The sequence below is a fragment of the Lissotriton helveticus genome, chromosome 12, assembly GCF_964261635.1.
Source record: "Lissotriton helveticus chromosome 12, aLisHel1.1, whole genome shotgun sequence".
NCBI lineage: Eukaryota > Metazoa > Chordata > Amphibia > Caudata > Salamandridae > Lissotriton > Lissotriton helveticus.
In genome coordinates this window covers 829,146,501-829,218,589 of record NC_136073.1, presented here as the reverse complement: position 1 = coordinate 829,218,589, position 72,089 = coordinate 829,146,501, and the positions used below count along the sequence as shown (strand labels likewise).

Here is a 72,089-nt window from a genome sequence, read left to right as displayed (position 1 = left end):
GTGCATCCACTGCACTCCCAAAGCTACAGGTACTGCGACCACTGGATCCAAGTGACAATCTTTAGATGGTGCATGCACTGTACACTCCGAAAGCTACATGTATTGTGACCACTGGGTCTAGACGACAATCTTTAGATGGTGCGTCCACTGTACTCCCAAAGCTACCGGTACTGTGACCACTGGATCTAGATGTCAATCTTTAGATGGTGCATGCACTGCACTCCGAAAGCTACAGGTATTGCGACCACTGGATCTAGATGACACTCTTTAGATGGTGCATCCACTGTACTCCCAAAGCTACAGGTAGTGTGACCACTGGATCTAGATGACAATCTTTAGATGGTGCATCCACTGCACTCCCAAAGCTACAGGTATTGCGACCACTGGATCTAGACGACAATCTTTAGATGGTGCATCCACTGCACTCCCAAAGCTACAGGTATTGCGACCACTGGATCTAGACGACAATCTTTAGATGGTGCATCCACTGCACTCCCAAAGCTACAGGTATTGCGACCACTGGATCTAGACGACAATCTTTAGATGGTGCATCCACTGTACTCCCAAAGCTACAGGTACTGCGACCACTGGATCTAGATGACAATCTTTAGATGGTGCATCGACAGTACTCCCAAAGCTACAGGTACTGTGACCACTGGATGTAGAGGACAATCTTTAGATGGTGCATCCACTGTACTCCCAAAGCTACAGGTACTGTGACCACTGGATCTAGAGGACAATCTTTAGATGGTGCATCCACTGTACTCCCAAAGCTACAGGTACTGTGACCACTGGATCTAGATGACAATCTTTAGATGGTGCATCCACTGCACTCCCAAAGCTACAGGTATTGCGACCACTGGATCTAGATGACAATCTTTAGATGGTGCATCCACTGTACTCCCAAAGCTACAGGTACTGCGACCACTGGATCTAGATGACGATCTTTAGATGGTGCATCCACTGTACTCCCAAAGCTACAGGTACTGCGACCACTGGATCTAGATGACGATCTTTAGATGGTGCATCCACTGTACTCCCAAAGCTACAGGTACTGTGACCACTGGATCTAGACGACAATCTTTAGATGGTGCATCCACTGTACTCCCAAAGCTACAGGTACTGTGACCACTGGATCTAGACGACAATCTTTAGATGGTGCATCCACTGTACTCCCAAAGCTACAGGTACTGTGACCACTGGATCTAGACGACAATCTTTAGATGGTGCATCCACTGTACTCCCAAAGCTACAGGTACTGTGACCACTGGATCTAGACGACAATCTTTAGATGGTGCATCCACTGTACTCCCAAAGCTACAGGTACTGTGACCACTGGATCTAGATGTCAATCTTTAGATGGTGCATCGACAGTACTCCCAAAGCTACAGGTATTGCGACCACTGGATCTAGATGACGATCTTTAGATGGTGCATCCACTGTACTCCCAAAGCTACAGGTACTGTGACCACTGGATCTAGACGACAATCTTTAGATGGTGCATCCACTGTACTCCCAAAGCTACAGGTACTGTGACCACTGGATCTAGATGACAATCTTTAGATGGTGCATCGACAGTACTCCCAAAGCTACAGGTACTGTGACCACTGGATCTAGAGGACAATCTTTAGATGGTGCATCCACTGTACTCCCAAAGCTACAGGTACTGTGACCACTGGATCTAGACAGCAATCTTTAGATGGTGCATCCACTGTACTCCCAAAGCTACAGGTATTGTGACCACTGGATCTAGACGACAATCTTTAGATGGTGCATCCACTGCACTCCGAAAGCTACAGGTATTGCGACCACTGGATCTAGACGACAATCTTTAGATGGTGCATCCACTGTACTCCCAAAGCTACAGGTACTGTGACCACTGGATCTAGATGACAATCTTTAGATGGTGCATGCACTGCACCCCGAAAGCTACAGGTATTGCGACCACTGGATCTAGACGACAATCTTTAGATGGTGCATCCACTGTACTCCCAAAGCTACAGGTATTGCGACCACTGGATCTAGACGACAATCTTTAGATGGTGCATCCACTGTACTCCCAAAGCTACAGGTATTGTGACCACTGGATCTAGACGACAATCTTTAGATGGTGCATCCACTGTACTCCCAAAGCTACAGGTACTGTGACCACTGGATCTAGATGACAGTCTTTATATGGTGCATGCACTTTATACCCCAAAGCTACAGGTATTGCACCCACTGGATCAGACAACAGTCTTTAAATGGTACATCCACTGCAGTACCCAAAGCTACAGGTATTTGCAACCACTGGATCTAGACGACAATCTTTAGATATTACTTCCCATGTACTCCCTAAAGCTAGATACTGCAACCACTGGATCTAGATGACAATCTTTCGATGGTGCGTCCACTGTACTCCGAAAGCTACAGGTATTGGGACCACTGGATCTAGACGACAATCTTTAGATGGTGCATCCACTGTACTCCCACAGCTACAGGTACTGTGACCACTGGATCTAGATGACAATCTTTAGATGGTGCATCCACTGAACTCCCAAAGCTACAGGTACTGTGACCACTGGATCTAGACGACAATCTTTAGATGGTGCATCCACTGTACTCCCAAAGCTACAGTTATTGTGACCACTGGATCTAGACGACAATCTTTAGATGGTGCATCCACTGCACTCCGAAAGCTACAGGTATTGCGACCACTGGATCTAGACGACAATCTTTAGATGGTGCATCCACTGTACTCCCAAAGCTACAGGTACTGTGACCACTGGATCTAGATGACAATCTTTAGATGGTGCATGCACTGCACCCCGAAAGCTACAGGTATTGCGACCACTGGATCTAGATGACAATCTTTAGATGGTGCATCCACTGTACTCCCAAAGCTACATGTATTGTGACCACTGGATCTAGACGACAATCTTTAGATGGTGCATCCACTGTACTCCCAAAGCTACAGGTACTGTGACCACTGGATCTAGATGACAGTCTTTATATGGTGCATGCACTTTATACCCCAAAGCTACAGGTATTGCACCCACTGGATCAGACAACAGTCTTTAAATGGTACATCCACTGCAGTATCCAAAGCTACAGGTATTTGCAACCACTGGATCTAGACGACAATCTTTAGATATTACTTCCCATGTACTCCCTAAAGCTAGATACTGCAACCACTGGATCTAGATGACAATCTTTCGATGGTGCGTCCACTGCACTCCGAAAGCTACAGGTATTGCGACCACTGGATCTAGACGACAATCTTTAGATGGTGCGTCCACTGTACTCCCAAAGCTACAGGTACTGCGACCACTGGATCCAAGTGACAATCTTTAGATGGTGCATGCACTGTACACTCCGAAAGCTACAGGTATTGTGACCACTAGATCTAGACGACAATCTTTAGATGGTGCGTCCACTGTACTCCCAAAGCTACCGGTACTGTGACCCCTGGATCTAGATGTCAATCTTTAGATGGTGCATGCACTGCACTCCGAAAGCTACAGGTATTGCGACCACTGGATCTAGACGACAATCTTTAGATGGTGCATCCACTGTACTCCCAAAGCTACAGGTAGTGTGACCACTGGATCTAGATGACAATCTTTAGATGGTGCGTCCACTGTACTCCTAAAGCTACCGGTACTATGACCACTGGATCTAGATGACAATCTTTAGATGGTGCATGCACTGCACTCCGAAAGCTACAGGTATTGCGACCACTTGATCTAGATGACAATCTTTAGATGGTGCATCCACTGTACTCCCAAAGCTACAGGTAGTGTGACCACTGGATCTAGATGACAATCTTTAGATGGTGCATCCACTGTACTCCCAAAGCTACAGGTAGTGTGCCCACTGGATCTAGATGACGATCTTTAGATGGTGCATCCACTGTACTCCCAAAGCTACAGGTACTGCGACCACTGAATCTAGACGACAATCTTTAGATGGTGCATCCACTGTACTCCCAAAGCTACAGGTACTGTAACCACTGGATCTAGACGACAATCTTTAGATGGTGCATCCACTGTACTCCCAAAGCTACAGGTACTGTGACCACTGGATTAAACGACAATCTTTAGATGGTGCATCCACTGCACTCCCAAAGCTAGAGGTATTGCGACCACTGGATCTAGATGACAATCTTTAGATGGTGCATCCACTGTACTCCCTAAGCTACAGGTACTGTGACCACTGGATCTAGACAACAATCTTTAGATGGTGCATCCACTGTACTCCCAAAGCTACAGGTACTGTGACCACTGGATTAGACGACAATCTTTAGATGGTGCATCCACTGCACTCCCAAAGCTACAGGTATTGCGACCACTGGATCTAGATGACAATCTTTAGATGGTGCATCCACTGTACTCCCTAAGCTACAGGTACTGTGACCACTGGATCTAGACAACAATCTTTAGATGGTGCATCCACTGTACTCCCTAAGCTACAGGTACTGTGACCACTGGATCTAGACGACAATCTTTAGATGGTGCATCCACTGTACTCCCAAAGCTACAGGTATTGTGACCACTGGATCTAGACGACAATCTTTAGATGGTGCATCCACTGTACTCCCAAAGCTACAGGTACTGCGACCACTGGATCTAGACGACAATCTTTAGATGGTGCATCCACTGTACTCCCAAAGCTACAGGTATTGTGACCACTGGATCTAGACGACAATCTTTAGATGGTGCATCCACTGCACTCCGAAAGCTACAGGTATTGCGACCACTGGATCTAGACGACAATCTTTAGATGGTGCATCCACTGTACTCCCAAAGCTACAGGTACTGTGACCACTGGATCTAGATGACAATCTTTAGATGGTGCATGCACTGCACCCCGAAAGCTACAGGTATTGCGACCACTGGATCTAGACGACAATATTTAGATGGTGCATCCACTGTACTCCCAAAGCTACAGGTATTGTGACCACTGGATCTAGACGACAATCTTTAGATGGTGCATCCACTGTACTCCCAAAGCTACAGGTACTTTGACCACTGGATCTAGATGACAGTCTTTATATGGTGCATGCACTTTATACCCCAAAGCTACAGGTATTGCACCCACTGGATCAGACAACAGTCTTTAAATGGTACATCCACTGCAGTACCCAAAGCTACAGGTATTTGCAACCACTGGATCTAGACGACAATCTTTAGATATTACTTCCCATGTACTCCCTAAAGCTAGATACTGCAACCACTGGATCTAGATGACAATCTTTCGATGGTGCGTCCACTGCACTCCGACAGCTACAGGTATTGCGACCACTGGATCTAGACGACAATCTTTAGATGGTGCGTCCACTGTACTCCCAAAGCTACAGGTACTGCGACCACTGGATCCAAGTGACAATCTTTAGATGGTGCATGCACTGTACACTCCGAAAGCTACAGGTATTGTGACCACTGGATCTAGACGACAATCTTTAGATGGTGCGTCCACTGTACTCCCAAAGCTACCGGTACTGTGACCCCTGGATCTAGATGTCAATCTTTAGATGGTGCATGCACTGCACTCCGAAAGCTACAGGTATTGCGACCACTGGATCTAGACGACAATCTTTAGATGGTGCATCCACTGTACTCCCAAAGCTACAGGTAGTGTGACCACTGGATCTAGATGACAATCTTTAGATGGTGCATCCACTGTACTCCCAAAGCTACAGGTAGTGTGACCACTGGATCTAGATGACAATCTTTAGATGGTGCATCCACTGTACTCCCAAAGCTACAGGTAGTGTGCCCACTGGATCTAGATGACGATCTTTAGATGGTGCATCCACTGTACTCCCAAAGCTACAGGTACTGCGACCACTGAATCTAGACGACAATCTTTAGATGGTGCATCCACTGTACTCCCAAAGCTACAGGTACTGTAACCACTGGATCTAGACGACAATCTTTAGATGGTGCATCCACTGTACTCCCAAAGCTACAGGTACTGTGACCACTGGATTAGACGACAATCTTTAGATGGTGCATCCACTGCACTCCCAAAGCTAGAGGTATTGCGACCACTGGATCTAGATGACAATCTTTAGATGGTGCATCCACTGTACTGCCTAAGCTACAGGTACTGTGACCACTGGATCTAGACAACAATCTTTAGATGGTGCATCCACTGTACTCCCAAAGCTACAGGTACTGTGACCACTGGATTAGACGACAATCTTTAGATGGTGCATCCACTGCACTCCCAAAGCTACAGGTATTGCGACCACTGGATCTAGATGACAATCTTTAGATGGTGCATCCACTGTACTCCCTAAGCTACAGGTACTATGACCACTGGATCTAGACAACAATCTTTAGATGGTGCATCCACTGTACTCCCTAAGCTACAGGTACTGTGACCACTGGATCTAGACGACAATCTTTAGATGGTGCATCCACTGTACTCCCAAAGCTACAGGTATTGTGACCACTGGATCTAGACGACAATCTTTAGATGGTGCATCCACTGTACTCCCAAAGCTACAGGTACTGCGACCACTGGATCTAGACGACAATCTTTAGATGGTGCATCCACTGTACTCCCAAAGCTACAGGTATTGTGACCACTGGATCTAGACGACAATCTTTAGATGGTGCATCCACTGCACTCCGAAAGCTACAGGTATTGCGACCACTGGATCTAGACGACAATCTTTAGATGGTGCATCCACTGTACTCCCAAAGCTACAGGTACTGTGACCACTGGATCTAGATGACAATCTTTAGATGGTGCATGCACTGCACCCCGAAAGCTACAGGTATTGCGACCACTGGATCTAGACGACAATCTTTAGATGGTGCATCCACTGTACTCCCAAAGCTACAGGTATTGTGACCACTGGATCTAGACGACAATCTTTAGATGGTGCATCCACTGTACTCCCAAAGCTACAGGTACTTTGACCACTGGATCTAGATGACAGTCTTTATATGGTGCATGCACTTTATACCCCAAAGCTACAGGTATTGCACCCACTGGATCAGACAACAGTCTTTAAATGGTACATCCACTGCAGTACCCAAAGCTACAGGTATTTGCAACCACTGGATCTAGACGACAATCTTTAGATATTACTTCCCATGTACTCCCTAAAGCTAGATACTGCAACCACTGGATCTAGATGACAATCTTTCGATGGTGCGTCCACTGCACTCCGACAGCTACAGGTATTGCGACCACTGGATCTAGACGACAATCTTTAGATGGTGCGTCCACTGTACTCCCAAAGCTACAGGTACTGCGACCACTGGATCCAAGTGACAATCTTTAGATGGTGCATGCACTGTACACTCCGAAAGCTACAGGTATTGTGACCACTGGATCTAGACGACAATCTTTAGATGGTGCGTCCACTGTACTCCCAAAGCTACCGGTACTGTGACCCCTGGATCTAGATGTCAATCTTTAGATGGTGCATGCACTGCACTCCGAAAGCTACAGGTATTGCGACCACTGGATCTAGACGACAATCTTTAGATGGTGCATCCACTGTACTCCCAAAGCTACAGGTAGTGTGACCACTGGATCTAGATGACAATCTTTAGATGGTGCGTCCACTGTACTCCTAAAGCTACCGGTACTGTGACCACTGGATCTACATGACAATCTTTAGATGGTGCATGCACTGCACTCCGAAAGCTACAGGTATTGTGACCACTGGATCTAGATGACAATCTTTAGATGGTGCATCCACTGTACTCCCAAAGCTACAGGTAGTGTGACCACTGGATCTAGATGACAATCTTTAGATGGTGCATCCACTGCACTCCCAAAGCTACAGGTATTGCGACCCCTGGATCTAGATGACAATCTTTAGATGGTGCATCCACTGTACTCCCAAAGCTACAGGTATTGCGACCACTGGATCTAGACGACAATCTTTAGATGGTGCATCCACTGTACTCCCAAAGCTACAGGTAGTGTGACCACTGGATCTAGATGACAATCTTTAGATGGTGCGTCCACTGTACTCCTAAAGCTACCGGTACTGTGACCACTGGATCTAGATGACAATCTTTAGATGGTGCATGCACTGCACTCCGAAAGCTACAGGTATTGTGACCACTGGATCTAGATGACAATCTTTAGATGGTGCATCCACTGTACTCCCAAAGCTACAGGTAGTGTGACCACTGGATCTAGATGACAATCTTTAGATGGTGCATCCACTGTACTCCCAAAGCTACAGGTAGTGTGCCCACTGGATCTAGATGACAATCTTTAGATGGTGCATCCACTGTACTCCCAAAGCTACAGGTACTGTGACCACTGGATTAGACGACAATCTTTAGATGGTGCATCCACTGCACTCCCAAAGCTACAGGTATTGCGACCACTGAATCTAGACGACAATCTTTAGATGGTGCATCCACTGTACTCCCAAAGCTACAGGTACTGTAACCACTGGATCTAGACGACAATCTTTAGATGGTGCATCCACTGTACTCCCAAAGCTACAGGTACTGTGACCACTGGATTAGACGACAATCTTTAGATGGTGCATCCACTGCACTCCCAAAGCTACAGGTATTGCGACCACTGGATCTAGATGACAATCTTTAGATGGTGCATCCACTGTACTCCCTAAGCTACAGGTACTGTGACCACTGGATCTAGACAACAATCTTTAGATGGTGCATCCACTGTACTCCCAAAGCTACAGGTACTGTGACCACTGGATTAGACGACAATCTTTAGATGGTGCATCCACTGCACTCCCAAAGCTACAGGTATTGCGACCACTGGATCTAGATGACAATCTTTAGATGGTGCATCCACTGTACTCCCTAAGCTACAGGTACTGTGACCACTGGATCTAGACAACAATCTTTAGATGGTGCATCCACTGTACTCCCTAAGCTACAGGTACTGTGACCACTGGATCTAGACGACAATCTTTAGATGGTGCATCCACTGTACTCCCAAAGCTACAGGTATTGTGACCACTGGATCTAGACGACAATCTTTAGATGGTGCATCCACTGTACTCCCAAAGCTACAGGTACTGCGACCACTGGATCTAGACGACAATCTTTAGATGGTGCATCCACTGTACTCCCAAAGCTACAGGTATTGTGACCACTGGATCTAGATGACAATCTTTAGATGGTGCATCCACTGCAGTCCGAAAGCTACATGTACTGTGACCACTGGATCTAGACGACAATCTTTAGATGGTGCATCCACTGTACTCCCAAAGCTACAGGTACTGTGACCACTGGATCTAGACGACAGTCTTTAGATGGTGCATCCACTGTACTCCCAAAGCTACAGGTATTGCGACAACTGGATCCAAGTGACAATCTTTAGATGGTGCATGCACTGTACACCCCAAAGCTACAGGTATTGAGACCACTGGATCTAGACAACAATCTTTAGATGGTGCATGCACTTTACACCCCAAAGCTACAGGTATTGCACCCACTGGATCAAACGACAGTCTTTAGATCGTACATCCACTGCAGTACCCAAAGCTACAGGTACTGCGACCACTGGATCTAGACGACAATCTTTAGATAGTGCATCCACTGTACTCCCAAAGCTACAGGTACTGCGACCACTGGATCTAGACGACAATCTTTAGATGGTGCATCCACTGTACTCCCAAAGCTACAGGTACTGCGACCACTGGATCCAAGTGACAATCTTTAGATGGTGCATGCACTGTACACTCCAAAGCTACAGGTATTGAGACCACTGGATCTAGACAACAATCTTTAGATGGTGCATGCACTTTACACCCCAAAGCTTCAGGTATTGCACCCACTGGATCAGACGACAGTCTTTAGATCGTACATCCACTGCAGTACCCAAAGCTACAGGTATTTGCAACCACTGGATCTAGACGACAATCTTTAGATGGTGCATCCACTGCACTCCCCAAAGCTACAGGTATTGCGACCACTGGATCTAGAGTGACAATCTTTAGATAGTCCAGCAAACACACTAGAAAGCTAACTCGCGAGACCAGTACATCGCTGTCAGGCAAGTGGAAAACCTTGTTCTGCTTCGATGGTGGCTGTACCACAGTGCCGGCACACTGAGCGATGCACAGCTTTCCTCTTGCTGAACATAGTGTCAGAGCATAGATGCGTAGAAGCAGAAAAGCATAGCTGGGCTTCTTTGCTTGACCTTTTCCGACCTTGTCATTCAGTGACATCGCTACATCAGCAAGTGTGCCATGAAAAGTTTCCTTTTTACCTGGCATTCCCTCATGCATCGCAATACCCCACCTTAGAAATAGGCCATTTTGGTAATCAGACTCCGCAATATCCTCCACTTCCAAGTGGCAGAAAAACAGGATGCCTGTAGCTGACTGGTTTGCAATCAGTTGGTCTTCTGGAGTCACACACGTTTTCAGTCTCTTCAGAATAATACAAGAAGCAATTTTTATTGAGGACCAAGAACCACATACAGAGAAGGAATGCAGGTGGCACAGAAGACTTGTTGCACCTAAAACAAAATTCAATTGGCAAAACTTGGATGGTATTAAGATTTATTAACGGTGTAACAGCATTTGAGCAGAGGCCCGCCCACATCAACAAGCATGCAACAACTTACACGTTCAGAATGTCCTGCTACGTTGAGCCTAAACATTCTGGGCCCGATGTAGGTAATCCCAGATTACCGATTCTTAAATACCGAATCATACCGATTCGGTATTTAAAAACTGGCAATCGGGGTGTAGGTAATTTTACCAATTTAATTACCGAATCGGTATGAATCGGTAATTACCGAATCGGTATTTACCGATTCGGTAATTGCCATTCATTCCTATGGGCCTGGAGGCCCATAGGAATGAATGTCAATTACCGAATCGGTAAATATCGATTCGGTAATTGGGGGAAACATAGAAGGGTGGCAGGGTGTCACTTTGACACCCTGTTGCACCCCTCAATTGTGCATGGGTGAACATGTTGCAGACATACATGCCCTTAGGGAATGTATGTCTGCAACATGGCACTGTTTTAAAAGCAAAAATAATGCTTTTTAAAGGGTTTTCATTATTTACCACCAACTTCTAGTTGGTGGTAAATAACAAATTCTTAAACCCCTGTAGCACTGATTACAGTGCTACCTACATGTCAAAATACAGATTCGGTAATATTACTGAATCGGTATTTTACCGAATCGGTAAGATTACCAAATCTGTATTTTAACATGCCCCTACATCCCAAACTCCAAATACCGGTCGGTAACGGCCGAAATCGGCCGGTGCCGACCGGTATTTGCCTTCCTACATCTGGCCCTCTATCCCTACATTCCAGATTTTAACATTGATCCATACAATATTCTTATAAAGATTGCAACTAAGACTCCGAATTAGGGTTTTTATTTTGAATTAAAGACAGACTCGCCATCTCTGGGGCTCTTGGCACAATCATGCCGTATCTCTGCCTTTGACTTTGTACGCAATCCGTCCAGCTAGGTTTCTGCCTTACAAATATGACATGCAAACAATACGTTCAGCGTTATTCATAACAGAACACATACTAATTGTCAATAACTGTGACGTCCAAAAATACTAGACTAGTTGAGCGCAAAACTTAAAGCATTTTAGCAGCACCCAAAATACGCCAGAATTTCAAACTTTTTCAGACAAGCTAACCCGGAGTAGCAGTACCTTTATAAGACACCCACATGGAGAGGAAGGGAAACCTCGGCCCTCCCAGAAGTTAACTGCAAGTCCCTGCAGTCCATGTGATGCGGGGGGTGTCGTGACCCGACAGATAGGACGACAGGACAGGAGGACACTAGGACAGTGTGGGTCATGAGGGAGGTGACCAGGTCACCGGACACCACATCCGGTTAGGGACAGGAAGGACGGCAGATTGACCAGGACGGGTACTGGGACGGACGTACATGTAACCAGCTCCAAGAGAAAGTAATAAAAGAAACATTGCATGACCAACCTGTGTCCTGAGTCTGATGTGCTGCCTGGCGCCCAACAACAGGGACACGACATGGTGGGGGCAACATTTCAGCGCCCTCCCAATCCTTCAGGGGGCCTACACTCAGTCCAAGGCCAATGAATATCTGTGAGACATGGGAGACTACGGGCCCCCTTCACATTCTGCAGGGGGGTGGGGCATCACAATCATCGTTCCGTCTACTTTCACATTTAGGGCTGGAGAGGTGTTCTCAAGAATGGCTTTGCTGTGGCTGTACCTCACAGAGGTGAATCCCTGGAATTCAAGCAATACATGAACAGGGGTATCTTATGCTGGCTTGTTATCTCTCCTCTGAACCTGGGTCTTTTAATGGTCTTGATTGACAGCACAGCTGTCGCCAGACAATTATGTGAGCATCACCAGAAAGGGACTTTGGCTCCGCCCACATGTTGGGAGCCACGAGTACATGTTTTGATTGGACAGAAGTTGTAGGCTTCCACAAAGAAGTGCTTGCCCTCCCCACAGCTGTGATCATTTTGCTTGTTTATCCAGCCGCCCGAGAGTGAAATTTCAGGGGAACACACATGACACTGTAATACTATAGTGTCAAAAATACCTAGATAAATTATGTTGTTTTTCTCTGACAGCAGCACAGATGGAGGAGAGCAGTCATTAACCTGCATAGCTTTTTAGGGTTGCCTTGACAGAGCAACTGTAACATGACCTATTAAACTATATCAATATTATTTTAGTTCATTGCTTCCACACAAATATATATCTATTCCCATGCTATTTACTTATAATGCTTCACATTATCAAACAACATTCCTTCAAAACTAGACCTATTGGCATTGCCAGTGCTTGTTACATTTAAGTTTAGAATGTCTGTTGATCTGTGCCCATCGATTAATTTCCAAGCGCTTGCAGGTTCAGAGAAGACCATTCCATTTTTGCTGCTTTACTGACATCTAGTGGTGGACAAGTAAATCTACAACAAATGGTTCTATAATTGTATATGTTGGCACAGTAAGATATTTTTCCGTACATCGGCTATTAAAAATTCTCCCGGGTTTATAACAGGCAGGTACAATTTGGTTTATTAGATATTGATACTCTCTATAGGATATTTTCTTAGAATCCCTTTGAAACTCTGCCTTGCGGGGATAAGTGGTTTAGATCAGTTGATTCGGAGTTTGAGACCTGTAGCTCCCAGCTAGTAGGTAAACTCCAGTTTTCATGCATGGATAGATGGTTACACGAGTCCTGATGCCATTTGTTGACAACAAGGTTTATTTAACTTTATAGTGGTTTTAAGCTGCACAGAAGTTGAGGGAAACCTTTACAGCCTCTAGAGCCAAACACATATATAATGCTGACAGTCTTATGATCTGTGCAATGTCACTTGTTTCACACCTTTTAGAAGTATCCTTTTGCGATTTCCTGGCACATACCGGCGAGTGCAAGGAAATAAGGGGTATATTGGGAGTGTACCAGTTTTATATGGTATATTGGAAGTGTACCGGTTTTATATTAAAAGCGTTTTCTGGAACTCGAATGAAATCTCAGAAGCTTTATTGGAACAGTCATCACTTTAGTCAACGTACAGCCGTGACAGTTGGATTAGTCCATTGACAGTTGGATCAGGGATATACCAAATGAACCAGGATAACAGGGGTGTGGAACCTATCATGGGAAATGACAAGATAGGAGAAAAGTACAACAACTCGCGAGTCTAGGGCAATGATTCTTGACTTGGAAGTTGGTGGTATCTAGTTCAAACCCCTTATGATATTGTCACTCTTTCCTGTATCCAAATTTGGTGACCTTTCGGCAGTTTCATGCTTGTGCTGTTGGGTTATTCCTCCTGGGAATATCTTCCTTTCATGTTTGATGAATTGATCATGTTACTCAGCTCTGTTACTTTAATCAGATACTTTTCAGGAGTTCAGAGATATTGGTTGCTGAACAAGTGGTCTGCAGGACGCTGAAGTAGCGCTTTGACGCCTCATCAGGGTTAGTAAGCGTTATATAAATGCAATTACAATACAATCTTCCTGCAACAAATGATAAACTCGCTCATGATCGGTAGCTATAACAACAGAAGAAGGAGACAACGTTAATGTGAAAGGTAGTTAGCTTACCCTCCATCATTCCTTTCCATCTGGCTTGTGCGAAATACGACAAAGATAAGAAACCCAGTGCTTGATTTGTGCCAGTATTTTCCTGTGCTCGGCTCCGGCAATCAATTCCTAACTCAGGCACTTTTTTTATGACAGTCCAGCACATGGTGGCGCTGTCTACTTATTTTCAGCAGAACACATCCATATGAGCTAAATAATATTAATAATAGCAGCATGCCCAGTGCACTAGTAGTGTCACTAATAGTGCCATTTTGCAACACTATTAGGGGCAGTGGGGGGTGCAAACTGCAGGGGCATTCTAAAATGTGAAATGGGCCATGGCGCTTAATTTTGTAGAAATTAATCTTTTAAGAAACCGCACTTGCGTAGGACACGCTGCCCAAATTGGACTTTCGGCTCTGGTCTTGCTGGTGTTGAATAGGGACATGAATCCCGGTCGCTCATGCTGTAAGGCCTGGCTATGCTCAAATGTGAAAGATTATGGGCACATAGAACTTTGGGTGAATAGCACAGTAGCCTTTTTTGTACTTTAGAAACAAAAGCCCAAAGCAAGGGTTTGCATCTAATACAAAGCACAAAAGTCACTGATGTGCAGAAAGTGTTCTCACTGCTCGTCTGTGAAAGATTAGTACTTGCAGATGAAACCTCCTTTAGGACCCTTCATACTGAACTACCCATTAGAGGATCAGGGCACTATAAGCAAAGCACTACCTTCCCTTTGACCTAAAGCTGAGCTCAAATTCCTAGATTTAAAATATAAGGAGTTGTTTAGTCACTTATTTTATTTTATATTTGCTGAGGAGAAACAAAGCATTAGGGATGCCAGGGTCTTCTATAGGATTATTGAAAATACTTTGACTGTACTATTTCCTATTGAAGTGGAGCCTAAACCTAAAGAAATAGCATCACATTATATGTTATTTTTAGTCTACAATGTGTTTTCAGCGGATGTATGACGTTACAACGCATGCTTTTACCACGCATGCTTTTACAACGCGGTTTTTACAACGCATACCATTACAACGCATAGCACTTTGGGGTGCTGGATAGTGAATAGTTTAATTTACTATTCCAACTCCAGTCCCCGTGGACACTAGGGAAGGTGTTGGATAGTAAATTAAATCTATTCCGTATCCTAGAGCACCCTCCAGTGCAATGCGTTGTAATGGTTTTCGTTGTAAAACCTGCGTTGTAATAGCACTGCGTGGTAAAAGTTGCGTTGTAAAGGATGTTTCCCGTTTTCAGCTTATTTTCATAGTCTTATAAACATTAAGATCTTCCTTGGATAAACAATCCAGTTGAAACAGAAATGTAACAGGAATGCTAACCTCACTCGTTTTTTAGGTCTCGCCTGTCGATGCGCATGCGCATCGAGCAAGCGAGACTATTGCGGCTTATCCACTCTTTATCTACACTGCAAGGAATCGTGGCGATTCCTTGCAGTGCCCGTGACTTTTAAGGTCAATGCGCATGCGCATTGAGCTTATGCGCATGCGCATTGACCTTAAAAGCGCGTGCGCGTGCACGTCCGTCGTTGTTTACCCGCTCTGCCCCCTCCCGCCGTGTCGCATTTCTCCTCCCCCTCCCCTCTCTTCCTTCCGTCTAACGCCGTCTAACTTCCTTCCGCGTAACACCGCCGCAACGGTCACATCCTGCCGTGTCGCACCTCTCCCCTCTCCGCCCCCTCCCCTGCCCGCCGTGTTACGGTGAAAGGCTTGTTTTTGGTTTGTATAATTTAACCCGCTCCGCCCCCTCCCCTTTCCTCCGTGTCGCATTTCTCCTCCCCCCTCCCCTCTCTTCCGTCCGTCCGTCTTGTTTTCTTTCTCTCCTGCCTCTCCTCGCCAATTTGGTTTGTATAATTTAACCCGCTCCGCCCCCTCCCCTTTCCTCCGTGTCGCATTTCTCCTCCCCCCTCCCCTCTCTTCCGTCCGTCCGTCTTGTTTTCTTTCTCTCCTGCCTCTCCTCGCCAATGTCTTTCTACTTGTTTCCTTTGCACCTGTCCATCCACCTCTCTTACTTCCACTGCTTGTTAAACCTTTCACCTCCCCTTCCTCTTCCTCCCCACTCCATACCAGCATAGCCGCAATAAACACGGACGCTGGACCCTGAATCATCGCTGACTCTGCCCCTCTCTGTTTACTTGGACCTCTTCTCCCTGCCCGAGTCTCCCTTCTGAGATGGAGCTCCTCTTTAGCATTGAAGTAACCCCCTCTTGCGTCGAGTTGCGCCACCCAGTACCCCCCAACGAACCTCCTCTCCCCAGGATTCAAAAAGTCGTAAAGTCTTCCACGCTCTGTGTTCTCCAGCCGGTTCTAAATCCTCAGGCATGTCCTCTTCCTCCACTCATTCGCAAGCCCCTGTCCAGCCTGTCATTAATTCAGGGCCCCCCTCCACCTCATTTTCGTGCTCCCACCCCTCTTCCACTCCTGGCATTCCACCTTATGTGCTGCTTGCCTCCCAAGGCAGCCCAAACCACGACGGCTCGCCTTCCTCTTTTCCTCCCACTCCCCTCCCCCATCCTTTCACCCTTTCTTTATCTTTATTAGCGAGCTCTTCATCGAGGTGGCTCACTGTACTTGACCCCACCCCTAATTTGGGCCCTAGCGGGTTGGCGTTACAGCCGCCAACTCTACTCCCTTTCTTCCTCCCCACCCTCCCTCCTCTCAGCCTTTCTTCTTTTCTTTATAATTTTTTCATCGCTAGCTCCTCCGTCGATGAGGTTTGCAGTGCTTGGCCCTGCCCATACTTTGGGGCAGAGCGGGGCAGCATTACAGCCGAGGCTGCTCTGTCCTCCCTTCTCTCCTCGTGCGGCCCCATACCAGAACACCCTGAGGCTGGAGGCACCTTCACCACTCTCCCGGCCGCAAGGACAGACACTGCCTTTTTCTCTGCCCGAAAGGGCCCAGCCACTCCCCGCCTCAAGACTCAAAACTGGAATCACAGAACGCGACCCGGCATCTAAGCGCCTCATTCCCCGAGGGGCCGCTCTCTTTCCATATGGGAGGCCCCTCTCACCCTTACCTGGTGGCTTCCTGCCGCTTTCACTTTCTACGGCAGGGAGAACTCCACCACCGCAGTGGCTACCCCCGCTGACGCCTTCCCTGCTGGGGGTGCCGGCCCCATGGCTTATTCCACTAGTAAGTCAACACGACCCGCCTCAAGGAGGCGGCGCAGCGCCTCACAAACCCTCTCATCCTCCATCACAGGTAAGCACAACTAAATTAATCTGCACAATATACGTTCGCTGTAGTCACCAACTCCTTACAATCATTCGCTAAACACGCAACATTTTTTGAAAAATTATGATAAATGCACCTCCCTGCCACCAAGTTCTTCAGAACCTAAAATGGTGGCAAGCAGTCTAAAATCTTAACCCTATATAGCCTGTAAGCGATTTGTGGGCTATACCTATGAAGCCCAAACAAAACACAAAATGGCAGTCCCATGGACTGAACCACCCTCCCGATCTGCTCAGGGGGCAGACCTCCCTCCTGTCGGCTTCCCCCCAAATCCCTATTGTTGTAATCTTTTGGAACTGTGCAGTTAGGCTATATTACTTTGCTTCATTTTTTCGAGCCGTACATTTTGTAACCACTGCTTAGACGACTGTGCCTATTGTTTGATATTATTTTGTGGATAGTTATAATGCTGTAAATCAACACTTCAAAGGTCATTTAGATTTCTCTTTATTGTGAACTCAGCTATCAACAGGCAGAGCTTTACTCCGCTGAATTTGTGTTGTGAGTTCCTCATTTAGAGGTGGGGGAACCATGAGGCTTTGAAATGGCATGGCCACTGCTTGCTCCGCCAACAGGAAATCTTTACCTAGCTGTCCGTCAGCCACCCTTGCAAGTGCCTGCTTCCACTGATTCTCCCTACTCAGGCCTTGGAATCCACCAAGATCTAAACGACCTCCTATGTTTTTCTGTTTGACTTTTTCAGAAGTGGGGTTTAACTCGTAATGCCCTTCTCGTGCCTGTTGACTGTTTTTTTACGTGAATGACTTATGTATGTAAAAAATAATTAAGATAACAGTATAATGTTTCATCTTGTCATTCACAAAGATTCAAAAGGTAAGCACCTGCACATGAAGATCTGACACTGAATTTAAATAGCAGTTTTTAGACTGCTGAATCTATATATGGCACCTTTAGTGCAAAAGTGGCACACTGAAGATTGCTCTAAAGTGAATTCCATTGCTCTTCTTTGAAAAGACCCTGTTAATCAACTAAGGAGAATTTAGTTTGAAGGACACTCACTCCCTTATCCTGTAGAGGCCTGCGGTCTATTGGCCCCGCCAGTACTCCCCATGCAAAATGTGCTCTTGGCCTGGCTCTCATAAGGTCAGAAGAGGTCAAGGATGCGCTCTGTCCCCTGTGGTAAAAGATTGAAGCGCAGTGCCAAAAGATAAGTAAAGGACAAATTAAACTGTATGTATACATATGTGTGTGCATATATGTATGTATGTATATATGTCAGAAAAGGTCCCCACAAGTATTTTTGGAAACACAAAAGACTCGCACTCCAGGGTCCGTATATATATATATATATATATATATATATATATATATATATATATATATATATATATATATATATATATATATATTTATTTTTTCTTTACTGACAAAACAAAAGGTTATAGGAACGTTAGACTAATTAGACTTTTAGACTAAAAAACAACATAAACCATAAACAATTCTAAAAGCACTAACTCGAATGCTGCGAGACCTATTGCATTTCCAATGCTTGTTTTAATGATGGCACATGTTTTCTTACTACAGCAAAAACTTACGTTAGGATTAGGAAGTTAGGACCTAACACATGAAAAGGCTTGTGCTAATGGCTGCTGTCGCTAGGGCTTTCCATTTTAGGTTCTGAAAAACTATAACCAGCATGTAGTTTCAATAGTGTATTATGTTTATGTTTTGGGAATTTGTAAAGCACACGTATACCAACGGTCTCTTGGCACTATGGGGAGAGGGAAGTTGTCCTCCAGGGGTCTAACAGTAGGCTTGAGTGAATAGCCATGTTTTAAGTTTTTTCCTGAAGCTGGTATATTCCGGTGGTAGTCTGATTTCTGTTGGTAGGGAATTCCAGAGTGTGGGGCCTAGTACCGAAAAGCGTGCACCGCCCATTCTCTTAAATCTCGGCATAGTCAGCATATTCATGGTGGCTGATCTGAGATTCCATTTGGGTAAATATCTTAAGATCTTATTGGATATGAACTTAGGGCCTGTTTCACGAGGTGCGTTAAAGACCATACAACTGGTCTTGAACATAGACCGCTGGGTCACCGGAAGCCAATGGAGCTGCTTCATAAGTGGTTTAGTGTGACAATGTCTAGGTTGCTGATAGACTAGCCTGGCTGCTTGATTTTGGATGAGTTGTAACATGTGAGTTTGGCAGGCAGGGAGTCCCAGATAAATGGAATTGGCATAATCCAGCCAGGACATTATCAGGGCAAGCAAAATACCTATGCTTGCCTCCCTGGAGAAAAAGTTTCAGATTTTCTTGAAGGTCCTCAAGTGATAGATGCATAAAGACGAGACCAGGTAATCTGTTCCTGCATGGAAAGATTAGCATTTATCTTGATTCCCAAACTTTTGACTACATTTTTGGGTACCCAATGCAGCAGGCCAGTGTGCAGGTGTCCACTGTTCTATTCTGTTATTAGAAATATTAATATTGCCTACTAATCAATTGCAGTATACCTTTTTGGTTCAAAATACTATCACTACACTTTATAAGCATGTGAAGAAAACGTATTCTGGAATAAATGTCTAGCTGACTCAGATTATGCAGGAGCCCAATTAGGTTCTAATATCGAAATATGAAATCATCTGCTTACACATATAAAGAAACGCCACACATCCATTTTAAACAAAAAAAACTCTAGTTATTACGTCATTTGACAAATTAGAAAGATAAACCAGTAAGGGCTATTGAGTAATTATGGTGCTGAAAGCCTTAATTATTTTTCACCATCAAGTGGATCAATCAACTTTATCAAATGCTACTGTGGAGTCAATCATGGTTGCAATAAGAAACATCCCTGGTATGGAACCTGAAATATTAATTGTCCCTAAAAATTGACATTAATAACCAGATTGTTAATATATATATCAGTGATGTATAATTAAGGCTTCCGGGTTTCCATTTTTACTGATTTGAATTTGAAACAAACTATTTTTTGGCTGCATATATTTTTAATATGGATAAAATACATAAAATAGGTTTCCTACAGCATGATTATCACTATTGTCAATCATGGGTGCTGGGTCAATAGCTGTGTGTTCTGCAGGGAAACGAGTTAAGATAAATGATTGCCTGCGAAAGCTTGAACAGTTGCAGGAGTACAACTGTTTAGGTTGTTCACAATGCAAATGATTTCAGATGACTGTATTGTTATGTAAATGGCTAAAACTCATTGGACATTCAAACATGAGTAAACACTTGCTGGTTAAACAAATATGAAAATGTACCTTTTGCAGCTTAATTTTTTTAACTAAGCACACAATAAATATGGACAAATGCAGAACAAAATGAGTAACAAATAAACATAGAAGGGAATGCCCAAAAATACCATGAATCCAAGAAGCCCTATATCTAATTTAAATACTTTTTGCTAGATGGGTAGGAAGCTAGGTATTTCATTTTTTAAAACATTTTGAAAGTGGGACAAAAGTAGATACACAATTTTACCATACATTCCAAGATCTTCAAAGTGGGAGAATTTGTCTCATATTGAAGTGAGGCGATTTTAAGTGGAAAAAACCTAAAATAAAGCCATTTTAGACCTGAAAAATCAGGAGTCTCCCCGTCCCCCTCCATAATTGGATCTATTGGCATTGTATGATTTTATACGGCTTGAAAAAAGGGTCATAGATGAACTGAAAATATGAGATAAGTTCCGAAAGGATCTCTGTATGTTGTCAGTGTGGAGGCGACTGAAGGCGAACAGAAGAGAGATACGACTTTACGCTGATTCAGCTTGTAATTGAGGGTTAAGGGGCTATCATTGGTCAGTGATGGTGGACTAAGAAATGTGAAGTGGCAGCAACTTTGTTTCCTATTTTGGGAGCATTGGAAGGATGGGTTGAACCTTGGCATACAAGAGTGTTCCCTTCTGGAGAGAATTTTGGTCCACAGTGTAAGTGAAACTAGTAGACAGCAAAGTGCCCACATGTAATAAGGCTGCAGTGAGGTTTGATTTTAAAGTGCTTGAAACACAATGTGACCATGACTGCAAAATTCATGTCAGATCTGAACGTACAGCAACAGCAACATTTTCCTTTTGGCGTCTTTTGCCAGTCGCAAACCCCTGTGTCCTGGTAGATCCAAATGCTGAAATAGTCTGAAGCCCTACACATACCCAACAACAGCAACATGTCAGGTTCAGAAGTGTCCTAAAAACTGCCCTGTTCACCCTCTCTCCTGGCCAGTCAAGTCAATATTGATGCGACCTGCAGACACCTTAGCAGAGCTATGCTACCATAGATTAACTAAAACTCTCGCTCATTATGGACCTAATCAAATTGTTCTAATCTGTATCAGCCTAAAATAATTTCTTCTCTTTTCAGTTCTGAATTACAATCCCTGAAGATTACAGGGCCTTCTCTGTGCTTTCCTTCCCACTCCATGTCTAACACCATCAAGAGGTTACTATTCACATGTATCGCCGCACAGATCAGCAAGAAGTAAATAAATTGACACCCAAGATACAACAACACAAGGCACATGTCATTTAGTCTGAAGTCCCACCTGTCTGAATAGGTTATTTAACTTCCACGCTTGGGACTTTGTGGTGTTCTGGAATCAGGAGCGACCCGTTCAGGTAAAATAGGTGGGCAGGGTGAGGGGCGACTCGACACATGACGACGAGGGAAAATTAAATACATATTTAATTTTGCCTCTTAGTCTGCCAAACCCCAGCCCACCCCGCCCCATCCTACTGTTCTTACATTTACGGGCCACTTCTGTCTGGAATACCATTGATGGACTGCTCCCCTCCTCTGTAACATGGATCTACGATGCTGAAGAAGACTCTAATTATCACCTATGCCAGGGGTTCTTAACCTATGGTCCGGGGACCCCTCTGGGTCCTCAACATGTGGTCAGGGGGTCCATGACTACTTAGAAAATTAAATAATATTAACTGATTATTAAGTGCATATAAATAAAGAAGCAAAATGTAAGATTGAAAAATTAAAAACATTCTGTAAATGTTGAGGAATATGAAATTGGAGGCTAAAAATTAAGCACTGTCTTCAGAATGTGAGAGTAGTGCAAATGTATCGAACAGACTATAGTATGGAAGTTGGGTGGCCTCAGTTGAATGTAGAAAAGCCCCAACCTTCCCATTAAAATGACATTTTTCATTTTTTATATTTTTGTGAATTAAATCAAATATTTCATCATTTGTGTATTTGTTTGATGAATGCTTGTTTCTGTATTTTTGTGGATTAGTTTGAGGTTCAAATCATCAGTCAATTAATCATACCTGGGTCCTGGCATTCAATAATAACTCAGTGGGGGTCCCCACATTCCAATAATAAATCAGTGAGGGTCCCCGGACTCCAGTAGATATCAAAAGGTTAAGGACCACTGGTCTACTTCGTAATGTGTGTTCCTTCAGTGTACTAATCAAGTACAACCTGCCAGCTCAGACATAACACCACAGAGATGATGGGAGTCAGATGGCAGATAAACATGAGTGGTTTAGGGCCTCATGTAGCTAATTCTGTACCCCAAGAATTAGGCAGCCCAGTATAACTCACGAGGGCAGGTGTCGGTAATTTCTCATACTGCCCAGTTGAGCAATCCCAAGGGCTCTGCAGAAAAAAACATTAAGTGCCTGCAGCAAGCAGTTCAACATTAACCTTACTCTGGATTTATGGCCAAAAGTGTTATCATTCAGCGACGCTTTGGCTGGTAGACTGTAAACAAACTTTTTGTTTTTGTGAAATACAATCAGTGATCTCGTCTTGGTGAACACCTGGATTTTCGAATGGAATGTTATGTGAAAAGTGTCTATGTACAGAAGGTGTCCATTTGGTGTTTATCCTCATCTTCCATCCACTGTCACTCAACTATTTGATATGGTTTCCTAGCAGACAGACAGAAGTACTGGTGGGTGAGTGTTTCAATGCAAGTGCCACAGAGGCTATATATATAATTTTTTTAATTATTTATTTGATGTTTTCATTTTTACATATCGTTACGTTGGCCCAATGGCATTAGAGCACTTTATATTGTGATGACTTGTGATATGCCCAGACTCACAGGAAGTTGAGGTGAGGCTGGGGCTACAACTTTGCTCACCAAGATGCTCGAACCTTGTATGCCTATAAGGGAGGAGATGTGGCCTAGCAGCTCGATCTGCTGCCTTTGGAACCTAGGTTTGAATTCCAGGCTCAGCACATGCTCAGAGCTGTTGTAGATCAGCCTGTCAGTGGTACTTTTTTTAATGTGCAGCTGTGCACACCCTTGAGAACATTTTATTATAACTTCAAGCTTAGGTTCCAAATTCAAGAAATATCAATGTGTGACATTATCCCAGCCTCCGTGTATCTAAGCTGTTACATTGCCATGCTTATCCGACTGACTGTTCAATTTAGATGTGATGATTGGATGAATGCTTTTTGTGGTGGTTCAATAATTTCATAACTTTAGGGAATGTCCTAGTAAATTAAGATAATTTATATGTGTGGCTAGATATAGCTTTGACTGCATTGCAGAGCATATGCCACAAGATCACAGATAGAAGAGCAAAAGGTCTGCCCTCTTAGCCACTGGGTGTTGTAAGATCCAATCACATGTTGATCATGCCACGTGTCAGGACCATCGGTTGTTGTAAATAATAATTATCAATTGAAAACTGCCTGTGTAAAGACAAACATTCATCTCGCTGTTACATTAAGTCTATGATTGAACATAGGGAAGGGCAGATTTCATGCATTTCTTTAGAGTACAAAGTTATTACCTTTGGAGCAACTGATGCAAGCTGCTGATGATGATTCACGTAAACGATTTGGAGAGAGGCACCGCTCCAGATCACAGTCCCCATGGTGCCAACTCACCGGATGCAGTACCCGAATGACGGTATATCAGCTAAATGTTGTAGTTGGCTTCTGAATACTGATCAGCCCACATTTATCAACTGATGTGTAATTCTGTTCGTGCTGACATACAAAGCTTCTCCATTGCACCAAAAAGACAACCCTCCCATCCTCAAAGCATTCAGCCCTGTTACAGCACCAGAAACAAAGCACCTTGCTCCTTCAGAGGGAGAATAAAAAATGTTCTAGACATTGTGTCAAAGAGTTTTCAATTCTATTATGGACACGGAGGCAAGGATTATGTTACTGAAACACAGCAGCCCATGAAAATCAGTATACAGAAAATACCACATTTCCCATGAGCTGCTGTGTTTCAGTAGATAAAGAGAAACATAATTTGTAGCCTTTGGTCCTGCCATAGAATTGAAGAGGCAGGTGCAGCACAGCAGTGTGGCTCCGCCCGTCTATTCTAGGCCTCTCTTGTCCCTTTGAGTTTTCCTTCCATCTATACTGTGACTTTATCCTTGTGGCCGCATGGAATTTATGCTACCAGAGTTTTCTTATAATTAACACAACTTATTAATCCCATTTGCCAAAAAAGCAGGCTCTGAAAGAAAAGTATAGCATGAAAAAGCTTAGATTTGTAGCACTATATTTTACCAATAGCTAATTTACAATTAATGCTCAGTTCTTTATTATTGATTCAGCATTTCCTTAGCAGGCAGGATCAGTCAGAATTCCACGAATCACGTGCATTAGAGTACATGGCTCCATTTCTGTGGCTGTAACTTCACGCTGACCCTGGTGTTCATCATGCTCACTATAGGGGTCTGCATCATTTATGTCAGCCTACCTGGGCACTACTTTTCAGTCACCAATGGAAAGCAAGGGGAAGTAATCAAAAAAATATTTTTAATGTTATTAAAAGGCACTCGGAGGGTTTGTAGCTGTACTTTGCAGTCAGTCTACTGAGGGTGAAAACAAAGCACTGGCAAAGCCAATAGTTGTGAACCTATCAGCTTTGTAAGTGGTTCTAGCCATGCTGTACAGTATCCCTGATGCTTTACAGAATGGATTAAATGTTGTTTTTTAAACCCATACCTGGCTGGCTCCTTCATTTAGTTGGCCATCGAACAACATGCGCGTGCCTACAAAATGACGCAAGAGGGTTTTTATTTCTGTTTGCCAATCCGAGCTGGATCGGTCAAAATAAAAAAAAATAGAGCATGTGGGGAGAAGCAACACAGGGGAGGGGGAAGCAACCAGGGTCTGTGCAACAACGAAGTCGATAGCAACACAGGAGGCTAAGCAGCAGGAATGGGGGTGTGAAGCAACACTGGTGCACATGTGGGGGAAGCACAAAGGAGCACACAGGAAAGAAACATGGAGTGGATGCAGTGGGGTGCAAACAGAGAGAGGAACATGAGCTGAGCAAATGGAAGTAAGAGAGTGTAGTGCGGAGATGAGGGAGAAGCACATGAGTGAAAAAGCAACATGGGGTGGAAAAAGCACAAAAGGGTAGGGGGAAGCACATGGCGGAGTGAAAGCGCAAATAAGCGAGCGAGCACTGCGGATGGGGAGACATACATAAGGGAAATAGTCGCAAAACACATGCACTCTTGAGGAGTGCTTAAACCAAAAGAAACAAGCATTTGCAATGCAATAGGTCTCGCATTAGGAAAGCTTGAGCTATTGGTATTGTAAATGACAATTTTTTTATTTATGTGTTGGTTTTGAAAAAGGCAAAATTAATAGCTTTGTCATTTAAAATGACAATAGTTTTAACTTTCGCAAATGTGACACTTATAGCATTTGTAATGCAATATGTGTTGTATTTACGTGACTTAGATGTATTGATGATACAAATATTAACATCTTTTTGTGACATTTGTTATAAAGCTTGAAACATTGAGAGAACATATTTGAACCAGTTTTCGTTGAATAGTTGCACAGATTGATGCAGTGGTGGCGCTGAGTGATGTTGTGGTGGCGACGAGTGATGTTGTGGCGTTCAGTGATGCTGTGGTAGCGCATAGTGATGCTGTGGTGATGCGATAGATAGAGTGAGTGCGATAGATAGCTAGAGTGAGGACAATAGATAGATAGAGTGAGGGCTATAGATAGATAGATGAAGTGAGGTCGATCGATAGACAGATAGAGTGAGGGCGATCGATAGATAAATAGATAGATAGGAGTGAGGCCGATAGATGGACAGATAGAGTGGGGGCGATAGATAGATAGATAGTGAGGGCGATCGATAGACAGATAGAGTGAGGGCGATAGATAGATAGAGTGAGGGCGATAGATAGATAGATAGATAGATAGATAGATAGATAGATAGATAGATAGATAGATAGATAGATAGATAGATAGAGTGAGGGTGATAGATAGATAGATAGATAGATAGATAGATAGATAGATAGATAGATAGATAGATAGATAGATAGATAGATAGATAGATAGATAGATAGATAGATAGATAAAGGGTGATAGACCAATAGCTAGAGTGAGGGCAATAGATGGATAGATAGATAGAGGGCGATAGATGGATAGATAGAGTGAGGGCGATAGATGGATAGATAGAGTGAGGGTGATAGATAGATAGATAGATAGATAGATAGATAGATAGATAGATAGATAGATAGATAGATAGATAGAGTGAGTGCGATAGATAGATAGATAGATAGATAGATAGATAGATAGATAGATAGATAGATAGATAGAGGGCGATAGATAGATAGATAGAGTGAGGGCGATAGATCGATAGATAGAGTGAGGGCAATAGAGTGAGGGTGATAGATAGAGAGTGAGTCCGATAGATAGATAGAGTGAGGGCGATAGAGTGAGGGCGATAGATAGATAGAGTGAGGGTGATAGATAGATAGAGTGAGGGTGATAGATAGAGTGAGGGCGATAGATAGATAGAGTAAGGGCGATAGATAGAGGGAGGGCGATAGATAGAGTGAGGGCGATAGATAGAGTGAGGGTGATAGATAGAGTGAGGGCGATAGATAGATAGATAGATAGATAGATAGATAGATAGATAGATAGATAGATAGATAGATAGATAGATAGATAGATAGTGATCCTATCACCAATTCTCTTTTGCCTACTAGCATTTATTTTACTTATTTGTGAATGTGCAAGAGCAAACCAGTAAACAAAAAAAAAGAGAAAAACTTTTGAACAGTAGTAAATAAATGCAATGTTCTGGAACATGAAATAGGATCCGCGGTTTTACCGTCATGTGATTCTAGGCAGTCCCTGACTGCCCCCAGCACCTTAAAACCCTTGAGTTCTGAAATGTTTGCGCTTTACTAATACAGATTATTATAAATGTGAGCTTAGTCCATTCATTCAGAATGGGGAATGTAGGCAAGCTCCTCCCTTCTACATGCTTTAACGTGCTACGAAGTTGGCCCATATAAAATAATATCACTGATTGCTTTTACAGAACACACCGCAAACGGGGTTGTCTTTTGACTCGGTTATCGTAACTGCACTCAATATTTTGTCACAGAAAAAAACAGATACAATTAAGCAATGCATCCTACTTATTTGTGCATTAAAGGGTGTATCAGGAGGAGGGCCGTGCCTGCTTAACGTGCGGAAAGGTATGGTAAATAGTAGGATGCTGCAAAAAAAAATCCTCCCTATGTTTTCAAAATACATTGACACAGCCCTGCCGGTATTACAGAGGGTGATACCATTTTCCTTCTAAAAATAGCGGGGGGATACATAAATGTAAATGAAGCCAATTGTGTCATTGCAGAAAAAAAATGTACTTCAAATTCTACCTTTGCTCAACAAGGTGTAAGAATTAACTGTGCTCATCACAAAATTAAGTACAATTGCCATGCCTCTATCTTTGAAAGGCCCGCTAAATTGAGACAAGCGTGTACTTTACTAATAAAACATTGACTATGACATAAAACAAGAGTATGTAGGAATAAGGGCAGCAGGGAGATGAACGTAGACAGGATGGAGCGCACAGGAGGAGCAGTCATCGTGGAGGGTAGAGCTGGCTGGAAGTCGAGATGGTAGAGAGGAGTGCGAGAACAGACAGGCAGGGTGAAGAGGTGTGAGAAAAGACAAATGGTGATCATTTTCGCGGCCGCTTTGATGTTCTCAGTGGCCACGCGGCTCACTGAGAACATCAAAGAGGCCGCGAAAGGGCTTCCAAAGGCTGCAGGCGGTCAAATGGTGCGCGCGCCCAGCGTGCACGGCACGGCTGGGGTGCGTTGTGTTGTGGAATAGTAGAGGTTGCAGAGACAAGGTGGGTTGGGGGTGGGGGAGGGAGGAGTGACTGGCAGTGTAGGACGACAATACCAATTATTTGCAGAAATTCACCAACATAGCTGTACTGCTGCAGTCAAACTTTGGGGTAGTGTTGTGTATGTGGGTGATCCTAGGTGGACTCCCATGTAAAATGTTTGTGAAGTGAACCGCTCTATTTTACCAATAATTTGCACATAAAGCTATTCCTGTGACAAGGCAGGAGTAAGTACCTTTCTGGAGTGTGTAGACTGCAGATACCACCATAATTATGCATGTACTGGAAGGGCTTTCTCAACAAACATTTTCTTTCAAGAGAAACGACAAAAAATTGTGAATGCACATTTGTGTTACAATTTGTATGCATACTAGTACACCTTGTATGCCTTGCCTTCCCCATGAGTGTGAAAGAAAAAAATCTATCGAAAAGTACGGACCCAAGAGAGTCCGTGACGCTCTATCGAAAAGTACGGACCCAAGAGAGTCCGTGACGCTCTCTGCTGACATCAGCTGTGATGGTATAGTTTCCCAAATCCTACGAAAAGTAGGGACCCAAGAGAGTCCGTGACGCTCGCTGCTGACATCAGCTCTGATTGGATAGTTTCCCAAATCCAACAAAATGTAGGACCCAGGAGAGTCCGTGACGCTCGCTGCTGACATCAGCTGTGATGGTATAGTTTCCCAAATCCAATAAAATGTACGGATGCAGGAGAGTCCGTGACGCTCGCTGCTGACATCAGCTGTGATGGTATAGTTTCCCAAATGCAACAAAAAGTACGGACCCAAGAGAGTACGTGACGCTCCCTGCTGACATCAGCTGTGATAGCATAGTTTCCCAAATCCAACAAAATGTACGGACCAAAGAGAGTCCGTGAAATAACAGAAAATAAAAGGAAGCAAGCACTGGGCTTTACCGTTACGCTGTTTTGTTCTGTGCCGCCTGCAGAATAAAGTTAAGTACTTGTGCCGCCTGCAAAATGAAGTAAGCATTTGGCCACCATAATCATTACTTAATCTCTCTGTGCCTGAATGTGTCCTTGTGTAACGTAATCCGTGCTCATTTAAAGCGCTCCAATACGTTATAAATAAAACCAATAGCACTTATTTGAGGGAGAGTAACATGTAACAATCTATGCAAGTAAATATTCTTAAAACTGAATGAATTCAGAATCAGATAGCTGCTCGCTTATATTTCTGCTTTGTCGCAGTTACTACAATCACCTTTACATCAGGATTAGGAAAGTGTGTCACTCCTCTGTATATTAACAAGTGTCTTCTTGAGCACGGCGTCCAAGTCAAAAACTTTCTTGTAACTTTCTTCATCCCAGTGGTGCGTGCGCGAGCACACACAAAATGTTTAAAATGCCATGCAATGCCACATTTCCATTAGTGAACTGCGGGCCTTCTTAAAAGGAAAGAAGAGACCCCGTGGGGGGGAGGGACGAGAGGGAGGGGGAGGATGACAGAATGAGAGATGGGGAGATAATGAAACAAGCATTGGCGGTCCCTTTCAAGTGAAGCTCACGGCCTCGCGGCCGTGAAAGTGAAAGCGGGATGTAATTAGGGGGGAGGAAAAGTGAGGCAGAGACGCTGGGGAAGCAACAGATGCCTGTGGGAGGGAGGCTGATGGCTTTGATGTGAATGCGCTTTCCGCACGAGTGCACCACATGAACTGTACGAAATCCGCGATGGTTTCAGACCTTGGTTTGCCCTCTATACTCTCGTCTATTATCCCTTGCGGGATTAATAGGCGAGACCTAAAAAGTAGCACCTAACAACATGAAGCAGTGGAAGGGCACAAGTAAAGAGCTCATTCTCCAAGGGAGTGACCAACCCAAAAAGAGGAAGTGGAGCCCACACGCACTATCGAATTAGAAGCAAGCAAATGAGGGAGACAATGAAGTCAACCAATGGTAAGTGATTGGCGGGCTCTAAGTCCACTGTAAGCTAACAATATATCTTGCACCAGACAGTGCATGCGCTGTCTTAGGGAGACCTAAAAACCAACCCTGATTTAGCTGACTCACTGATCCCACAGAAACTGATGCCTCTTCTGTACTGAAAAGACCACCGTAATATACCCACCTGCTTGCCTTCCATCCCACATTTCTCTCAGTCTTCCTCCTCTATCCTGTCCACAAAATGTCCCCACGCTCCCTTAAGCATGCCTGCCCACTCCTTCCTAACCTGATATAGACAGTCACTAGAGGGTGAGGCTTTCTATTGCCTCTGTGGCAAGCTCACACAAACCAATGGAGCAGATGCATGAAGGCTAGCTAGTGTTTTAAGCTGCATGGTGGTTCCTCAATGAGGTCACATGAGTGCCTGGTGTTTATTTGTGAGTGCCCACTTTTTATCAACATGCCATATCATCCACAACCAGCTGCTCTCTGCAGTTTCCTAATTCTCGATCTCAGCATACCTAGACTCATCAACCCTACAGTTATCTTGCTATCGGAGATGCTGTGTTCCAGTACCATTCCTTTTACAATTCATGGTTTACAAGTGTGATACTCAACTGGTTCTGCGGATGTGAATAGGTTTCCAATCCACCTTCTGTGAGTTGGTCTCTCTTTTAGGTGGTTTGTCCCATGGCTCGTCTAGAACTGGTGCTAGATGCCAAAGGTCCCGCTTTTTACAGGTCACTGGCCGAACGCAAAAACACCAATCAGGAGCACACAAGAGGCCGCCCTGGACACCTCAAACAATTTGGCGGGTGCCCCATTTTTTGTCGTTCAGCCTACATGAGCTGCAAAGAGCTGGCATTTTTTATTATGTGGCTGGGAGGCAGAAGCTGCAGCACAGGTGAGGTACTGCACTATGCAACCTCAGGAATATATCTATCAAATATGAAACAGTTTGTTACAATAGGGATCCCAACACTGCATTGCTGTACTGCAAACACCAAAGGCTATCACTTTACCACCACATTCCTTTTTTGTGAATAGACTATGAGACAGGGAATTGTTAAACCCTCAGCTTGAGATAATATTCAATCGAGTCCAATTTTTACTTTTTAACATACACTTATTATAAGCTTTTAGACTGATTCTCAAAATTCGCATGGTTGGCAAAAAATGAGAGCAGAGGATGAAGTTAAAAAAGTAATCACCCAGAAGCACACATTTTGACTAAATCGGAAGGCTGGCATTAAAAGCCATGTCTCCTACTTTCAAAGTTTCCAGTTAGTCCATAAAGGAGGAGGAGGTGACTGATGGCAAGACTGAGGGAATAACTATAATTCCTGGTAATGCCGCCATTAATCAGGTACGCTAATTAGGCAAAATAAGGCAGAAAGACGTAGAAAAGAATACAGATGACTTCATGTTAAGTACTACTACAGAATCTTAACACCTGAACAGATGGCCGGAATTTTCTCTTGGAAAGGAAGCAAAACTCAATGGCACTTAGTTGTCAACATTTCAAAACAAATTCCTGGGACACTTAGCAGCACTGGGCTGATGGTGATAGAAAGTTCTTGTTTGCGTACCTATATATAATAAAGAGGAAAAGTTTCTGCAACAATATTACCCGGGACAGTCTCCAATTTGCTGGGACTGTCCCGGCAAAAAACGGGACGGTTGGCAACTATGATGGCATACATTGGCACTATGATGGCATACATTGGCACACCCACACATTTGAAAATGGAATTCATTAAGCAGACTCAATATTTGGCATGCTTGGCACATACACCCCAGCATTTTACATCAGGAAAGCGCGAGATTTTGAAAAAAATAATGGGGTAATGTATTTTCCCATTGACTTCAATTGAAGCAGAAACAATTTCAGCTGTGAAACCGCTGAAATAAAGCCTATTTTTGGCTGCAAAAAATCGGTAGTCTCCCGCCTGAATCCGGTCTATTGGCATGAATACTGATAGTAGTAAACTTGTTCTCTAACCGACCTCCGTGGCCGCTAAAGAACCCGGAAACCGAGTAGTTCTGAAGGGGACAACGCTGTGACGTACCCGTTACGCGGCGTCGTTGCTAGGGACGCCACAGAGCCACGTTCCTGTACTTGAAATCAGTCGTTACCAAACAGTTATGCCAAAGTGACTAAGCAACGGAAGTGACGCGCTCGCGACGTAGGGCACAGGCCGACTGGCTCTCCTCGGCGGAAGTCTACTCACAGCGCCCGGCGCACGGTGGTCTCCCTGTCGTTTCAGGCCTAGGCGCTCAGCGAGGGGACAGGCAAAGGCGTCCAGGGCAGAGCCACGCGCCGGCCGGGAGACGGAGCCAGGACGGGCGGCAGGTGAGTTATGTGCCCGGGGAGGGGCACGGTACGTGCCGGGAAGGCGTAAGGTGTCCTGGGCGGGCCGCGCAGCAAGAGTGAGCACCTGCCTACGCGGGCGGGTCACTGCGCAAGTGAACTCGGGATCAGGCCTGAAAACACACGGAGGCCATTCCCTGCTGGGTTTTCAACGCAGGTTCCCTAAAGAGGGACTTATTTTACGTTTAGTTGCCCCACGAGGGCCGTTTTACTGTCACTGGCATAGGAGCCACCGTCTACTCGTCAGCGACGCAGTAAAGTGGTGTTTTCAATGCTGTGCGCGTGAGAATGCTGTGTCTGCGCGTGGCGCCTGACTTATCCCTACTGTTTGCCGCATTCTCATCAAGGTGGATGTGTCAGGCTTAAGATCTCTGACCCTGGCACGAGACCGGGTCCAGCCCCGTTTGAATAATGTGTTTTACACTGATGCTTTCCTGGAAACAGCAGTGTTGGGAGTTGCCCTCATTCAAGCAGATATAGTTGGTTGGAACTTGTGTAGATGTTTTTAAATATGGGTGGAAGGGTTAAAACATACAGAGGTTGTCATTGTACTCATTCTCATTCGATTTTAGTATCAACGATTTAAAGACTCCAATTAACATTTCATTAAGAAAAGTAAATTCTCATAACACACCTTGATATCTCTTTTATATAGTTCAGAACTTAAAAAATGATTCACCCATATGTAACCATGTGCTGTCTTCAGTATTGTCTTGGTATCCGTTTATCATTGCACCGTTTCCTAATCACTAAAGTGTCCCTACTCCATTCTGCTAATCCTTTTGAACGCTGGCCTTTTTACTGTCCACCATCCCAACATCTTTTTGTGTATCTAGACTTTCCTTAGGATAATTTCTAGCACGTACTGTAGCATTTTGGGTTCCAGCTTTAGCCCCCACTACTTTATGTTCTCAATTGTCCTACATTGCCTTTTTGCAATGATGCCACCCATTTCTCCAACTGCTGTCGTTGCTTAGAACTCTGTTTTGTTGAGCCAATATAATTCCAACATCTTTGTGTATTTGGTTTGGTTTACAACAAACTGGAAATGTGTGCACGTTTTGCACCCTAGCCATATTGGTATTATTAGAAAGTGTCAGAATTCGTGGGAGTAACTACCTAATCTATTATCCAAAATGAAGCATATCCTCTCCTGTGGGTAACCTCCAAAAAAGCTGTGAAATTCTAAATGAAGACCTTTTTATGTTCAGCTCAGATTGAATGGCTTCAGCAGTACTACATCACCGTGGCAAGCGTATGATATGAAGAAGGCTTTCAAAATAAATATATATATATATATATATATATATATATATATATATATATATATATATATATATATATATATTATTTAACAAATGGTATTCTACATTTGGCTCATCCATATTATAACCACGTATCAAGCTTCCATTTCTCATACTCTCAAACTTTTCATCTTGAACATTGCATTGCTCGGAATCCTCATTAAAAACACAGGTGAGCTGCCAATATAAACACAGACCCTAACTTTATAGGTTATTACGCCACATTCAGTAATAAAAGCACCTCGTGTTTTTGGTTATGATTCAAACTGGTGGCAACTGTGACCGTGATGTTGAATCATCTAAAACCTGAGTTTCTTTCAATACTCCCAAAAACGCTGCCACCTCCTAGTTACTGATGGATGGAATAACCTTTAAACAGTTGCATTGCTTATAAACTGCTAAACCAAGCAAAACAATATGGATTCCATCTCAATCATAGATTTATTTGGTTCGAACCGTCGGTCAAATCAATAATGCTATCCAATTTTGGATTGCCCCCCCTACTGTTTTCATTGGTTTATCAAAGCCATGGTCATATGAAGATTATTTTCCTGTAACATCCTCGTTATTATTGCCCCCTCATCAACTGTAGGCTGTAACAAGAGGGTAGGTCATAGTGCAGCTACTTGTTTAACACCAAGAATGCACAATTTCAATTGAATTCCGCAAAATGTCATGAAATCGCCCCGTTCTGATAGAATTAGTCATGCACAACATTTTCATGGATAACCTAAAAACCTTCTAACCTCAAAGTACTTCCAGGATCGTCCTCTGTACTGCCGCTGCAGTTGGACAAAATTATGTATTCACTGTTAAACCTTCAGTGAGCAGTCTCTTTTATTTACATACTCCAATGGTTCTGTAACATATGGTGAATTGACTAATACATTTTTTTTTTGCTCCGTTTTAAAAACGGGCATGTGCTTTAATGCAAAGAGCTTTATGCCCCATAATTTGTCAGAATTCTTTGTAGGCATATGGCAGGGCTATAGGCAGGTGATACCAGGAATACGAATATAGGCGATGGGTAATGGAAATATGAGTCAGTTTCGAGGTGGTGATGGAAGCAGTGGTGGCGGAGAGATAGTGGTAGGGTGTTAATACTTAACTCAAATAGGATTGAGCCAGCTTGACCCTTGGAAGGTTCCAAATTGTGCATTTTATAGCACAATTTTCCATAAATTGTCTTAAAAATCTGGAGTTTTGAATGTTTTTTTCTGCTACATTATGATGTATCCTCACTAGGGGTGGTGTGACTCGCTATCTTCACGAAAATTCGGAACAATTGGCATTAAAATGGTAAAATCGTGCTGCACAAATTTCCCTAAATATTGACAAAAGAAAATGTGAAGTTAAATCAATCTAGTTGCAGTGTCAAGCGCCCATCATTTTTCAAAAAGCCTTTTTTCACTTCAGTTTTCAATCCACTTTCTTCCTTGTTTGTTCTAACTTGTGTTATGTCTGAGTTTGCGCTTTGAAGGGGCAGAGTTTATAAATGAAAGATAACACCGATTACCCAGGCATAGCCCAAAGACAACTACTGCAGGCTCTTAAACACTGCTACTGGCCAAATATGTATAGCTTATAGAATCGGACCAGTTACGCTAGCTGTATGTGCTCAGGCCTCAAACAGAGATAGCAGTAGTATCATAGAAGCTTTACTAAGCTAACATAAGCAGTATGTGGCCACCAAAGCCCAACATATTTAAAGGATGGGTCTACATTTTACCAGGAAAAGCGAGAATTCTAGAATGTACACAATGTTATAGATACTCAGAATGTCACAGTAAGTCATGCTGGGGCCTATAATATACCAAGAATAGATAGAATATCACCGACAAAACCCATAGTATTTCAAGGAGAACCACTATTTTGTCAGAGATCGCCAGAATCCTCAATGGTGTATGTCTGTAAATTTGTGCCCACTTTAAAGTGTTGTTTGCATTGATTGCCCCTTAACATTGAGTGCTTCTCAATGTAATCCATAGCACTACCTGCACCACATTTGACATTTTTTGCACTCTGCCCCACCACATTCACATCTCTTCACCGCTCATCTTGAGAAAACACCTCCACTCCTCCCCTTTGGGAGTTGTAGCCCACACCTTGGTGTGAGGGGGGAACCGATATGATGAAGTATGTCACCTAACAGTGAGTGAGGGTTCTCAGCCTGAAAGGATTTCTCCCCTCATGCTTTCTTTGATATTGCACAACAACTCCTATTCCCTTTCTCACATTTAGCCAGGTGTACTTTGTGTGTTGTAGAGTAATTCGGAGGGATCAGTACCCTCCTGGCTTTTCTAGATCCCTGTTGATCCTTTGTGTGTAGAGTCTCATTTATCCATGTCATTGGGTTTGGTTCCACTGAGTGGTGAATAATTTTGGAGCAGTAATCGGGCAGTGATCCCGTTTTCTGGAAGGTTTCCTCAATGTGAAATTGGAAATATTGGGGTCCCAATTCTTATGAATTCTGGAGGTGTTTAAAGAAGAATACATGGGGAAAGTTGCATTTGTTTAAAAATTTAGTAAATACACAGCTCCCTACCATATAAGACACTGCATTGCGTGCATACTTGCACCAGCTCTCCTTTGGTAGTTGTGGTCATTAGAGATGGGAAACTTTTGAAAATCTCTCCTACAGCAAAAGCATTTTTAGTGTGCCCCTTATTAGATGATCTCATGGCCTTTATCATTCAACCTTCACGCAATGCACTGAAACAGGATGGCCATCATCCTATTTATAGGGGCTGTCAGCTATTTTGTGTTTTCATGTATATGTCCTCCTCAAAATATATTATAATAGCTGAAAATATTGTTGAAGCGCTTGGCAGATATTGCTTTAAGTAGAAACTAGTGGAGAATTATCTTGGAGATTATTTCTCAAAGATTGAATGCTTCCCCATACCTTTAACTTTATCTGCTGCACAATTTCGGTTGAAGCCTTTAAGGCTGTGTAGCGGTCTTTTTGCAAAAAAATACTTCTTGTGGGTATTCTAAAAGTTTCTGAGGAAATGCATTCCACCCATTGCTTAGCATTGTATTTGTGGTTTGTAACTCAAATTTTCTGGCTTTCTGTTTCTGACTTTTTTTTTTTTGCTGTCCAGCATGTCTTTATCCATCCTGTTTGGCATACACTGCTCACCATCACTCCTTGTATTCTTCCACCTGTTTTTGCTTCCTTTAAACAGGTATTTAAATGTTGTTCTTGTCACAATTGCTATGCATTCACATGCAGAGGTCAAATGCCAGTTTAACTTCTAAGGGAGCTTGGTGCTTCCTTTTCTTTCTCTGACTTCAAAGTGAGAGGATTTTGGTGCCAATCTTGCTGGGTACTAGAAATAATTCTTTTTTCCAGCCACACTTCAATTTAAATGTTTGTAAATTAATTGTGCAAATGTTTCAGAATATATCAGAATTAGGAAAGAGCAAACAAAGTACATTGTTTTCTAATTCTAAAGTGCGATTGAAACAACTATTCTAATAAGTTCAAATCGGTACAATAGGTGAAGTCCTTTCCACACATTGATTGTGCGCTATATGGTTTTATCAGTAAAACTGTACATGCAAATGAAATTGATCATTTCAATTGAAAACATGTTGCCTGTAATGGTACCTCGCTAACAGACCATGCGTACTCCTCTCCAAACCACTCCGCTGTATGCCACTCCACAGCATGCCTCTCTACTCTGACACTACTGTACGACATGACACTTAATCACGCTCCACTCTGACACTCAACGTTATACCACTATACTCCACTCCTTGCCACTTCAATCTCTGACATTCTACTTTACTCTGACACTCTACCACTCTACTCTGTGCCCCTCTACGTCACTGGCACTCCACTTCGCGCCACTATACGTCACACTATGACACTGTACTCCACTCAACTAGATTTTTTAACACTTAACTCTTTGCCACTACTTTATGCCAGTAACTTTTAGCCGTTCTGAACAGCAGCCACGCTGATGTACAACATGCCTAAAACACATTGGCAAAGCCAATAGCTCTTTTATAGGCGAGACCTACTGGCGTTGCCAATGCTGTTTAAATGAGTGTATAGTTAATTTGCCAAATGGTTATTAGGTTTATTATGCAAAGGATAGCCCAAGGTAAACAGCTTGCCTAACCTTGGATAGGAGATTCAGTTGGGGAAATTCATTGTTAGAAATTGGGTGTTCCCACAGTTAGCTTTGTAACTAAAATACAGGAGGATAAACAAATATGTGATTTGTGTAAAGAATAGAATGTATTGCTGAGTGAAACTATGAAAATGTGCTGGTATTGTATTGCAATCCATTCATCCATCTGTGCATCAGACTTCTCTGTCACACGAAACAGAGGCTATTAGTCATATTAATGGCCTTGCTGCACACCATCTTGAATTGAAAGCAGTAAGATTAGTTGACAAGTCTGTGGTTTTGTTAGTTTCATGTGAGACGATTACTTTTGTCTGAGTGACTGATTTTGAACAGAGTACCCCATAGTTTCCTCCTATTTGAATGACGATAAATTGCAAGAACAGATTGTTCATTCAAGTGTACTAATTGCAAATAAACAGATTAGCAAATGTTATTAGTAAATACCAGGTTTACTGAATGTGTTTTAAATTTTCTACAGGTGGATAAGGCACAGAATGGACGAATATATCAAAATAATGTGTTTTTGCTGAATTGATAACAACCAAAAATGTAAGTTGATAATGAAATTAGAATCTGTAATGGGAAGAAAGGAACTGTGTTGAGTAATAAATATCAGAAAGATGATGGAAGTTTGTGACCGACTAGAGCTAATCTTTGTTTCCTGACCCTTCGCAGAGCCTCTGCGCGCATGTCTTCTGTTTCCGGCACCTGTCTGGAGACTCAACATGACGGAACAGTTCTGTACCCAGGTAGGACATGGCAGAGGAGTGTTCACAATAATTTGGGTCGTTCATGAATACTTTTATCTTCTAGACACCCAGAACAAAGGATGTTTTAAAGTTCATAGCAAGTGGGGCGGGTGGAAATTTCACACCATAAGACGTCTGTATGAATGTCATTCTTGAGACCGATGTACTTAAACTTTTTCAAGGAACTAATCCTAATAATCCATTGCATTATTTTTTTTCCAAATGAATAACATTTCCAGTATGTCAAATCTATGCTGAAGATGCTATGCTTGAAAAAAAAAAAAGCTAGTCCTTTGTCCCAGAAATACATACATGTCTCCTTTCTTCCATTTTCTCTTTGTTTTAGTTGGGTTTTTTTTGGTGGGGGTGGCTCTCCTCTTACGTTTTTGAATTAGGGCTGTCTTCTGTCACTGGTAGACCCTAGTTCCTCTCTGCGAGTAAATCATGAGCTACTCTAAGTTAGTATTCCACCCATGCCTACACCCTATTACATCTAATCCTACTTGTATGCTACAAACACAGGATGTGTATCCAAGAACTTATAACTTTACCTGAATTGCCCTCTCCATAACCTAGAGCTAAGCCTCTTGCCTGTAACCTAGTATACACTCCCTACTGCCTCGTATCAAACCGTACCTCCTAAATAGCCTAAACCCTAGTACCTCTGCAACTGCCTGTATCCTAGTACCTCTGCCTGATCCCATCAATAGTAATAGTACCCATTCTTCATATCTGCTTTCTTGGGTTTATTTTTTGGTCCATAATGCTTCCTCTTATTTCATTTTATATTTGTCTGAACATTTTTACTAGTAAAGTGTTTTTCTACTTTTAGGAGATGTTAATATTCCCCCTTTTGCTGTTTCTCCATAGTAAAGTGGAGCCAATATATCCATGTATCAGATACATGTGTATATATATCATACATTCTTGTAACTAACACATGGTGCATAAGGTTGATGCGAGAAGCGGTGAAGTGCTTGGCCCCGATTGTACTAAACTGACTTCATTTTGTTCCATCCTCAGTTAACTAGACCCAATGATACGATTACGTAACTCCATTGAAATCGTTCCTAGCTCACCTCTCCCTTATGTGGGGTGATTTACTACTGTAATTGGTAGACAACGAATGGAGTTTTCTCCAACTTCTGTATTAAACCTAGGTGTAAACCTGCAGTAAAGTTTGGTGTTGAGGGGGTAGGTTCTTGGATCGATCAGTCCCCTTTAAGAGCCTAGGCCACCATCTGTTCACTTGCTTACATTTAGCTGAAAGACCTTTGCATGTGCCCCAGACATCAAGGTTGACAATGGCAGCAATAGCAAAGACGGGGATGAAAGTAGAATAGCCATCGCTTGAAGGCTTTGAAATCTCTCGTCTTGGCCTATCACTTATCTGATGTGATTATTGCGGAAAGTCAGCATGCTGTGGTGGTTTTGGAAGTGCAGTTCCCGTGATCATATAGTCCAGGATAGTCTGCAGACATTATAATAGTTTTGTTACAAACCTACACATGACAATGAACATTCCACTCTCACTGTACTGGAAATGTAATACTCTGGTTCAAAAATATGCATCTTTAGCGCATTCTATACTTTGAATAACCTTGTTTACACTGATATTTTTGATAACACCACTGCTCCCCCCCCCCTTTCAGTTATTAACCAGGGGGCACAATTGGGGCACCCTTTCTAAACACCGAAACATTTCCCCAGGCAGAAATTTCGTTTTTTATGCTTCATACGGTGAATTGCTTTGTTATAGTGGTCTAAAATATAATAGTGGTTAGTGGAAGGATATCCTAATTCTCCCCAGTAGTCTGCGAAGTGCCACCATAGCAGACTTTCACTTACAATACTTGAATTAAGAACAGTTGATAATGCTATTTTTGTTATTTCAGGGTGGTACGACACTGTATGTTGCGGTCGTCTATATCGACGAGGAGCAAATAGAGCAAATACAAATAGGGGAAGCAGAGCAAATAGTAGAACAAACATATCCAGCGATCACCTCAGAGACTGAGGCAACCATAATATCAGAAGGTGAGTGTTGACTCTTTGGGTCTTTTGTTTTGCTTGTGTTGTGTGTTTTTTGTTGGATTTTTTTTTGCACTAATAATTGAAAAACAACACCTGCAGTGATGACCCTTCAGGCTTCTAGAGGAAGTTGAAATCCTAAGACCATGGGCAGAATGAAAAGAAAAAAAATCCATTAGCGGTGGATTCTTTCGCCCAAGCCACATATGAATGTTTTCTAGGTAGCCTTGTAAGTGAGCTTTCTCCAGGCACCTTGATACAAGCTTACAAGGTGTTTGATGCATTTTGTTCCCCCGTGGTTCAGAGATACTAAATAAACATTTAATGGCGATTATTAAATGTCTTGTTTATCAGCGTGTAAGAACTGGTAGGTATGTTGTTTATATGAAGATAAAAAAGCGTATACAACCAAAGTAAAAATAAAACAAAGATTGTTTAGCCTATGCAAGGCAATCACACAATCAGTGATACGTTTGACTATTCGGGGTGAGTTATGCTGCCAAGTACATGACCAGAGCGAGAAATCAGTATATAAACTACTGGTTACCGCACACAATTCTGCAGCTCAGGCTATCCTGAAATCGAAGGATCTATAGCAAGTGGGGTGCCTTATCAATGCCAGTTCAGTATATAAAACAACAAGCAGGGTGCTAATCTACTCCATTCACGGTCTGGCAGAGAAACGAATTGCCTTTGGTGGACAAAGGCTCCCCAGCAGTACCGAACTGCTGTGACTAGAAAGCCATTTCCTCAAAAATCGAACACACCTCACTGCAGCCTCTCCTGGTTCTGCACCCATTATTCGGAACTTCATGGCCCTTTTTTCTTTGATTCCAGAAAAAGAGAATTTCTGATTGAGCAGCCCTCCTATCCCTAACTAACCGTATGTTGAACTGTGATATTGCATTGTCTTCTAAACCTTTAGTTTCCCACCCCTGAGGCCTGAGCATTCAAATTGCAGCCTCTTGTTCGCGAGGCGTTGCGCATGTTATTAGTAATTATCTAACAATATGCTGGCTCTTTGTATACTGTTTATGCTTGAAATTATCTACCATCTACTTGACCATTGCTCTGCGTCTGCTCATGTATTTATTTCCCCTGCTTTTCCAAGGTGCATTTTGTGTACCCGTTTTTCAAATGCTACAATATAGTTTTCCTTCCTTGTGTATATTTCCTATCTTGTAATGTCCAGAGCTCTGATGCAGTTTTGCCTGGGTTCGTGCTTACAGAAATTCTACTTCCCTCACTCTTTCCTCTTCGGGAGTAGGGGTGCATGCATTAATTTAAAATGTGTTTCTTTGTGCATGAGACAGTTAGTTTCAGTTATTTGAGTCCTTGATATGCTAATCATTATTGGGTTTTTGTAAATTCTCCTCTAGAGTGTCTTCATTATTAGTCCGTATCTAATTATGGTATGGTAAATTCCCACTTTAATACTTTCTAAACCCTCCCGGGATGTGGAGCTCTGTCTCTAGTGCAGGAGTACGATAACATCGTTGGTAACTTCGAATTACCACAAAGCAAAACCATGCTCACACAAGCTCTGGCCCAGCTCCCAATACCCACTGGCGACAGACTGTATGTTAACCCCCCATAGACCTGTGCACAACCCCCTAATGAATGCAGTGTGCAGTGGGGGTTTCGTCATTTGCAGTGGGTAGCTAGGAACTGCGGCCCACAATGCCCCATTAATTCCCCTATGTGCCACAATGGAAGCAGGCAGTTGGGTGCTGGTCGTTAGTCGGGGGGATTGGGTGCAGGGCCTTGCCAAAGGCACAGTGCCCAACCAAGTAGTTTGCCATACGTCTTCCATGGGTGTTAGGCATATGTTATTCATAGAATATGGTAATAACAAAGAATATAAATCGCATATAAAAGGCTATATTGGCCATTTTTCACCAATACATTTGAGGCTTGGGAGGAGGGGGTGGGTTAATTATCACTAAAATGAAGATGCTAAGGGCTAGAATTACAGGTAAGGAATACATATTTCTCCTCCTGGGTCTCTTCACTATTGCTTTGGAATCCGTGTTAAGACAATAATGTCTTCTGAAATAATGTCCATACCTGCAGGTGCCTGACTTTCACATGTCTTTATTTGAAATGTTTCACAATAAAGCCGTAGTAGCCACTCTCTCTCTCATTAAGGGGGGTTGGGGTCTACCGGACAAAAATGTGTTGCCATTACCGTAACAAGGTTCAATACAGGAAACAATCCATCTAGATATGGACAGTGTTGAAGTGGCTAGCGCTATTGGTACTGGATTTAAAATACTGCCCTCTTTAAAATAAAACTGAATTTTCAAAATTCAAATGGTATTTTGTATATGTGTGTATGTCATGTGATCACCGCCCTTTGGTGAAAATGGAACAGCATACTTGCTCCACCCAAGGTTGGTTTCCCTTCATCAGGCAAGCACTAGAAGTCTTTAAGCCAGAGTATGTTGTGCATAGTAAAGGGAGTTGAATGATATGGAAAATATTTTTTATCATAGCTTGCTTCAAGGAAGGTGTTTTTTTGCGGTACCTACACCTGGACACCTTAACATGAGGGCATTTCTTCATACCAAAGAAGAGACAGCCTCCTTGTCTTAAAAGCGACAGGGAGGGGAAGTGGCCTAATGGCTAGAGCGGTCAACCTCCATGCTGGGAAACTGGGTGAGTCTCAGCAGGGAATCTCAACATCACGTGATTGACGGTAAATCACTTAATCTCCCCGCTGGAATCTTTATACAGTTTGAGAGTGATTCAATCATGATTTACCAAGGTGTCTCTCCATATTCACCTAACCATACAATGAAGCTTGGGGTGATGACACATCTCTTCCCTGCTGCTTTGAGAGGAGGCAAAGTAATTATCCAGGCTACCAAACCCCATTCCTTCTTAAGGCATCAGAGAATTCATGCCCCTTCCAACAACAGTGATCCCAACAAAAACAAGTTTGGGGCTTGCAGGACACTCTAGTAGAATTCCACCCCACTGACTACTACTCTTCAAACTCAACAAAGATTCACAGCTGTTTGGGTCTTACAGACCCACCCTGCTTTTAAATACCAATTGTAACAAGCATTTGCAATGCAATAGGTCTCGCATTAGGAAAGTGTGAGCTATTGGTATTGTAAATGACAATTTTTTAAAATGTGTTGGCTTTGAAAATATATAAATTAATATCATTGTTGTTTACAAAGCCAATAGCTTTCACTTTCCTAATGCGAGTCCTATTGGCTATGGCAGTGCTTGTTGGTAGCAAGCAAGGACAGTGCTGTTGTGGTGCTGAGTGATGCTGTTGTGGTGCTGAGTGATGGTGTGGTTAGGCTGAGTGATGTGGTGGTGTCCCAGAGTGATGTGGTGGTGTCCCAGAGTGATGTGGTGGTGTCCCGAGTGATGTGGTGGTGCCCCCGAGTGATGTGGTGGAGCCCTTGAGTGATGCCCCCAAGTGATGTGGTGGTGTCCCCGAGTGATGTGGTGGTGTCCCCAAGTGATGTTGTGATGTCCCCGAGTGATGCCCCTGAGTGATGTGGTGGTGCCCCTGAGTGATGTGGTGGTGCCCCTGAGTGATGTGGTGGTGTCCCTGAGTGATGTGGTGGTGTCCCTGAGTGATGTGGTGGTGTCCCAGAGTGATGTGGTGGTGTCCCTGAGTGACGTGGTGGTGTCCCTGAGTGACGTGGTGGTGTCCCTGAGTGACGTGGTGGTGTCCCTGAGTGACGTGGTGGTGTCCCTGAGTGACGTGGTGGTGTCCCTGAGTGACGTGGTGGTGTCCCTGAGTGACGTGGTGGTGTCCCTGAGTGACGTGGTGGTGTCCCTGAGTGACGTGGTGGTGTCCCTGAGTGACGTGGTGGTGTCCCTGAGTGACGTGGTGGTGCCCCTGAGTGACGTGGTGGTGCCCCTGAGTGACGTGGTGGTGCCCCTGAGTGACGTGGTGGTGCCCCTGAGTGACGTGGTGGTGCCCCTGAGTGACGTGGTGGTCCCCCTGAGTGACGTGGTGGTGTCCCTGAGTGGTGCCCCAGAGTGATGTGGTGGTGTCCCTGAGTGGTGCCCCTGAGTGATGTGGTGGTGTCCCTGAGTGGTGCCCCTGAGTGATGTGGTGGTGTCCCTGAGTGATGTGGTGGTGCCCCTGAGTGATGTGGTTGGGCTGAGTGACGTGGTGGTGTCCCTGAGTGACGTGGTGGTGTCCCTGAGTGACGTGGTGGTGTCCCTGAGTGACGTGGTGGTGTCCCTGAGTGACGTGGTGGTGTCCCTGAGTGACGTGGTGGTGTCCCCGAGTGACGTGGTGGTGTCCCTGAGTGGTGCCCCTGAGTGATGTGGTGGTGTCCCTGAGTGGTGCCCCTGAGTGATGTGGTGGTGTCCCTGAGTGATGTGGTGGTGCCCCTGAGTGATGTGGTGGTGTCCCTGAGTGATGTGGTGGTGCCCCTGAGTGATGTGGTGGTGCCCCTGAGTGACGTGGTGGTGTCCCTGAGTGACGTGGTGGTGCCCCTGAGTGACGTGGTGGTGCCCCTGAGTGACGTGGTGGTGCCCCTGAGTGACGTGGTGGTGCCCCTGAGTGACGTGGTGGTGCCCCTGAGTGACGTGGTGGTGCCCCTGAGTGACGCTACATGTCAGTCATGAAGCTGAAACTATTTGGGCAATGTGATATGCGAGTTCCAGTGACGGACAGCGCGAGAGAAGCTGCACACTGATGGAAGGCCTCTCGTGAGCTGGGTCCGCTGGAGGCTGAGGTGAAGGGGTAGGCGGTATGAGAATAACTAAGCTCTTGAAACTGTCATCTTTTTAATTCCTCTGAGATTGACTGAAAATGTGTCTAGACTCTCGAATTTGTATTTTATTGTACCCTGTTTGTCTCAAAATTGTTGTAACATTGCTGTAAAGTGCTCTGATATCCCTCAGGTTTTGCCAGCAGTACATATAACTCCTAAATAAATAAAAAATGTACGAAATTCAGTGCTCACAGTACATGTTGGCTTTACTATCTCAGCTTCAGACCTTTATCTCAATTTGTGGCAATTCCATTCTATCTTGCAATGAAGATGTTTGCTTTACCCGTCACAATTATCTTTCCATCCAATATTAGCAATTGTGCGGGTGACCCTGCGTGTGTTAAACTATGGAACACCGAGAACTCTTTCTATTGCAAGAGAATATTTGTCACAGAACAAGAACAATCAATCACAACTCATTGACGATGCCACATTAACCTAACAAAGAAACACACATATTCGAATTACGGACAGCACTGATCCACAAGCTGAAGCAGACTCTGCTCTGCAGTGGAAACCCCTGAATCGTTGGTCGATTATGCAAAACTCTGCAATGTCATCCCAAAGGCAGGTTGTGCAGAGTTAGTTTTCAGCCCTCTCGAGGCCCCGCGCGCCGAGATTGGCATCAGACGTGTTTACACTGAAGTGTTGCAAAAGGCAAGAGCGCCCCGTGCCCTGAGCCGCTCTCACTTCTCGTTGAAGCAAATAGAAATGATGCGAGAAGTCTGCAGGAGGACTACAGGAGACGCGATCTGCCCGGTTAATTGGAAACAACTGACGTCATTCCCGAAAGTAGCAAGTCACCTGTCGCATAGAAATCAGCGTTCCGTTGCCAACTTTACTTTGCCCCTCAGTTTTCAATGAATATCAGTGGTCCATGTTTGTTCGCTTTGCTTCCACCTTCCCAACACATTAATCAAAGAAAAATGATGCCGCAACACGCACACGTATATGCAAGTCACTTTCTAAAATACTGGAACACCAGCGTGACATATTGTTATATTATTTATTCATATATTCTGTTGATTTGATATTTATTTACTTAAGGGGGTTTTAAACCATGAAAACCTTGCACCACTTCAAGGCGTTATATTGGATTCATCCCGGTTCCTCGCCGGCATCTCAAGCAGGCGCATCCTTTAGCCGCAGCGTCGGCGGAAATAAAACAATCCCCCGAGCACCCCTCTTAGGGATGGAATCCGAGGGCCTCTTGACCTTGACAACAAGCACTGTGGAGAAGAGGTCGGCGGCAGTGAAGGTGCATGCGAGAGGCTCATGTGGCGTCGCAAAAGTGAAAGCATGGGGGAGCGCGAGAACAGACGCTGCTGACGCCGCCGTACACGCTCATGCCAGCAGCAAACGCGCACTCACGAGGCCAAATCCGAGACGGAAAATGCGCGCGTCCGACTCGTATCCACATATTCAGTAAGCAAATAGGTATACTAAAGTATACAAGAGGTCCTTCGCTACGCTCGACCTAAAAAATATGAGTGAATATGAACTACTTGCCTAGTAAATGTATGGGCAACAATACAGATGGCCCAATCAAAATATATAAAACACAAAAAAGCTAAAGAATGACATCTGTCTAGTTTGGCATCTTGATGCTGATATTGCCTGCAGAAATTTCCACTTGCTCTTTCTCTCGCTACATGCAGAAGCGACATTTGACAGAGTGGATTGATTATTCCTTCATGAGACCACGGAAAAAATATCTGACGGCCTCACCACTGTAGCATATATTTGAACACATTTCGCTCAACTAACTACAATCATCAAGTTTAATAACTTTAAAAGTCCTTATCACAAGCCCATTTGCATTAGCAATGGAATCAATAGATCAGAAAATAAATTCTGAGCTCTCGAGTGGTTAAAATGGACTTGTCTAGTTTCAAAGTAACACTTTTTGCTAATGGTGGGTGCAGTTGAATAAGAACCCCAACACGTTGAGTTTCGAACCTGATACAGTGTGTGCAGCCTCATCCGGGGTATCGGGTTTCAAGATAAACTATTTAGGCTCTGACTGCTTGGTGGTTCCTGTGGCCTCTCTGTCCCTTGTGGACATCCTAAACTACATGGTCTTAGTCTAATGTTCATATTGCTATTTAGGAGTCAGATTGCTAGCTGTTTTGTTCTGTCTCGGAGTCTAAAATCCACCTGTGTTGGACTTTCTAAATAAAACTCAATATAGTTGGAGAAAATTACAAGTTTAATGGTTCACTCGCACAGTAAGCATAAAAAGGAACTTCCTCCCTCGTTTGTTACATCTTACCCAGATACAGTCCTTTATGTTCCCAGTGGATTTGTTGATGGGGATCCAGGCTAAACCTGGGTTTTTTAAATGGGCCAGGAATACCACAAGGGTATTCTAGAGGTACATTATTTAAGTCTGTCCCATGGATGCTCCCACGTGCAGTTGGAGTTGAGAACCTGTTGCGTGTTGCCTCAGTCATGCTGCAAACTGGAATATGGTTATTAAACAATGGAGAGTCTCCACCTTTCCTTCCCTTTTAAAGCCTATTCTGCACAACACTGGCTTCCGCATCCCTGTGGAAAGCCACATGGTGGTGTTGGGATTGTATTTGAAATCAGCAACCATAGGCATTTGCATCATGTGAACAATTCAGCAACTCCAATACAGACCCACACTGATACACTCAAATGATTGGCCGGTTTGGTAGAAAGCATAGGTGCATATAGATGCAACAACCAATAAATTCCTGGTAAATGTTAATGGTCCAAAAACTAGAATAGCTTTTTTTAACACATTAAGAATTACTCCCAAATCCTCATATGTGACAAATGGCCGTAGAAATCACTGTAGCCTCTAGGCTGAACATTGTGCTAGGACAGCCACTGCACCAATGTGCCGCAGGTACATGGAAATTGATTTAGGGTGTTGACTAGGACTGTACTCTTAATTGAAACGTGAACCCCGGTCTGTTATTTAGGGACATATGAGACTACGCTGAGCAGCTACTTATCAGGCTGACTCTTAACCCCTTCTGCGCTCATGACGAGCTCAGCTCGTCATGAGTTGTGCCGCTCGCACGCTCATGACGAGCTCAGCTCGTCATGTAACGCGGCTTTTTGAAAAAAGCCGCGCAGCGCAAAAATAGTGGCCGCACGCATGCGGTTAATGTGCATGCTTTTTGCAGCAATGCTTAAAGTTGCACATTCATGCAAGGTACACGCTCTCCCCCAAATTACTGTTTGTGGGCTCCATAATGGGCAAGTGCAGCTTATTACAAATGTGTTGGATGGAATGCATAAATCTGAAAAAGTATGGGCCCATTTTCGGACATATATATTAGTCATCACTGGTGCTGGGGGGTGGTTGGTTGGTTGGTGAAGGAGTGGGACCCGGGCCACACATCTGCAGTGTGTTGCATAGTTGGCGCATGTGTCAGACTAGTTCGTTTTTTGGGAGCATCTTTGTCAAATGCAGCATATGACTAGGGCGTGCCACTGGGGATGTGTGCTCCTGTTTAAAAATTGCATGCTGAATTTCTGGATATACATCTCTGTTCTTCAAAAATGTGACTGGGGCTTTTTTTTTATAAACTTGTTTTTAATAATCACTGCTTTCAGTTTATCCATAACAAGGACATACATGTACATTTTCCACATATATGGTAATCGTACCTCCAAGACTTCGAACATGACATCTCACTGTTTCGCTTGTGACTGGGGTTTTGGGAAAAAAACTGAGTGGACTTGCTATTGTGAGAAGCCTCAGCATAATGATTGAATTCCACAATGATCATTAATTGAACTTTGTTCCCAAATGTCTGTTTTTCAAATATTTTATAACAGTTACTTTAAAAACAGGAATAGGACATTTCTCTCATTGAAAGAAGTTAATCGTGAATATAATTAAGGTGCTTTTAAAGTGTGTAACTGTGTGTTTGTTCTGTTTAACCAACAGACCTTGGACCCATTATTCATAGTACAATTAGTGATCATGGAGAATATATTCTTGTGCAAGCACCTGACACATATTCGGAGAATGCTGACGAAAAGGACCTACAAATTATGGAGTTGGGGGAAACAGTCGTAGAACCTAGGAAGACGGAAAGGAAGAGAAAGATCCGCCAAAAAAAGAAACCTAACGTGGCAACTCCTGGCAAGCCAAAAACGGAGCGTATACACATTTGTACGGATTGTGGAAAAAGTTTCAATCATCAGGCATCCCTTGTTAACCATCGCAGAATCCATACCGGAGAGAGACCATATGGATGTGAGGACTGTGGCAAAAGATTTAGTAAGAGCACACATTTGATTAACCATCGGAGAATACACACTGGGGAAAGACCATTTATTTGTTCTGATTGTGGCCGAAGCTTCAGTCAAAACTCTCACATTCTTAACCATCAAAGAATCCACACTGGGGAAAAGCCGTATATTTGTAGTATATGTGGGAGAGGCTTCAGTCAGAACTCTCACCTGATTACGCATCTGAGAATTCACACAGGAGAGAGGCCATTTCCATGTCCTCAATGTGAGAAATGCTTCAGTAACAACACAAATCTTGTTAACCATCTGAGAACTCACACAGGGGAAAGACCATATTCATGCACCCAGTGTGAAAAAAGCTTTAGTCAGAACTCTCATCTCCTTAACCACCTTAGAACCCACACTGGGGAGAAGCCATTTTCATGTGATCAATGCGGGAAAACCTTCAGTTGGTCCTCAAATCTAAATATGCACCAGAGAATGCACACAGGGGAGAAACGCTATGCATGTAGTGAATGTGACAAGTGTTTCAGTCACTCATCACATCTGAAAAAGCACCGGGCAACGCACACTGCATCTGTAAAGGTGGAGGTGGCAAATATGTCACCCAAGCCTGAAATTGTGCCTGGCACAGAGATTGAGGTATTCGATATGGGAAACCTTTCTTCAAAACCAGATCAGGCCATGCACACTGCAGCAAATCTTTTAATTGAAGTGGGCAACCTTTCTCCAAAGCTCGACCAGGGAATACATGCAGCAGCAAACCTTCTAATTGAGGTAGGAAATATGTCACCCAAGCCTGAACCGGGAATGCACACTGCATCAAACATTGTGATTGAAGTGGAAAATATTTCCCCTCAACATGATCAAGCCCAGAGTTAAATAGGAATGCTGTACTTCTGCCGCACACATCAGTAGCACGAGTGCACATACTTTCACTTCAGCTTGCCCCCTGGTAATAAACTAACAGGAAATAATTATTCACAATTTAAAACGTGTCTGCAGGCTATGAAACTTAACATCAACTTATTTGTTATTTTGGTTCTGCCTCTAGCAGAGTGCTCATAGAGGTCTTGATCAGCACGATAAGCATGGTTGGAATTGGCTGGTCAGTTACAGGGCAGGAAATTAAATCCCATCCTTGCCACCCCCACCATGCCTCCCCCATCCCAAAACAAAATCTGGAGATCCCAATCTCATTACAGCCTCTTTAGTACTCCGTTCCTGAGCATAATCCAGCCCAGACAATTTTTCGATTTACATCTATAGCCTCGTTCGCATGCTCATTTATACTTAAGATTTCACTGCTAGTTCAACCGAATGCCATGCTTTGTGTATGACGGTTCTAACGTTACACCAGACTGAACAGCCTAGCTTTTGGTTTCTCCAAATATTTTGTATTCCTGCCCTACTTTCTAGAACACGTATGCAGTAGAGGCAGCTCTCTGATGTGAACCTATACTGCTTTCGATATATGGTCCTAGAAGGAGAGTGCACTAGTATTGTGAGCTCCTGCTATTATTTATTTATTTTTTAACTCTAGTTCTCGTAGAGAATAATGGGATGCTCTCCAGGGTCGCCTTATTCTAATCGTTTGATTATTTCTGCTCACTGTGCCATTGTACTGGTTGCAGTTCCATTTAATGGTGTTTTGTCACAGTACCAATCCATCTGTGGTTACGGGTCTGTTTGACTGCAAAAACACCTATGAACGAAACCCATTTGCTATTTATTTCTGCCCATAAAAGGGCATGCGCAGAACCAGTCTTTTGTATTCTAGCTCGTTTCGCATTTCATCTCATGGGAATGTTTTAACATCTTATTCACCAGGGTCTAAGATACAGTCTCCTCTGTGGGATAATTTCTTGTGTTCCTGTACAATTTTAGGCCTTTGTCTAATTAGGAACCAATATGTAGCCTCTCCCCATCGCGTGTGGATCTGAACAATCCTAGGCCTCAGACTTGGTTCTCTAACTGGAGTGAAGTGTGCACCATTCAGGCAGTGTGTCCCCTCGGTATGGTCACAGGAAAGGACATGCTCTTTCACTTTCAAGTTCTGATGTAATATGCTGCTTTCCCTGCATAATGTATCCTGGTAATGTGTGTGTACCTAAATCAAGTGCCAATTGAATTTGCAAAGTGCACTATAATATACTGAATCGACAGGTGCGCAAAAATGTTAAGCAGGAATAACTCCTTCATTTGAAGATGGCTCTCAACGAATTTAATTTTCATGCTTTGTAGTTCTTAAATGCTATTCCATGTTCGCACTGAATGATCTACTGTTAACAAAATATTATGAATATGTGCTTATCTTGATTTGTGTTTCTGTATTTTTCTGGGGAGTGGAGAACGATTTAGTGTCGTAAGTTACTGTTGTTCGCTATGTATGCCACCACAATTCCTACTTCACGATGGAGTAGTGCGGGAGGAGTTGTAGTCCAAGAACTGCATAGGTGATGGCCTATATTAATGAGATCCATTTGCAGGCAGGCAAGGAGAGCAGTATTCAAAACCAGGAAGAGCCACGCGCATACATACGTCACTTGAGTGTTTTAAAGGCCACGTCCGAGTTGAAGATCAACTTTCTACTAGTAGTAATCCATAGCACACAAGAATATTCTTTCTGAACACGATTCTAGGAATGAGTACCAAAGGATGAAACCATGCAAGCCGTCGTCCCAGAATAGTGTACTTAAGTTTGCAAGCCACTTACACACTGACCCATACTCATTCTCCTAAACATGATGAATTAACAATTTTGAATAGCCTGTTAAGGAGTTATTAGCCGAATCCTAGTTACAAAAACATACCATATACAAGAAGAAAAAAACAATATCTTGTCGCAGTTCATACGAAGAGGGTTACACAAACATTATCTTGTGCACCGGCAGTAAATTTAACAATCTATGCTCAAATTATCGGCAGCAGACAAGCTGTGACATTACTACAAGGGCCTCTCAAAGACTGGGTCGTTAAAGATAGTTCTGAGTTTATTTGTATTCACCTTGGCAAAGGTCCACCATGGAAAGAGGCATTGCCATGGCATTCTTGAGTATTGTTCTTAATCTTAAAGAACAGAAGGTGGAAAATCAAACCCTTTATCGACATTTTAGTAAGTCTATCCAGTCCTATAATGAAACTGAGATTCCATAAAAAGTTGTACATTCTTTCTTGGTCACAGTTGCAGGGAAAGCAGAAGTAATAACAAATGCCTACCAGTGAAGCCTGATTAAAGGACCATATCACTGGATTTTTAAAAGACCATGGGAATTAAGGCTTAGGGACTGGTGCAATTGGTCAGACCATGCCTCGACCCTGTGAATATGGCATCAGGGAAAATAGTTTAAAAAGCTACTATTTCTATGATTTATGATCTTTTTTTCCCTTAGTATTAGAATTATTTTTTGTGGTATTCTAAGCTAAGTTGTAGTCTTATTGTATAAAGAAGTTTGACAGTAACCTGACCAAGCGCAAAATGCTTAATAAATGAAATGACTTTGCAAACCCATGAAACAGCTGACTATCTGTAGGATTTCTTTAGTGTGGAAGTTGAATCTTGGAGAAAAAAAGTTGGGTCACGATGAAATGATTTTTTTTACTGTCAATTTATGGGTGAGTTATTTTTCAAACAAGATTTGTCTGTGAGACAGACTGTAAGTGTTGTGTGGTAAATGGAGAAATTGATGGGTGATTTTGTGTCTGAATTGATACTTCGATAGTTTGCTCGAGTAGAGTTGATAGGGTTGCATGTTGGAGGCGTGGGTGTTCACATGAATGGTCAAATTTGTTGTTGGGAATCTGAATTGATGGCTTAACTGTATGTTGGTGAATGGAAAAAACGTGTGAAGAAGTTATTGATTTGAGTTGGCAATGTAGCTCTCTGCTGTGAGATCCTCTTTAATGTTGCAGCCTATCTTTACTCCAGTGAAATTCCAGAAACTATTATTTTGAGGTAAAACCTCGTTCACAAATAAGTATTTTTTCATTACCTACTTGAAGATAACTTTCTCTTCCGTTTAACTCTGTAAAGGATTAAATAAACAAACTAATAACTGTATTTAAGACACCCTTTTTAGATCTCGCCTGGCGTTAGCAGCGCGCATGCGCTGCTCTCGCCATGTGAGGGCTTTTTGTAATCGATACGATTTCCGAAGGGGAATTGAAGCCCCGCCCCTTCTTCCCATTGGCTTGCATCATAGCTTATGCTAAACGCTGCCTTTCTATTGTGAAGGAGGCTTTTTAATCCCTCCTTATTACCAAACTGTCCGTTTTTGGCCCGCCCACCCGGACTGGATCTTTTACTGGCGGCGATAGACTATGGCCTTTAATTACTGGGTAAGCTCTATTTGTTTCCCCTTTCCTTTGTCTCTCTCCCTGAGCAGACCCTTCCCTCTGTCTCTCTGAGACACAGCTGTATGTTTTCTCGTATCTTTACTTTGTGGGGTTTGTTTTCCCTTTCCCAAGACGGGGACGTGCATCTAGTAGCAATCGGGGCGCTGTTCTTTCATTTAAGTTAGACATGTTTCCTGTGCCTTGTTTGCCCGCCCCCACCAGCCCTCCGAGATCGCAGATTTTTTTTTCTTCACCCTTTCAGCGCACGCACACCACTCATGGTACGCTGTACTTTAATTTACATTGGGCATGTTTCCTGTGCCTTTTTTTTTTAATAGTAGTCTGGCAACGTAGTTGGGTGGCGAAACAGATTTCAGGCTGGTCCTCATATATGGAAACTTTATCAGAGGAGGCTTCTCACCACGTAGTTTCTATGTTTCTCTGCTCCCACTTCCGAGGGGGAGGGGGGGCAGGCTCAGTCCGCACGGTGGTGCACGCCCCTCTGTTACGTCACCGGCACTAATATTCTGCCAGCTGATGCGAGAGCAGCGCCCGCCTCCGGACAATGAGAAAATTAGGACACATTACATAGAGCTACCGAGAGTAACTCTGTGGACCTTGTAACCTCTGTCAGTGTATTATTTGTCAAAGGAAAAACAACAATCCTTTTCCACTTTCACTGTGAGGGCAGCATTATCTTGTTGGTGTAGTGGTATGGTGAAAATTGCAAGTGTGCTTGTGTGTCACCGAAACAAGGTACCATTGCCTCAGACCACACTCTGCAACAGGCGGACTGCTGCACCAGGCAAGTTGAGAGTTATGGCGTTTACTTAAAATGTTTTGTTTGCGTGTAAACTACTTCCCGTTCCGAGCCATGCACACTGTAATTAAATATTAAAGGTCTATGTGAGGCATTATATGCTCCCGCTATGCCTATAGGAAAAAAAACCCTACTAGGCCCTTTACTAGATAAGGCAATCACGCTAAGAGCGAAAGCGCACAAGCTGGAGATGGGCGACGATCTCTTCCCCAATGGAGAATTCTTGACCATGACGCAGATGAGCGACCCGGGGTCACCCACTTCATCTGATATGTTATTGTATTATCAGATACGGGCAGCGTGCAAGTCTAGATATGCTGAGTTCCCCAAGGAACCACCTACCCTGCTGGCGCTGGAAAATTTTCTAAATGATCCATCCCCCCGCAAACTGAATCACACGCATATATATTATAACACAGAGGGAATACCCTATTGTTTGCACCACAGTTAGGGAAGCCTGGGAAGGTGACGCGGGTATATCAATTACGGATGCTCAATGGCAGTTCTCTTGCTCCCAGTTGGAGCACTTATCGCCTAATTACAGACTAAGATTGAGTCACTTTAATTTCTTACATAGGCTGTATCGCACGCCGACGCAGCTGTATCGCATGGGGTTACACCCACACTAACTGCTAGAGATGTGGGGCACAGGAGGCCACGTTTGCTCATCTAACATGGTATTGTAGGCCGATAGCGACGTACTGGACAGACATGTTTCAACACATGGGACATATGATAAATGTTGTATTGCCAGGGTCACCGCTGCTGGCACTTCTGGGATATGTGAGGGATGTCCCGAAGGAGCATCGTAAGCTCACAGCTATGTTATTGCTGCAGGCAAAACGACATTGGAAGAGACAAAATCCCCCTAAGATTGCAGCATGGGTAGGAGCTGTCATATATTGTAGAGATCAGCTGACCACCTATTGGGAACTTATTTCCACCAGGTCGAGACCAGCCGATATCTGGGTGCCATTCGCAGACTGGTTGAGATAAGGAGGAGAGTATTTGCAGAATGAAGTCTCCATTTAGGAGACACCGCGGGGTGTCTTTGGGGCGAGAGCTGGAGTCAGAGGAGATAGGGCATTGGGCTGGCAAGCTACCTGTCCAGCAATGTACCATGTAATTTTCTGAATGTAAAAGATGCTGGGGCGCAGTGGTAGAGCCGACCTGGCTGAGAATGTCAAGCAAAACACAGCTAGTAGTGGACAGGACGACGGTGGGGGGGGGGGGGGGGGGGTGTTACTCTCAATCTTGTTACGGGCATGTTGATGTTTATCATTGCATAATATTATTTTGGTGGAGTTATAAAAAAGAACATTACATACAGATGGATAATCGCTGCCTGCCCCATGGGTTGTTGGCTAACACAGCTGTGTAAGATATCGTTACGTTTATGCTGCCGGCCTCAGGGTTGTAGGCGAAGAAAAGCTGTGTAATTTGATGATCATTGCAATAAACGCTTTTAAATTTAAAAAAAAATAAAAAATATTAAAGGTCCATGAAAACTACGCTTAAAACCAAGGAAACGTGGGATAATTAAAAGCAGCACCTGCAGTCAGACAGAGGAAGGAAGATGTGATACTTGTAGGTGAATAGGTCAGCATCGTTTTAGGTGGCGCTAACAGGAGAAATGGGCGGGGGCAAGCTGCCTTCTCACGAGAGCCCGGGCACCTCTATTTTACTAATTAACCACTGACAGGAACGCAGTGTTTCTGTCTGCTTCTGCCGTCTATGGTGCTCCTTACACCTTGCACGTATCTGCGCAACATGTCGGATGTTATCAATCCAAACTGCTAAATCATGTGCACCGTGTGATGTGATATAATTGAGTGGCTGTATCTAAATATTCAGACACCTCATCATTCGTTACTTTTGGGTGCTTTTGTCTCTGAACAGAAAGACTGCACTGATGCTGTGCAAACCTCACATGCACTCGGTCATGTTTATGGTAAACTGAGCGCTTTAGAATGCAATGAGGTCTTTTAGTGACCTGTTCTTCTTTAACCAGAATGGTGTTTACATTAGTGTATCTCAAACTTTTGGTTGATTTGTAATACTCATTTAGGTTTACTTTTTTGTCGCATCCAGTGCCATGTCTCAAATATGTAACTGCGTGTTCGTGGAAATGTTATTTTCTTTAGAACACCTAGCTCATCTGGTCTGGACTATCGAGGCAGCAACATTCGTTCCAGCTGACACACCCGGCACTTGCCAAAGCCAGGCCCTTGCACGTTCACACCTTTAAGTTCGATCTGTCTCATATTTGTATCAGTAGTGATTTCTGGTGTGGGTGTTTAGTTTACCATTAGTGCCACCAAACTCTCTTAGGGCCAGATGTAGGTAATCCCAATTTACCGATTATTAAATACCGAATCATACCGATTCGGTATTTAAGAACTGGCAATCTGGATGTAGGTATTTTTACCAATTCAATTACCGAATCGGTAAGATTCGGTCATTACCGAATCGGTATTTACCGATTCGGTAATTGCCATTGATTCCTATGGGCTTTGAGGCCCACAGGAATCAATGTCAATTACCGAATCTGTAAATACCGATTCGGTAAAATTACCGAATTTACAAGGCGTACAGGGTGTCACTTTGACACCCTGTTGCACCCCTGATTCTGGCTTGTGTGCAATGTGACACACATACATGCCCTTAGGGTACATGCACAGATGTGCATGTACACAGAAATTCATTATTTACGACCAAGTATTATTTGGTGGTAAATAACGAATTCCTAAGGGCCTGTGGCACTGTTTTCATTGCCACCTACATCTGGATTTACAGAATCAGTAAATTTACCGATTCGGTATTTTACCAAATCAGTAAATATACCGAATCTGTAACTTTACCGATTCTGAAAATTCAGGCCCCCTACATCTCAATATCAAAATACCGGTCGGTAACGGCCGAAATCGGCCGTTACCGACCGGTATTTGGCGACCTACATCTGGCCCTTAGACTTTACAACTGACAGCCCGTAGGTAATGTGGCCTTAATGCAGCACCATACACATGTTCAGCCTTCCTATAATTCTACCCTGGCCTGTTCTTTGTTATAGCAATCAATTTTGGGATTGAATTATTGGTGTCTATAAAGATTGTGTTTTGATTGGCTCCAGTTTTAGTAATACAACAATCTTCCTCTTTGTTGTCCAAATGTAATCATGCTATGGCCTCGTGCCCTAATTGTTGCATTACCTGCATATTCCTGAAGACTTCCTCTGTTACACCAGCTCTATAATTTATTTCTCCCTGGAGTTTTCCATTGCATGCTGTGACACATATTTCCTCCGAGGACACCCATTCATCTCACGCCCTTCACAATTCTGTTAACTGTAACGTTCCCACTGAATTTCCGTATAGTCAGTTGCCTTTATAGTGATATTATCTGAGTAAATGGCTATTGTTATTGATTTGTACAGCGTATTTCTTTTGTACCTTACCGTGTTCAGGCTTGGAAGTCATTTCTTTAATATGAGTCTATCTCGCTTCCTGTTTCCTCTGACAAATGGCTACATTCCGTTTGTACAGCCGCTCTCTTCTGCCCCTATTCAAATTTTGCATCTCACTGAAAGATTGAATATTCTGTTTGAAATAAATGTAGGTTGCTATGGATAGTCTTTGTTTTAAGTTTTTTTTTTTTTAACAACGTCCACCTCCATTTTTCCCCTCTCCGTACTTCTCATTACTCTACTGAATTAGCTGGAACCTCTCTTGCTACAGAAGCAGGGTGTGGAAATCGCACACGAGTTAGGTAAGGGTGAAACCAGTTCATAAGCGTGGAAGTAAAACCCCCTGTGCTGAGGGCTGAAGAATTACGTGATTAGTGCTGTTTCTCTCGGGAGCAGCGTCCCTTCCGTGCACTCAGGAGAACGCGTTCTTTAATTGCTTTAATAAAAATGTTCTTGAAATAAATTCGTCAGTAGTCTTTTTATTCTTTTCAATGATTATCATGTTCCACATTATTCATTCATAATGTATTCACTCTTGTCAGCCCAATGCGTTTCGGGCGTTCGCCCTTCGTCAGGGGACTTAATTCTGAAATCAACCAAGTGAGGCACACATTTAATATGTACAAGTACAAATGCTTATAATTGCAAATTAACATCATGCATAAAATCTTGTTTATCAGTTTTGTCATGCAAAGAGCGAATATAGGGCTGGATTTTAGTTAGCAAATAAATCTCAGACGAGAAACAAACGAGAAAATGTACGATAGAAGAAGATTGAAGAAAAGAAAAGGTGACCAATTCAATAGAAAAGTGCAAAAGGACGACGTACACCTAAATGTGTGTGAACGGGATACGCTGTGATTATCAGAAGCGTGTGACTCATGCGTATACGTGTGGGATAAACCAACTGAGTCCCTAGGGTCTGACCTGTTGCTGTAGCGTTAGGATACAGTCAATGCCGTCTGAAGATCGTAAAAGGCGTCTATAAAAAAGTAAAGTAAAAACGTGATACGGCTGATATAATGAAAATGACCTGATTGCAGAGGTCAGGTGTTTTAGCGCGTGAAACGGCTTAGTTGCTTACCGCGAGTTCATATAGATGTGGCGTTTAATCCTCTCCGCTTGAGTGTGTGTTCACAAAGTGAAAACCGGCCAACGCCGTGATGTGAGCAACTCCGACTTGTGTGGTGGATTCTGATTGGATCGGTGCGCGGTCACGTGACCGGAGAGATGCATGATCTTTTCCGATAGGTGGAAAAGAGGTCAGAAGGGCAGTTGCTACGGTGAACACATCGTTTTCCGGCGAAAAAACTTTATCAGTATGAAATAGAGGTATAGAATCACATGTAGGAACAGGATGTGTGCGGAAATACCAAGAAGGAAAAAAGATGAGAATGGTAAAGGCAGATGACTAGGAAGTAAACCCCATTGAGGCTAAAAACGTGGTTATGAACACAATTAAATAAATACAAATTAATCTACGATTCATTGACTGCTGGCTTCAAAGTTCATTTATAAGTGACAACTAAATTCCAAACGTTCGTTCAGTCCTTTGGGCTGTACCGATGACAACCGGTGTATCCAATAAAGTTCTTTTCTGAGTAGGTACTGGGCATTGTCTCTTCCAGGTAGTATTGGTACCATTTCGAGAATGCAAAATCGTAGTTGACAGGGGTTATGGTTTTGTTCATTGAAATCGGTGGCCACTGTGGATTTCATTGATTTTAAACAAATGTTACTTTTGTGTTCAACTATTCGTGTTTTTATTTTTCTTGCTGTTTTTCCCACGTATGAGGCCACACAGGCATTTTAACATATACACCAAATCGGTGCTATCACAAGTTCCATTTGTATTGAGTTTGATTTTGGTCCCATGCAGTGAGTGAGTAATTTCATTGCCTTTAATGATTGAATTGCAATTCCCACAGTTGTGGCACGGTAACGTTCCTCTAAATTCTTTTGCAGGGGCATTCATTCTGCAGTTTAATAGTTCCTTGATGTTTTTAGTTCTTTCATAGGCAAATCTTGGGTTTAATGAAAATATGCCATTGAAGTCTTCCTCTGATGTTAGTAATGGCCAATGTTTTAGAATAGCTTTTTTGATGTATTGACTTCTGGTGGAGTATTTGGATACAAATACAGCTCCCTGTTCGTCCTTTGCGTGAGATGGTCGTAGCAGTTGATCTCTGTGTATTTCCTGTGCTCTGTCAACGTGGTTTCAGGATATCCTCTGTCTTTAAATTTTTGAATGGTAGTAATTTTCTGTTCTTCATAGATTTCTTGAGAGGAGGCGATGCGCTTAATTCGAAGTAATTAGAAAAACGGTAGGTGTTTTTTGAGTGATGGAGGATGGAAACTATGAAAATGAAGGAGGTTGTTTCTGTCGGTTGGTTTCTGGTATACGCTGGTTTGTAATATGCCCTGGTTGTGGGTGACCAGGACATCCAGGAAAGATAGCTGCGTGTCACTGATGTTGGATGTAAATTGAATTCGATCATTGACATTGTTGAGATTTTGAATTGCTGTTTGTAACTCAACGGTTGATCTAGTTCCATAAGATGAAAATATCATCGATGTAACGTTTATATAAGATGAGGTTGTCTTGTCACTCCGTGTTGGTTAGTATATGTCCAGTTTCAAATTGATGCATGAAAATATTGGCGTACGATGGGGCCGCACAATTTCCCATGGATGTACCTGAACATTGAGCGTAAAATTGATTTTCCCATTGAAAGTAGCTGTGAAACAGCGTGAAGTGCATTAGTTCCATCAGTAATAATTTCAGGTTTTCCTCCTTGTCGCTGTTAAGTAGTGCATTCTCAATCGCTGTTAGACCCAGATTGTGAGGGATGGAGGTGTTTAATGCATTGACGTCAATGGTGCTTAAGATCATATTTCTTCTCAAGTGGTTTTCGTCCTTCCTTCACAATCGGTCTCAGAGGTTCAAGATCGACAATGTGCTATCTACACCTGTGCCTGCAGATCTAGGTGTTCCACAAGGATCCACCCTCTCCCCTACACTGTTCAACCTAGTTATGGAACCGCTCGCCACCTTGCTTCAAGCTTCCAATGTTCAATTCCATATGTACGCCGATGACACACAACTCTATCTAAAGTTACAATCCCCGGAAGATATCAAACATCTGAATTCCACACTTATTAACACCCAATCTTGGCTGGCCGATAATCACCTCAAACTAAATGCCCTGAAAACTGAGTTCCTACTCATCTCACCCCCGGCGAAAATCTCCACCACCCAAACCTGGCTCAACAACCTAACAGCACTCAATGTCCAACCTACCATCGTGGACTCGGCGAAATCCCTAGGCATCACACTCGACGCCAAGCTCAACATGCAGCAGCACGTCAGCAAAGCCACAAAAGCAGCTAATTTCCAAATTAACACGCTGAGGAAAATTAAACCCTTCCTCCCGGCCAAAGACTTCCAAACTGCTTGTTGGACTTGGCCTTTTTTTTCCCCAAAATTTTTTCGCTTTTGACCCCCTAATTTGAATGTCTCCCCCATGGGATTAAACCTGTATAGGCCATGAGTGGTGTGAGACATCTTGTGAAAAATGTAATTACCTGAAGTAATGTGAGCACTTGTAAAATCCCCCATTTTAAAACTGCACCCCCATTTTGGAAATGTACCTGACTGAAATGTATTGCTTTTAAAATGGATGCCATGGCCATGGGTTTTGCCACTGGACTGACATAGGTTAGCAGTCTAGATAATATTACCCAGCTACCCCTAATTTTTGGAGGGAAAGCCTGGCACCCAGGGTGCTCACCCCCTCCCCTAGAACCAGTTTAGGCTAGATGTGCCAACATTCTAGAAGGTCCTGGCACTGCCTGGGAGGAGGGTATAAATAGGGAGAAGTGTCACCAGAGAGTCAGTCAGCGCTGGGACAAAGAAGAGAGGGGACCTGCTGTGAGGTGCTACCGCCACATGGGCCTGTGAGCTGGGCCCTGCACCCCTATAAACCCCCCCTGCTACTGTCCCCATGGGCCCCTGACAAGGGAGGGCCCCTACCCAGGACACTGACGCTGTGGGACCTTGAACTACGCCAGCGCTGAAGGAAAGAGGTGCCCCCATGAGGAGGAATGCTGTGGGCTTGAACCCCCCCAGGAGGTGAGGAGTGTGCCCCTGGGGCTGGCTGTGGAACTATTCGCCCCCCCTCTGTGAGGTGCGCCTGTCAGACGCTGTTTGGGGAGGTTGGTGCCCCCAGGAAGCTGTGGCCCCCTTTGGAAGTGCTGCTGCTGCATTGCCTTAAGCGTTGAACTGGGAAGTTGCGGCCCCTGTGGAAGCGCTGGACTGGGAGGATAGTGCCCCCGAGGAACTGTGCCTCACTAACCTGCCTCAGTCAACCTGCCCCTGGACTGCTGAACAAGCCGTGCGCTGTGAATAGCGCCATAGCACTGAGAAGACTGTGAGGAGAAATAGCGCTAATCTGCCCCAGAACTGCCGTGTGGGCGCAGGGAGCAGTGCGCTGTGAATAGCGCTGTGGTGAGGAGTAGTGCGCTGTGAATAGCGCTGCCTGAGGAGGCGCGCTTTTGTCGCTATATAAATAATTAATTAAAAGGGAGCCTACCCCTTGTCTTTGCCACGCGCTGCGTGGCAGCGCCGGAATCCGCCGCCGTGAGGAGACCCCCCCCCTTGCTGGGGTGTGCAGCGTTGCGGCGGCCCCCGATGTGAGGAGAGGGCCGCCGGAGTAGAGAAAGGGCCGCGCTGGGCCCGAGAAGCCAGCCTCGACCTGCCCATGTGACGGGGGCGTCTGGCCGCGTCATTGGCCCGCCCCCGCCAACGCCGCGCAGGGATTGGTCGCCTGCCCGGGCGGCCGGGAAGACAGGAAGAAGCGGAGTCTAAGCCCCGGGTCCCCGTGAGGTAGGAGGGGGACCCGGGTGAAGCTTCGTTGCGGGGCCCCCATGCCAAGGAGGGGGCCCCGAGAGGAGCAACCGGAGCGGGAGGCCACCCCGCCGGTCTGTGTCCCCACGCGAGGGACCGGTGAGGCAGGCGGGGCCGGGGGCACACTGTCGGTGCCCGCCCCACCTCCCGGCCTGAGGCGCCCGGACTAGAGCAGCTGCGAGGCTCCCGTGCAGTCGAGGGAGCCTCGATTGAGCCGCCCCGACCCCCCAGGGAAGAGAAGGAGCCGGGTGACTCCCCCAGAGGGGCGTAGAGTTCCCCTCTGCGTGTGCTACGCCAGGGGGCCTCGAGGCACATTGCCGGTGCCTGCCCCTACGCCTTGCAGTCCAGGTCCCCACAGGATAAGAGGGGCCTGGGAGAATCGGAAATCGCAGGAAGGTGCTGCAGGACCCGCAGGGCTCCCAGTTGGTCAGGGAAGCCCTGCAATTGAGAGCACGTTGCAGCAGGGGCATCGAGGCACATTGCCGGTGCCTGCCCCCACCGCAAAGGAGGCCCTGGACAGCCCGGTGAGTGTGGGCAGTAATGTACAGTGTGGGGGGTAGAGAGGGCAACGGGACACAGGGTCGGTGTCCGCCTTCCCCCCCCTGCCTCTATTGACTAAGTGGGGCCCAAGTGCCTAGAAACCAACTAAAGGCTGTTGGTGACTGCTGCCTCAGAGCCCCAGGATACCAGGGAAGCGTACTGAACTGCTTATAGAAGCCCTTGCTCACCCTAAGGATCACAGGAGGGAGGTAGAAGGTTGTAGTGGTCCCCAGGGAAAGGGTTGTCATATACAGCCAAGTGAGAGGCCCATTGGAATGCATCTTTTTGCTTGCTGCCTAATTTTCCCTGGAGTGTTTTAGACCTGACATCCCACCTCTATATGTATGCCCCGAGGAGGGTTGCCCTAGGTTAATGGTAGAGGGAGCCTACCCGTTTCTGTATAGGTGTTCCTTATCTATGAGGGGGGCCTTACCTGATGTTAATGCTAGGCGATGTATGTTCCGCCTGACGTTTGATACACCTAGCCGGTGACATGCCTGATGAAATGCCATAGTTACCTGTTGCCAGATGGTCCCTGAGGTTAGGCCTGGCTCTTAGGTTATTGGTTAAACGTTTATAGTGAGGCCACTTTCCTATCTAACTGTTAATTGCATGTTTTTGTGCCTCCGTGCAGGTGATTGTACCTTTTATTACAGGTGCTCCTATTTAAGAGGTACTATGAAGCCCTGATGTTTTCTTTCACAGGGGTGGGTTGGTGTGATTGTGCATGATATATATACCTATGCTAATGTGGTATTCTGCATTTACAACCCCCTAAGGATGAGAGCCTGAGTTGGCCCCGCCAGATTGGCCCCAGGTCTAATGTTTTATTAATCATCCTTTTTCCTTACAGCATGGACTTTGGACTCAACCCTTTTTATCCCATGTAAATAATCCCCCACTGAAATACTTGGCTCTGGTGCCAGTTGGCGCCATGTTATGACGACACTGTTAATGCATTTTTGCCTTGCAGGTTGGAGATACTAAACTGCTTAATTTTCCAACTCAGATTGGTGTCCTGCCTCTTTTGTAGTGTGCCTGGTGTGTTGACTGAGGGTACTGCGTGAGTGCTTCACATGTCCTCCAAGTTTGGCCTGCCCGCTTGATGCCATGCTACCCCCTTTGAGACTTGGGCAACCCCCAATTCCAACATTTGGTGGCAGAGCGGTGGGATAGGACTTGTGTTTGCGCAGTACCACAGCGACCACAGGTTACACCACAAGTAGAGCCTTGTGGTGGGGATTATTGTTTGAATATTGTTTTTGATTGCTTCCTCCTGAAGAGTGTTCTGAACTGTCCCCTTGTTCCACTGGGAGGGTGTGTCCCGGGTGTACCTCGCCACGATGGGGTTGATTTACCAGGAAGTGGAACTGATGGAGTACACCGAACAGGAGGTGATAGACTTCCTCCTGGAGAGAGGGATACCCCCAGTAGGAAACATCAGGAGAAATTTGTTTCTCTATGAGGCACTCAAGAGGGGAGAGCCGTTAGAGATTGATGGGGACTTGTCTGACTACCCCCCCGAAGTTTTGAAGGGTCAGTGGGTTAGAGACCAGAGAGAGGGCTCCCCATCCAGAACCCTGGGAGGTAGTTGCTCCGATGAGGAGGAGGAAGAGTCTAGCAGGGCAGAGACGCCAGTAGCTGTGGAGGACACCGAAGATAGGGAGTCTCGCACTGGGTCCAGTTCCGGGGGCACTGCCCCATCCCTTTCCCTGTCCCCAGAAGAGTGGGTAGATAGGAGAGAAGAGAGGGAGTATCAGCTGGCGCTGGCAAAGCTCAGGCATGCCGAGGGCTTAGCGCAGCTGAGGGTAGAAGAGCAGCGACTAGAGACTGAAAAAGTCCTAGCGCTGGAGAGGATGGCGGAGGCGGAGAGGGCCTTCGCCAGGGAGAGATCAGCTCAGGTGGGTAGGTTGTCCCCTGAGAGTGGTTTTAGGAGTCTGGATTCACCGGAGAGGGTGGGATCCAGTGGTGGCAGCGAGTGTAGGTCCAGTGCAAGGAGTCCCACTCCCGAAGCCCAAGAGACTGTGCCTGATTCCCCGGAAGAGGAGGACGGGTTAGTGTTTAGGGGCAGGGGAAAGCTGTTCCATCAGTCCTGGGGAGAGTTCGAGGAGGAGTGTTGGACTGTACTGGAGGATTGGGTGGTGAGGAGAGCAGTGGAGGATTGGGAAGGGCTGTGCCATGCCGTTATCCGGGAGCACATGCTAAGGAGTTGTGTCCCAAGACTGCGTCACCATCTGTTGCAGTGCGGGTTCTCAGACCCCAGGGAACTTGCACGGGAGGCAGACCTCTGGGTAAGTGCCAGAGCGTCTGGGAAGACATTGGGGAGTGATCCAGAAAGGAGAGGTGCAGGGATCTTCCGACCCAGCGTGGCGGGAGAGGTGAGAAGCCCAGCTAGGTCCCAGGATAGTGGGCGGGTTGTAGGGCCTCACATCCCATCTAAAGGAGGGAGTGAGACGGGGAGGTGTCCCGAGATGCCCCAACTGCAGTCACAGGGACTGGAGAGTTCTTTTAGGGAACCCCAGGTTGGGAGTCTAGGCTGTCCCGGTGTGCCTTCTCGTGGAAAGGATCCCCTCATGTCAGGAGGACCCGGAGCATCATTAATTGGAGCTCCAGTGGTTCGGGGGTTTGACCAGTCACAGGGTTTAGATCCTGGACTGGGGTTCCAGGTTAAGGGGTTGCCTGACCTGGAGGGTGGGGTACCTGTAATTCAGGTCCCTACCAATTTGACTCCTAGGGGTACTACTCCCAGTGGGAGGGTGCGGAACTCTGGGAGGGGGTGCAGAGGGAGGAAGGTCTCTTCTCTGTCACCAGCTCAGCCACAGGGCGCAGATCCTGGGTTGGGTGGCCAGGGACAGGGTTTGCCTGCTCTGGTGGGAGGGACCTCTGTAACCAGAGTCCCCCCGGAAGTGACTCCCAGGGGTACTACTCCAGTTAGGAGGGTGCGGGACTCTGGGAGGGGGTGCAGGGAGAGGGAGGACTCGCCCCTGTTACCGGTTCAGCCTGTGGGTTTCGGCTCCAGGTTGGGGAGAGAGTTGTGTGAGGGTGTCCCCCAGCGTAGGAGATGGAGGAACCCTAGGAGGAGAAGTAGGGGGAGGAGAGCCTCGCCCCTAAGGGCTGGTCAGTCTGAGGGTGTAGACCCCAGATGGGTGGACCAGTGGCAGTTTGGAGAGAAGAGAGTGGTCCAAGGGAATTACAAGCCTGAGGCTAGAGCCTCCCACTCTAGGAAGGAGAGACATCCCACTAGGGAACACCAGTGGGGTGGTGATGTTGGTGAAAGGAGGGATGCGAAAAAGAACCATTGGGTTCCCGAGTGGAGGAGAGACTGCAGGTGCTCCTGTAGTTGCAGGCCTGCGTCCACCTTTTACCGCCCCAAGCAGGGAAGCCCATCAAGGCATTGATATGTCTACCCTGGCTTTTGGCTGGGGGGGAGTCGTGTTGGACTTGGCCTTTTTTTCCCCAAAAATTTTTCGCTTTTGACCCCCTAATTTGAATGTCTCCCCCATGGGATTAAACCTGTATAGGCCATGAGTGGTGTGAGACATCTTGTGAAAAATGTAATTACCTGAAGTAATGTGAGCACTTGTAAAATCCCCCATTTTAAAACTGCACCCCCATTTTGGAAATGTACCTGACTGAAATGTATTGCTTTTAAAATGGATGCCATGGCCATGGGTTTTGCCACTGGACTGACATAGGTTAGCAGTCTAGATAATATTACCCAGCTACCCCTAATTTTTGGAGGGAAAGCCTGGCACCCAGGGTGCTCACCCCCTCCCCTAGAACCAGTTTAGGCTAGATGTGCCAACATTCTAGAAGGTCCTGGCACTGCCTGGGAGGAGGGTATAAATAGGGAGAAGTGTCACCAGAGAGTCAGTCAGCGCTGGGACAAAGAAGAGAGGGGACCTGCTGTGAGGTGCTACCGCCACATGGGCCTGTGAGCTGGGCCCTGCACCCCTATAAACCCCCCCTGCTACTGTCCCCATGGGCCCCTGACAAGGGAGGGCCCCTACCCAGGACACTGACGCTGTGGGACCTTGAACTACGCCAGCGCTGAAGGAAAGAGGTGCCCCCATGAGGAGGAATGCTGTGGGCTTGAACCCCCCCAGGAGGTGAGGAGTGTGCCCCTGGGGCTGGCTGTGGAACTATTCGCCCCCCCTCTGTGAGGTGCGCCTGTCAGACGCTGTTTGGGGAGGTTGGTGCCCCCAGGAAGCTGTGGCCCCCTTTGGAAGTGCTGCTGCTGCATTGCCTTAAGCGTTGAACTGGGAAGTTGCGGCCCCTGTGGAAGCGCTGGACTGGGAGGATAGTGCCCCCGAGGAACTGTGCCTCACTAACCTGCCTCAGTCAACCTGCCCCTGGACTGCTGAACAAGCCGTGCGCTGTGAATAGCGCCATAGCACTGAGAAGACTGTGAGGAGAAATAGCGCTAATCTGCCCCAGAACTGCCGTGTGGGCGCAGGGAGCAGTGCGCTGTGAATAGCGCTGTGGTGAGGAGTAGTGCGCTGTGAATAGCGCTGCCTGAGGAGGCGCGCTTTTGTCGCTATATAAATAATTAATTAAAAGGGAGCCTACCCCTTGTCTTTGCCACGCGCTGCGTGGCAGCGCCGGAATCCGCCGCCGTGAGGAGACCCCCCCCCTTGCTGGGGTGTGCAGCGTTGCGGCGGCCCCCGATGTGAGGAGAGGGCCGCCGGAGTAGAGAAAGGGCCGCGCTGGGCCCGAGAAGCCAGCCTCGACCTGCCCATGTGACGGGGGCGTCTGGCCGCGTCATTGGCCCGCCCCCGCCAACGCCGCGCAGGGATTGGTCGCCTGCCCGGGCGGCCGGGAAGACAGGAAGAAGCGGAGTCTAAGCCCCGGGTCCCCGTGAGGTAGGAGGGGGACCCGGGTGAAGCTTCGTTGCGGGGCCCCCATGCCAAGGAGGGGGCCCCGAGAGGAGCAACCGGAGCGGGAGGCCACCCCGCCGGTCTGTGTCCCCACGCGAGGGACCGGTGAGGCAGGCGGGGCCGGGGGCACACTGTCGGTGCCCGCCCCACCTCCCGGCCTGAGGCGCCCGGACTAGAGCAGCTGCGAGGCTCCCGTGCAGTCGAGGGAGCCTCGATTGAGCCGCCCCGACCCCCCAGGGAAGAGAAGGAGCCGGGTGACTCCCCCAGAGGGGCGTAGAGTTCCCCTCTGCGTGTGCTACGCCAGGGGGCCTCGAGGCACATTGCCGGTGCCTGCCCCTACGCCTTGCAGTCCAGGTCCCCACAGGATAAGAGGGGCCTGGGAGAATCGGAAATCGCAGGAAGGTGCTGCAGGACCCGCAGGGCTCCCAGTTGGTCAGGGAAGCCCTGCAATTGAGAGCACGTTGCAGCAGGGGCATCGAGGCACATTGCCGGTGCCTGCCCCCACCGCAAAGGAGGCCCTGGACAGCCCGGTGAGTGTGGGCAGTAATGTACAGTGTGGGGGGTAGAGAGGGCAACGGGACACAGGGTCGGTGTCCGCCTTCCCCCCCCTGCCTCTATTGACTAAGTGGGGCCCAAGTGCCTAGAAACCAACTAAAGGCTGTTGGTGACTGCTGCCTCAGAGCCCCAGGATACCAGGGAAGCGTACTGAACTGCTTATAGAAGCCCTTGCTCACCCTAAGGATCACAGGAGGGAGGTAGAAGGTTGTAGTGGTCCCCAGGGAAAGGGTTGTCATATACAGCCAAGTGAGAGGCCCATTGGAATGCATCTTTTTGCTTGCTGCCTAATTTTCCCTGGAGTGTTTTAGACCTGACATCCCACCTCTATATGTATGCCCCGAGGAGGGTTGCCCTAGGTTAATGGTAGAGGGAGCCTACCCGTTTCTGTATAGGTGTTCCTTATCTATGAGGGGGGCCTTACCTGATGTTAATGCTAGGCGATGTATGTTCCGCCTGACGTTTGATACACCTAGCCGGTGACATGCCTGATGAAATGCCATAGTTACCTGTTGCCAGATGGTCCCTGAGGTTAGGCCTGGCTCTTAGGTTATTGGTTAAACGTTTATAGTGAGGCCACTTTCCTATCTAACTGTTAATTGCATGTTTTTGTGCCTCCGTGCAGGTGATTGTACCTTTTATTACAGGTGCTCCTATTTAAGAGGTACTATGAAGCCCTGATGTTTTCTTTCACAGGGGTGGGTTGGTGTGATTGTGCATGATATATATACCTATGCTAATGTGGTATTCTGCATTTACAACCCCCTAAGGATGAGAGCCTGAGTTGGCCCCGCCAGATTGGCCCCAGGTCTAATGTTTTATTAATCATCCTTTTTCCTTACAGCATGGACTTTGGACTCAACCCTTTTTATCCCATGTAAATAATCCCCCACTGAAATACTTGGCTCTGGTGCCAGTTGGCGCCATGTTATGACGACACTGTTAATGCATTTTTGCCTTGCAGGTTGGAGATACTAAACTGCTTAATTTTCCAACTCAGATTGGTGTCCTGCCTCTTTTGTAGTGTGCCTGGTGTGTTGACTGAGGGTACTGCGTGAGTGCTTCACATGTCCTCCAAGTTTGGCCTGCCCGCTTGATGCCATGCTACCCCCTTTGAGACTTGGGCAACCCCCAATTCCAACACTGCTGTACAAGCTTTAGTCATCCCTCGAATAGACTACGGAATTGCGGCCCTCAGCGGTCTCCCGCTATCCACAACAGCACCCTTAAGAGCCTCCCTGAACGCTGCCGCGAGACTCATTACTGGCTCTAGAAAGCATTCGCACATATCCCCAGACTTAAAGTCTCTAAAATGGCTGCCTTTTGAAGCCAGAATACAGCTAAAAATTGCAGTTATGACACACGCGGCCGTGCACCACAAGGCACCCAACTACCTCGCTCAAAAGCTGTCTATATCAGGAGGTTCGAGATCCAATAGGAGTACAAAAAATCTACTCCTGAAACCTCGTAGATTCCGGAAAGTGAAAACTTACAAGCGCTCCTTCTCAGGAATGGCACCCAGGATCTGGAATGCGCTCCCTCCTGAAACCAGACTGATCTCCTCCACTGCACTCTTCAAGAAAGAGGTGAAAACAATCCTTCTGGCCAAGATCTCCTGATCGTTATAGATGTTGGTTCAGAGACTCTGCATTGCCTTATACCACTGCTCACCCTATCCCTTGGCACTATACTCTATTTGTTGGGGGCACTACTACGCTACTCTCTTACTACCGACCAAGATATGTTACACGTTGGTTTACTGATCCACCTAAACACCTCTGTAGTGATCAATGACTTGTGCTGTCCTATATTACTTCCTTACCTGATTGTATATGGATTGGTTTTATGTATGTTTTTATTATCCATGTTATTACCATGTTATTGACTATTATATTGTTCCCATTATCTCTGTTGACTCCTACTGCCCCTACCCTGTCTTTGTGAAGCGCTCTGATATCTGTAAGGATCCTGTTCGCGCTATATAAAACTTTGAATAAATAAATAAATAAATATTGGTGGTGAATGATGTTGTGTTCTTCCAGAATGTTCAAAAAATGCGTAGTATCTTTAATGTAGGTGGGTATCTTTTGGACTAATGGTTGTAAATGCTTGTCAATAAATGTGCCCACCGGTTCATGGATGGAATTGATGGTAGACACGATCGGACGTAATGGAGGAGTGGTTGGATGTTTGTGGATTTTAGGAATCATATAAATGTACGGGATGGATGGATTTTGTGTCACCAGGAATTCTTTGTCCTTGCTGGTAATGATGCCTGTGTTGATGGCCGTGTCAATGATTTTAGTTAGGATTCTGTTGCTCCCCCATCCTTATATTTTTTATTCTATGTTTTAGGAGGTCCAGGCAGCAGCAGGTTTCTAGCGGGTTGATCATTTCTGTAAATGTTTCTCCAGACGTGCAATTGGGAAACTCCAGCAGATTTAAAACGTGCCAGTGAGGTTGGCCTTTAAAATCAGGAAATGTGTCCACGTTTCTGCTGCACCTAGTTCCCTTCACTGACATCCTGTGAAGCAGTGTGTACGTTTTAAGGCACTCCCATTAACCACACACTGCCACCCGATGAAGTACTGTAAGAAGGTGGTTCTGACACTAGGGGCCGCCCAGATTTTTCACTTTTTGAGCACCCAATTGTTGAGCTTTTACTGTGGGGAAGCCTCATAATCTGGGACTCACCCACAGTGAACTCCTAATGAAGGAGACTGCATGG

The 72,089-nt window shown here is 45.0% G+C and overlaps 1 protein-coding gene across 1 annotated transcript; it reads left to right on the top strand.

Moving 5' to 3' along the window:
- Nucleotides 1-32,433: 32,433 nt before the first annotated feature.
- LOC144798974 (uncharacterized) lies at nucleotides 32,434-53,381 on the top strand. The gene is made up of 5 exons (XM_078670116.1): nucleotides 32,434-32,631; nucleotides 38,574-38,644; nucleotides 38,771-38,844; nucleotides 40,740-40,881; nucleotides 49,558-53,381. The coding sequence occupies exons 3-5, from the start codon at nucleotides 38,821-38,823 to the stop codon at nucleotides 50,745-50,747; spliced, it is 1,356 nt and encodes a 451-aa protein (XP_078526242.1). The 5' UTR covers nucleotides 32,434-32,631; nucleotides 38,574-38,644; nucleotides 38,771-38,820; the 3' UTR covers nucleotides 50,748-53,381.
- Nucleotides 53,382-72,089: the final 18,708 nt, after the last annotated feature.

Excerpts from the sequence above, each read along its gene's own strand:
- LOC144798974 (XM_078670116.1), top strand. The coding sequence starts at position 38,821 with ATGACGGAACAGTTCTGTACCCAG. Across the intron at positions 38,845-40,739 it reads CGGAACAGTTCTGTACCCAG|GGTGGTACGACACTGTATGT; the intron begins GTAGGACATGGC and ends TTGTTATTTCAG. Across the intron at positions 40,882-49,557 it reads GGCAACCATAATATCAGAAG|ACCTTGGACCCATTATTCAT; the intron begins GTGAGTGTTGAC and ends TTTAACCAACAG.